This window comes from Argiope bruennichi, chromosome 2 (assembly GCF_947563725.1).
Source record: "Argiope bruennichi chromosome 2, qqArgBrue1.1, whole genome shotgun sequence".
Classification (NCBI taxonomy): Eukaryota; Metazoa; Arthropoda; class Arachnida; order Araneae; family Araneidae; genus Argiope; species Argiope bruennichi.
This window is the reverse complement of record NC_079152.1, coordinates 43,906,861-43,978,949: the sequence shown is the minus strand read 5'-3', so window position 1 is coordinate 43,978,949 and position 72,089 is coordinate 43,906,861. Positions and strand designations below refer to the sequence as shown.

The following is a 72,089-nucleotide window of genomic DNA, read 5'->3' as shown; positions in this document are numbered from 1 at the left end:
CTTTTATTGTTGAAAGCTAAGGAAAACTGAGTTTCCTTATTACTTGTGGATTTATATGACAAATAAGAAAGTGAAGTTACAGTGCTATCAAAGTGATAAAATAGATGAAATGGACAAGAACGTTTTTTAGTGCTAAGAAGTGCATATGACTTTATTCCATTAGGATGATTTATATACGCTATGGACAGAAAACATGTAAGGCTGTTAAAATAACATAGATTTCATATTTGTCACAATTTGGAATTAAAAAAAAAGTTATTTTTTAAGGGAATCATCTGCAAAAGAGATTTATCTTAATCAAAATTATTGGTGAACTAGCTGGTCATTAAAGGTGGCTAGTTCAGTAATAAAGTGAATACTAGTTTCTTTTCTATAGATAATTTTGATAAATAAATAATATATATCGTGATTATATTTCATTTATTTATAATTGAATTTTTAGTTAGTCTACCATGTTCATATTTCAATTATTTATAACGGAATTTCTATTTAGTCTATCTTGTTCGAGTCTCAATTATTTATAATGGAATTTTTAATTTGGTCCAGTCCGTTCTGTTTGTGAAACAGTAAAATTCTTTAAATCCTTCCTGAGTTCCTAAATCAGATTTCGCAAAAAAAAAGTTGGATATCTTAATATGTTTGTTACAATATATAATTAAGCTTGTCAGAAAAATAAGGTTCTCAAAAGTAAAATTTTAAAACTGACTTCTCACAATGAAGCCAGACAACAAGAGATAAGAGAAAAAGTGCTTTTTTTTCCAAAATAAAAACACACTCCTTTCAAAAACTGAGCTAAAAGTTTCTTTTTTTTAAAGTCACTGGGGACATGCAGTTAAAGCTTTATTCATTCTTTAACAGCTTTGGAAGGCTGCTGGTATGGATCACAGGTCACGAATTGACTCCACTAAAATGTAAATACGAAATTTCATATAGACTCGTCAAATTTCTCCACTGTTGCCAGAAGTCGTGATAAGACTGAAACTAAGATGCTGACGAAAATTTAAAAAGGAAATAGAAGGGGGTGGAGGAAGGCGAATAAATAAATAAAAAAGCATTGAATTGACGGGAAAAAAAGTAACATACACAGTCACTTGTTTGATAGAGGAACCTAAAAATAGGCACAAAAAAGTATTCCGCCTCCGTGTGTGGAATTCGATATGATCATAAACCAGAAAATATCATGAAAACTTAGAGAAATATATAGGAAATATGAATAGATTCCCTCTCGGTATTTTTATGTCTTTTCACTGAGACTTTTATTTCTGATATGAAATTGACAAAACTTTTATTGGAGAACGAAAATTCTAAGCTGGAAAGGGATTTAAATAACTGATGGCCTATTATTTACTTTAACCTTTTTAAATGAATAATAATATGTAATATAACTTAAATTAATGATAAATCTCATTCAATATAGAACAATTTAAACTTCTATTTCATTAAATACTACTAATATTAGAGTACTACCACTTCATACTATTTACCCTTCATTCAAGTTTGCTATACTGAAATAAAAAAGGATGCATATAATTCAAACCGGGGAACCTTTTAAAAGTAATTTTCTAGAGAATGGAAAATTCCTTAAAATACTTATTTCATTTAATTAATTTACTTAATATAACCCATTGTACTTACTTGAGATTCTGAAATGGGAATAACGAGGTTTTCCCGAATTTCCATTTTTTGTTTGGAAAATCGATTATTTATTTTTTATACAGTATTAAAATTTTAGGTATAATATATTCATGATATTTTAGCTATTTGATTAAGTACGAAAGTTTGCTTTATTTAATTTAAAGTTAACTTACCAAACATAATTTCAGGTGTAAAATATTCATGGTATTACGGATATTTGATTAAGTTCAAAAGCTTGCTTTATTTAAGTTAAAGTTAACTTATAATATGTTATATAAAAATAGTTATGTGTTTATTATATAAATAATTACAAGTAAAAAAACAATTTATAGAAAATTAATCACGGGGAAAGATAAATAAGACATATTTTATTCATGCTAAAATTAAAAATTTTTACTCCTAAAAAAAATCTAAATTCTGTATATAATTATTGATAATATTAATAAATGATAATATCAGTGATAACGGGATAAACATCAACAAAAATCATTGAATATTTAAAATTAATTTTTGATAAATGTTTATTTATCGAATTTTACCATATGCAAAGTATTTTCAAACATTTGGATGATAATTTTTTAAAAAATAAACAAATTTAATTTTTTTCAAATAAATTTTAGAAACTGTTTTTATGCATTTATAATTAAATGCTTACAAACTTCGTATATTTTAATTTACAAGTATCTTAATAATTTAATAATTGTGAATTTTTTCTACAGTGACCAAATTAATTAACACATTTAAAATAATCCTTTAATCAAAATCCATCTTGAAAAAATATTTAATGTCCATATCGATTATTAATTGTAAGATATAAAATTGTTTTTCAGTTAACATTATATCAATTGAAAAAAAATGTAAAAAAAAGTAGCCAATTTTTAAAATAAAATCAATTTGTAGATATCATTTAAGTATAAAGATTTTATTTTATTTTTCTTGAAGCATAGTTTTTGGGCTGAAAAAATTAATTAAATATTATATAAATATATTCTTAGTAGATTCTATTCTGCGTTACATGCTCATATATATATATATATATATATATATATATATATATATATATATTACCAATTTTTTTTTAACTCTTAATAGTCTAGTCATTAAAAAAATAACACCGTTTTCTTCCCCTTAAGTTGAAAATGTTGAAAAAAATATCGGTTTCCTAAAAAGTTTTTCGACAATTCCCTTTCCTTTTTAATTAAAGATCTTTGCATTTTTTTTTCATTACTAATAAAGCTCGAAGAACTAATTTTGGAACGAATTTTCATTGACAATTATTATTTAATTGTTAAGACTTCGAAATGAATTCTTTCTCTGATTAACGAATTCTGAATATATTTTTTCTTCTTTATTTCAAAGAGTAGTTCTCTAATTCACTCGACAACGAATTATTAACAACATTATTAACTGTATCTTTAAGTTTGCTTAAAACACTTTTTTTAACCATCTAATCTTAAACAAGCATGAAAATCTGAGAATAAATGAGTTGAGGAAATATTATTATTTGATTAACTATCTTATTAATTTGAAGGTTTATTTTAAAAAGAAAATTTACTAATATATCCATGGTACTATTTTATTTACTTAGACATTTCAAATGCTCGGATGAATTAAGTATAGTATTTTTCTACTTTAATTCGGATTCATTACTGATTGAAAAGCTTTTTCTTGATGTTTTAAAATTAATTTTAATGCGTTACTTTTGTATTTCAAGCTTATGAAATAAAAAGAAAACTGAACTTTATTATAATGTCTTACCTATTTGGTTTGGTTATAGAATAAATTTAGGAATTATCAGTTAATTGTTTAAGAAAAAATGGAAATATATCTAATTTAATTGTAATAAAAATTCAATTTTAACGTATTTTCATTTATTTTTGTTAATTTTCATACGCTGTTGTTATGAACCTAATTAATTACCTAGGGATTAAATAGTTAACTCAAATGTTAATAATGTGAAACTAGTAGAAGTATTCTTTTTTCCACTTTTAGCATATTTCCACGATATAAAAAAATCAGTGTTTAACTTCATCGAATGAAAAAAAAAAAATCGAGAAAGCATTTTCAACCATATTTTGTTTGATTTCTAATATTCGTAGCATGTATGAAAATTTAGATATAAAAACAACATTTAATTTTTCTATGTTTGTGCATATTTTTAGGCTGTCTCATTCAAATAGGAGGATGGCACAATATAATCGATCACTGTGCTAGCCCAAAATTTAATGAGAAATCAGCCATTCTAGTTAAAAAGTCAAATGCCATATCTCAGTCCTTTAGTTTGCTTCATATATATTCGAAATTTCGCTGTTGAACGATAACCGTAATTTGAAAAAAATTTATTATTAGGTAAAAAGAAATATTTCCAACTCCCAACTTGTAACGTTTTTAAATTGTCATATTCGTAACCAACAGATAAATATAATTCCAATAATGTATTTTCCAAAGTAATTTCAAAAACGTACTAACGTAATTCCCAAAATATAATTTTGAACTTATGAAGGTTTAATATGTGGTATTTCATGAAAGTCTTGAGATCGAATTCTTTAACATTTACAACACATTAATAAATTCCATATTCCAGAGCCAACACAGATGAAGTAAAATCCCAAATTCTAATAAATCTCCATCCCAATTGAAAATAATCCCAAATTATCCAAATTCTACTTGAAAATCACAAATAATTCAAATTCTAATTGAAAATAGAGACTCAGAAGAATTACGATCAAAAACATTTGTTGTACATATGACCTACCTGAATGGGAAATGATCTAATATTTGTTAGATACAATAAATTTTTCGATTATTGACTTTTTCTAAATACAATTCGAATTCAGATTTCAAAGGTTACTGAATTCGAGACTTATTCCTATTGACCAATCTACATTTGAACATTTAATGGACTATCAAATCTTTTAAAGAATTCATAAAATTCTTATATTCATTAGCTTTAGCAATTTAAGATAAAACATGTTATATAATTAAGCCTTTAACATATATAAGATCTTTTTTATTGCAGTTTTCATGAGCTGGCATAAATTATTGCACATAATTTCTGTCAGATCCTAATGATACCTTTTAAAAATTTATCAGCGTATCGAACAGTAAAAATTTCCATAGTTATAGAATAATCTCATTGTCCACATTATCTTTATTCAACATATATTAATTATACAACCTCATGAATTCAATAATAAATATTTACGATTTCTTTAATTTTCTAAGTAACTAACAAACTAATTGTAGAACATTCTTAAATATTTGAATGCATTAAGCTTCAGCTGTTGAAATATTGTGACACGTAAGTAAATTTCAATGTCAAGAAGACACGATATAGACTCTAGAAATTCCTTTAAGTTGTCAGGAACTTTATTTATAAAACTCGCACGTCACTTGTCTAGATTATGATGGCGGCATGATTCTCTGAAGAATACTTTACAGAGCATAGGAAGAATTATTGATTATTGCTGAACTCAATATTTTAAAGTTTGTAGGATAAAGTTTTGCTTACACCGTCGTTTCTAGAGTCAATATCTATTTTTTATTTATAAAGATGTATAATGTATGTTACGGTAAATATGATTAATTTGGTGATTATGCATAATTACTGGTGATCATTCGTTATCACAACTAATTTTATTGGTGATTATGAGTAATCACCTGCTATACATAATCACCACTAATTTTATTGGTGATTATGAGTAATCACCTGCTATACATAATCACCACTAATTTTATCATTGATTATGGATAATCACCGGCTATACATAATCACCATTAATTTTATTGGTGATTATGGGTAATCACCGGTTATACATAATCACCACTCATTTTATTGGTGATTATGGGTAATCACCGGTTATACATAATCACCACTCATTTTATTGATGATTATGGGTAATCACCGGTTATACATAATCACCACTCATTTTATTGGTGATTATGGGTAATCACCGTCTATACATAATCACCACTCATTTTATTGGTGATTATGGGTAATCACCGTCTATACATAATCACCACTCATTTTATTGGTGATTATGGGTAATCACCGTCTATACATAATCACCAGTTTATTACATTTACAATAACATAAATATGAAATTTATCTTTAAGAAACAAAGAGTTAAATAAATAATGTATTTCATGATTATATTTCAACTATTTATTACTGAATTTTTAGTTTGGTAGAGATACGTAAGTCATATATGTATACGAAGCTAAAAAACAGTAGCAGAAACACCCACTTGAGGTGGAGACTGGAGATTATATTAAGTTCAATTAAAATGACAGAAGGTATTAAAATTTCTTATAACAACGTAATGAATAATGATAAAAAAATATTTACAATCGAAAGTAGTTCAATCAATTCAATGCTTATTTCTTCTTGGCGTTCAGTATTGTTTTTAAATCAATTTAAATATAATATTCAAACTTTTGGCGCAGCCTTTCTGATTCAATTCTTGCACATGCGAAAATCATTTTGGATTCACACTTGAGATTGTTATTTCTGAAAATATTGTTCCTGTAAGTCGCAAACCCGATGGATTCACTCAGCATTTAACAATAATTCACTTGGCCAGCTATCTCTGTACTTTTTGGAAAATCACTTACTTTCGAAGAGCAGTCGATATCATCAACATAAAATATCCTTTTCACTCATGACGTCACAGGTATGTTTGGCTTCCGTTTCACTGCACTTGCTCTACAATGATTGAAACTCCAAATTTCTTTTAAATAAACTCGGTTAATCGGATTCGTGTATTTATACCCATTAAATACTATAATCATTTGTTATCGAGGAAATAGTTTTGAATTATCCACTTTCTACAAACATAAGTGAAATAACTCGATATATATTGTAAGTTCCATCTGCTTTGCTGTTTTTACAATGCATAAAATTTGATCTCTAATTTTTCATATGAAAAAATGGTCTTATTGCTCCATACCTACACCTTTCCTATTAAAAGTTTTCATGATTTGTTGATTCTCAATTGTTTGATAGATACTCTGAGGTATCTATTGATCAAACAGTGAACAAATATTTATTGCTCACTATTAGTTTTTCGAACATGATTCGTTTTCACTGTTATTTAATATGGGATAACATCATCCATATTTTAATATTGCGCGTCTCAGCAAATAAAATACATTTTCGGTTCACTCTCAATAGTTTTGTAATTATCGATACCGAGGCAGCGTGGTTTCATGTTCTAAAAAGGATCCATTTGCTTTCCGCACGAACATTGTGCAAAATAATTTTGCATTATGTAAAAAAAAAGCGACTTCAATATAAATATATTATATAACCACATTTGCCCTTCGTTTATCATTTAAGGAAAATAAAATTTAAATGGGATAGAGAATTTAACTTAAGATAGTATGCAATAATATAATCAAGTTTCCCAACAGTATTGTTCTGAGAAATCCATTCATCTCAAAGTCGAGCAAATATTTATGGCGTCAAGTTAAATAAGAGAAGTCTAGACGACTAGAAATCGCTGGGCAAAAGTAATTATTATTCCGTTCGGATTGCCCGTGCTTCCCAACTCTATGTTATCGCGAGAATTAACGCTAAATAGCCAGATTAATCGTGCACTGACATGACGCCTGGAGAGAGATTACTACGGATGAAATGCCTAATGAGTTGCATTATGCGGGACCTCCCTTTGTTTCACGCACATTCAAATTCATTTTCGCCGCCATAATCATACTATTATTCCGACGTGAGTATTGATCTGCGCTGGATGAAATAAGGGACGCTTGTTACATTAGGTTTAATTAACACGCAAGTGTTGGATTTCCCTTTAAATGTCAGCTTTACTCAGATTGTTTAGTTTCTGAAAATATTATTTTGCAAACTTCGTCCGGTTTGGCGATTTTAACTGAAAATCGATTTGGCTGATTTTAATATTATATATTGCATGACGCTTGTACTACATCAACTATTTAGTTTTTTCGAGGCTTTCTATTTAACGGCAGGATATCCCCCCTAAAAAATCAATTATCTTCAAATATTACAAATGATAAACTATGGAATAAATAACAGGATATATAAAATATGGATGGATAAAATATTTCCTGTTTTATATTTTAAAAAAAACCTTTCAAAATTGAAAATTATATTTGCCATATAGAAAAATGTTATTTGAGTGAAAATATGAAATTGTATAACTTTTAACATTATTAAACTTCAAGTTCTAATATGAATAAAATTTGCTGTCATTCGCTCATCTGGTACTTCATGAACTAATTGTATAAATTAACATTGAAAGCTTTTCCTCAATTGTATAAATTAACAATTGAGGAAAAGCTTTATCTATATCCACAGTTATTGGATATAGATAAAGAAAAGTTTACATGATGGATAAGTATACTAAGGAATTTTACAACCTATAAAAGGAAAATTACGGTTTAAAGATTTTAAGATCTCATTGATTCTTGGATTGTCGATTTTACATTAACTGCAACCAATACTTCATTGCCTCCCGATCTTTTTTGTAATCGGATAAACATTTTGTAACCCCTCCCCGCCACACACACACACTTTGAAAAGGTCATGAATTTTAGAAAATCATTTTCAAGAAGGATGACGTAGCTCAGCACATTATGCCTTTGTAAAACCTTTTGTTAACCCTTTAATCGGCCATTTTTTATAGTCATATTATGTTAAAATATTTTTAGGCTTGAAATTAGAATAAGAAAAGGGATTCATTTAGCTTATTAGATAAATTAAATTTGATTAATTAATTAATTTGGTTAATTAATAATTAAGTAACAAATCAAGACACATCATTTTGTCTTAAGTATATTTCCCACTGCCCTAGAAAGGGTTAAAGTGGATTTAGCTGACTCAGGGGTATTATTTGGGAGTATCCAATAGTTTAACTTTGCTCACATGATACATATCAATACTAATGATTTCTGGTGACGATATTTTCTTTCGGACAGTCCAGGGACTATGCGATCTACCGAACAACACATGGATTTATGCTAAGTTTGAAGGATAGCATTCATTGCAGTAATTACACTTGAATCAAAAATCGCTCAGAGTTTAAAATGTGGTTTTGTGATGCATTCGAAATGAATAATTAAAACTTTTATAATGCTACTTGCTGACCATTTGTATGGAGAAATATACTGAATATTATACGGATGTTTTTGCGCTATCTGCTAGTGGATTTAATCTATATTATTGATTAACAATCATATCATTTGAATTGTCAAAAAATTGAATTTAACTGGTGCCATAGAGAGCACTGAATGGTCTCTGAAATGAGTTAGTTATTTTAATTGTTTGCATATCTATTCATCAATGCGTTATGTTTAGTAATTAAAATATGAGTATAATAATATAAACTTATAATTATAATGATTAGTAAGAATAGATTTAGAAATAAATGATTAGCACGAATTAAGTAACTGTTGTAACTATTATTACAAATGTTCAATATGTTCCCATTATTTATTTTGATATTATGAGTAATTGGATTTTAAATCTAAAGTAGTAAAAAAGCATATTTTAAGCAGAAAAAAATGCATTCTTCAACCCAATCAACAAATCTTTCAAAAAAAAAATTATTTTTTAAAGATTATTTTTAAGAATATATTTTAATCATTCATAATTATTTTATTGCGAAGGTTATAATTAAATGAGAGCAAATTTGATCAACATTTATTTTGGCAAATTGCTGAAATTTTAATGGGTAACTTATTTGGTAAGTTATTTTTGGTCTTAAAAATAATCAAGCCAATAGTGATGCTGAAAGTTAAAAGATTATAGTTCTTATTTGGTTTCGAATTACTGAAGATCAAAACAATGAAATATCTCACGAAAAAATAGCAAACAATATATATATATATATATATATATATATATATATATATATATATATATAATATGGATTTTCGAAATCAAGTATCTACTCTTTGCTTAATACTATAAAGAAAGACGAATAGGAAAACATAATTCGAATGCAAGATAAGATTCCCTGATTGAAAGATTGATATAGAAAAAGAACTATATATCGTCAAGAGAGAAAGTGGGAAAAAATTGAATGTTCCGACCATTAGGAGTTCATTTGATTCAGAAATCGAGATTGATCTGATGTAGCTTCAGAAATAAACTATACATGTTAAATGTGGTAAAATGCTGGACCTTTGTTAAAAGGTACCGAGTATTTTAAAGTTAGAGGAAATCAGATATAACACTTTGGATAAAAAAAAAGCGTTAAAGAGTGTATTTCAATCAGGTGAGGTACTAAAATAGATACTCATCTTATTAGTACAAAATATCCACCAACAATGTTACGATATCTTTAAAATTTTTCAAGCATTTAGAATATTGACCAAAATTGTGGAAATATCGTGCAGTATCTTGTGCTAATATGGTATTTAATAAATAGCAAAACATGAATGATGAAATGTTATAAATGGGAATGTTTTTCCCTGTGTAGCTAATAGCGAAATTACAATAATCGATGGAAAAATTGCTGTAAGTGTGTACTAAAATATTCTTTCTCATAATATAAAGAAATGCACTACATATTTACTCATGATTGGATAATATATTTTTCAACAAGACAATATCCCAAAACAGGATTACAAAGAAAACCGAATAGTATTTTTTTAAGTATCAAGATTAAAGCACTGGAATGGCCACCATAAAAACCGAGGCCTTAATCTAATCAAAAATTTATGGTTAATCTCGCAACAGAGATTGCATTTTGTAGAGCGAAAAAAATCATTGATTTGTTTTTTCAACGATGAGTAGTGCAATACATATCAGAGGAAAGCGTTGAAATTGGTTGATAGCATGAATTAAATTCTGAAATAAATTGATTTCAAAGATTCCGGCCAAACAAAATATAAAGCACTCATTTTTGATTTAAAAAAATCAGAATCCTTTTATTAATTTCAAACAATACCTGATAAAGAGTTTATGAAAATGTTATTATTTTGAAACATTCAATAATATAGTTTGAATCATTTAGAACTTTTTTCAATGAATGAAAAATAATAATAAAATTAATGCATTTGAAATGTAAATAATACTTATTTTATTTGATAAAGAGATTGAATTTTTTTATTTTCATTCTAAATTGTGAATAACATAGCATGCATTATTATTAAAAAAGAATGTTCTTTAAAATAAAATTACAAATCTTCCTTTTCGATTGTTGTCTTATATAGCAAATACAGTTCTATAGAATGATCCGATACTCTTAAAGGAAATAATTTGATTTATACAAGAAAGTGAAAACACTTTTTACAGTTAGCGTATCTGATTGAATTGGAAATGCCTTAAAGTAAGATTATATATCCTTCGAACTGAAGAATTCTCTAATAAATTCTCTAATTCGCTAAAAAAATCTCTAATATTTTTTTTGTGAAAAATGCTTGCAAATAAATTCATTTTCAGAAACTCAGCATTATCTTCAGGATTTTTTTTTTGCTAAGTTTCGGAGTCTTTGTCATCTTTTCATGACAAAAGAAACAAGTTCGAATTAAAGTTTTCGTAACACGTCAAGAAGCTGTCAGATTCAGGCTTCTCCTGTTCTTCCCTAATCAAGACAACTTAGCATGTCTTGAAATCCGCGACACACCTTTTAGTCATTCGCATCTTCGTCAAGGTTCCAAGCTCTTACAAATTCTGCTCTTGGCATGTGTTAGTTTAAGAGAAGGGAGTTTAAAAGAAATGAATCTACTTGATATTTTTTAAAGTCTTTATCTTATTTTGCTTCTTGGATTCGAAAAAAAAAATACATATATGTCGATAATTTTCCCCCTTTACTTACTTTTGGTTCCGAAACTTCAAGTGAGATGTCACGCCTTTTATTTTTTTTAGATGTCACTTAGAAGGATATAGAGGATTTAAAGAAATCCTGAGTAATAGTAGCATTTGGAATCTCTGGGCTTAACCACAAGACCGCTTCGCACCGTTGCTTTGCTTTTTTTTACACAAGTGTATACAACACTATTATGGTTTGGTTCTTTCTCTGATGGATTTGAGAAACGATTTTTTTCCCTCAAAAAAAGTTATACTCTGAGATTTATAAGGGAGTTAGTTTCCCTCGTAGGAATCTAAATTTTTATTTTTGTTCTTTCTCAGTTATATGGAATTGTAGGCGGTCTATTCATTTTTATTTCAGGCTATTCTTTAAATCTCTTTTAAATTTTCATAAATTTACTCTTTTGTTTCTAAGTAGGGAAATGAGAAATGTTATGCTTTTCTTTCTGCCTAATTTTCAAAATAAATGCATATTTCTTAATTTAACATCTGGGGCAAACTTTGGTTAGCTTCAGTGTTGCTTTTAAATCAAGAAACAGGTTTTATTTGCCCTCACTGTACAGAAACTGAAAAAGTACTGCTTCAAAATAGCTAAACATATTTATAAATTCTTTTTCGTCGTCTTTATATTCTTTTCCTTCCATGCATAATAGTTTTATCTTCTTTAAACTGCTTTACTCTACTCAATATTAGTGGATCGTAACTGAATATAAATATCAAAACTTGTTGCAGCATGTATTGTGCAGGAGGATTATTAACCATTTATTGATTCATTTTTATATTAAGTGGATTCCTTATAAGTTTGAAAATTATATGAATTTCCAATGTATTGTCATGTAAATGTGCAATGTATATGGAAAAACGATAATAAATTGATTTTTGGATTTTAACTAATGGACAATGATCTGACTCACCAATTCCTTTAAAATATTTATTCTACATAAGAAAATCTTTTACGTTATATGTATAAATCCTAAATCAGTAGTAAAAGTGGAAATAAAATGTAAAACAGAATGTGAAGAAGGCAATCGACGCCTTAATTTCTCATCAGGAAAAGAAATTAAAGCTGGCTGCAAATTTTCGCATGAATTTTATATCTTGTCTTCCACTTTTTTTTTTTTTTTACATTATTTGACTTTTTTTTGGTTTACTTTGGTTTATACTTTATTTTTGTTGTATTTTTACTTGTATTTACTCTTTTGTTTGTAAATACATATAATTTAAACGACATTTATTTCCTTATGTTTTAATTTCAGTTCAGATCCTCCATTTTCCCCCTTTAATCCGAGGAATCATTAGAGGCTTATTCTTTCAAATCAAAGTTTAGAATACTCTATGCCGCATCATGGTAAAAGTGGGAATCATGTGGGTTCAAATAGCGAATTGTTCTTTCATGTCGCGCCACCTTCTCCCTTTCTTATTTTGCACCAGTCGATATCCTATTTAATTGAGAACCTTTTCTGCTTATAAGCGGAGGATTGATGATCAAAATATTTATTTAATTGACAGTGAATATCATAAAATTATTGGGAGCAAACTTCTATCTCTTACGCAAACATTTTCGGTGTTGTTTAAAACTAACAGGAGATTAATCTATTTCTGAGTGAAAGTGCCAATTTATTTCAGAATACCTCATTTTTTTTTCGGGAGAAGGCTATAAATCCTACAGTAACAATAGATCATTATGAAGGAAAAAATTATGGCAATTTACTTTTATCGGCAGAACATTCAAATATATAACTCGTCGTAGGTCAGACACATGAAAAGAACACATTAAGTTATTATATTTAGTAACATATAATAAGACAAAATCATATAGTAAGTTAATATCATATTTACGTAATTTATTCGCATTTATTCAATCTAATGCTTTAGACATTAAAAGAACTGAGGAAGGAATGTTTTATTGAGTTTAAAACAGTCGGCGCATAGATGTCTTTGGGAAATCTATATGAAACTAGCAAAGCATGACGGAAGAATATTATTGAAATTCAGTTCTAACACTTGTTTAACGCTTATGTATCTACATAAGAAACAATTATTTTATTATTATTATAGTACCGTCAGACCATAATAATTTTTTACTTATCTTGTTTAATAATCATAATCATTTTTAACTTATGTAAACATATTTGGGAATCTCATGCAGATCTTTTCCACTAGCACTAACGTCCTAGCACTAATGACACTATTCAATGGCACGCTAATTTTGTTTTTACTTGCTCCTAGATGGAAACATAATTTAGAAACAAATGAATAATTGTAAACATAATTTCTAAATAGTATTTTTCAGTATTTATTTTTTAATAACAATTTGATCTGAAGATGAATAAATAGTATATATTTGTGCACATGAAATTTTAAGAACTTTGCTACTTATGAAGTTAATATATTACATACTGTCAAGTAAAATTAGTAAATTCCGCTAATTTTATCATATTTACGTTATTTATTCGCATTTATTCAATCTAATGCTTTAGACATTAAAAGAACTGAGGAAGGAATGTTTTATTGAGTTTAAAACAGTCGGAGCATAGATGTCTTTGGGAAATCTATATGAAACTAGCAAAGCATGACGGAAGAATATTATTGAGATTCAGTTCTAACACTTGTTTAACGCTTATGTATCTACATAAGAAACGATAATGCGAGCAGGGCATTGCATACTGCTCGATAGAGAATGAAAGCAATTTAGTCCTTTAAATAGTTCTGATCTAGATAGCAGTTGTCTTTAAAAATATCTGAAATGAACGACTTTTTTTTTTTTTTTTTTAACTTTGCAAGGTTAAAGCATTATAGGAAAATTCGTCTTTAGTCAGTGCTCTATTAATAAGTTAAATGTTAAAAAATAAAAATATGAAATACATAAATAAGAATACTTCATGACCGGTTTTGAAGAAATTTTGCTGTTCTCTTTCTTACTAAAATGCCCGACTCTTAAATAAGTTTTAATGAAACTATTAATATAGCATCTGAAAAACACATCGTAGAGAATATGAAATGCATAATACTGAATACTCTTAGACAAGATTTTAATTTCATTATCTATTTTATTTATTCACAAAGCTTAATTAATCATTCATTTTATAATTGATAGCAATTTTCTTTACCATTTATCAGCATTTCAACCAAGTTTACTTTTAAATGTTTAATGTTTATAAAAATGTTTATAAATTAAGATATTCAAAATTTGCGTATTCTATCAAAGCATTAGTTCATTGTTTTATCCCCAGAAAAATACAATAAAAGAATGTATAACTCTGAAAAACTTAAATTTAATTAAGATATTAGATGTTAATATTAACTTTCTAAATTTCAATCTAGATCTTTGTTTTAGGATTGATTCTTATTTAAAGTTAAAATAAATGTTCCGTAATCTTCAAATTTTTTTATAATTCTGCCAACAGATGAAAGAAGAAATTGATCCATAATCTTGATTTAATAATTGTGAATGAAAAGCAGATGCAATTTATTCTCCAATGACTGAAGATCACTGAACTATCATCTGGGCTGAACGAAAGCAATTATTAAATGAGGAAGAAAATTTATTTAAAATATATTTTGAAAATAAATTTATCATTTAATATGCCATTTAATAAAACTTAATGGAAAAACTAAAATTTCTTAATATTAGTTATTAATATATATTTTCAAATTTTTAATTTATAATAAAACTTTTCTCCTACACATATTTTTAATTAAATTCGATGAGATAAAATTTAAATCTTATATAGCGGGAAAATATATATATAATTTCACATTAATGTGGAAGAAAAAATTAGAGTGTGTGATTTTAACTCTTGGAATTCGGGCCACCATTGTATACATTACTTTAAATGTGATTAATCCAGTGATTATGTATAATTATGTGATTAATCCAGTGATTATGTATATTTTTTCATTATCACGTGTAATTACATATAATTACTAATTTATTACATTTCCCTTAATAAACACACACACTGAAAAATAAATTTTTGAAGAAATAATGGAATCTAAATTTTGACTCACTTTCTCAGTTTTTTAACCAAATTATTCTGAAGCCATTAACATTTTAAACAAAGGTGTTCTATTCGAGTGCGACTAAAACTATTCGAGTTAGAATTGCATCATTTTAGAATAATTAAAGGTCAATTCAAGGAAGTGATTTGCGTTTCACTCAGGCCTTTTTCGAAGTGATTGTTGAAAAAGTTTAAAATCCTGTTATTTATAGCTTCAGAACATATTTTAGTCTCGGATGAATGGAAGTGTTAAGTATAAAATTTTAATTTGCTTAGAAAAATAGTAATATTTGCGTTACAGAACTAATAAAATCACGTGACTGTATAAAAATTTAGACTTTTTTTCTTTATTCTGTAATATATTCATTAATTCAAATTTCATGTGATGTAATTCTTTGTCATTTAGATCATTTTTTTTTTCATTATAAAATAAAAGCCTACATTGATTTAAAAATTTTCTGTTGAAAGATTATTAGAGTTGACAATTTATATATCTATAAAAAACATTTTGAGAACAGGATTGCTGGAATAAAATTATTAGATATAAAAAGGCGAGGATGTGGAGATGGAAATGATGAAGAATGTTAAATTTCCTTATCTTCATTTTTAGGATTCCAGATAAGAATTTTACCATAATAAATGGAATGCTAGCATAATAAATGGAATGATAATTGAATGGAATGTTATTTTATTATTATTATAGTACCGTTATACCATAATAATTTTTTACTAATCTTTTTAATAATCATAGTCATTTTTAACTTATGTAAACATATTTGGGAATCTCATGCAGATCTTTTCCACTAGCACTAACTTCCTAGCACTAATGACATTATTTAATGGCACGCTAATTTTGTTTTTACTTGCTCCTAGATGGAAACATAATTTAGAAACAAATGAATAATTGTAAACATAATTTCTAAATAGTATTTTTCAGTATTTATTTTTTAATAACAATTTGATCTGAAGATGAATAAACAGTATATATTTGTGCACATGAAATTTTAAGAACTTTGCTACTTATGAAATTAATATATTACATACTGTCAGGTAAAATTAGTAAATTCCGCTAATTTTAATATAATTCATGCTTATATTTTATAATTTTTTTAAATATTACACAACATACATTAATTTTACAATCAACATACTGATAATAAAATTTTCTACAAACTAAATGCTGAAATGTTCAAAAAAATTAGTAATCATCTCAAATTTCAATGAAAATATGTTGAGAACCTATTTCGAAATCGCATTTAAAGTCAGTTAATTCAATTGAGATTCAAAAATACAGAAGGATTTACAAGCCACTTTTAATTAGTTTTCTACATAAAATTTACTTTAAGAATAATTTTTTTTATATACCATAATTTACTCAAACTTTGAACATTAAAATGTGTTTCTGGAATATTGGTTTTAAATTGTCACATTACCATAATAATTAAATTTCCTCTTCCAGTAATTATTACTCCAGTGTAAATTTCATGTTTGTCTGCTTGTGTAGTATGCTTGTCTCTCTATAATGTTAATGAGCATTGCAGCACAATTATTGTTGGATTTTTTTTTATTCTGTTACGATGTTTTGAGAAATTATTTCCCAAGATTTAGCGAATATTTAAAATCTTAATTAGATAGGCTTTGGAAAACAGAGCTGACATTGTTGGGAGGAAATCTTTTGACAAAGACAGAGAGCAACCTTTAAGACAAACTTGAAAAAAGCATATAATTAAAAAGATCTCTATTTGTTTCTTTTCTAGCATTGCAATAACTTTTTTGGTATCCTGTTTATCTTGGCTTAGTACAAAAATAAAAAATCGTAAGTTGTAAGAATTATTGAAAATTTTAACACCTATTATTCTCTTATTTTTAATATTACCATTTGGTAAATGTACCTCATCAATAAAATATATCTTATGCTAATTTTTAAAAAAAATTCAGTTTCTGCAAAAATGAGAAATTTTCTTAAATGATTAAAGTTAAAATATATTATTATCTTCCTCTAACGTTTTAATTTTCGGGTTTGATATTTTTTATATATGGAACAATTATCCAAATTTCAAAAAGTCAAAGAAATAATTATTTATTTCGAAATATATGGCAATATTGAATGTTGCATTGACTGGATTTATATTGCATATAAAGCCGAACAAATAAATGTTTCGATAGTGCCTTTTATCTCCTGATATTTGGTTGTTGAGGCCATATTGCCCCCCAACTACCTTTTAATATAACGATAAAAGAGTGAATCCTGTATGGTCCTATACGAAAAATAAATTTTCCCTCTTTCCCTTCGCCAAATTCCAATGCTATTTTTTTATTGATTTTAATATATTCTGCATGAAATAAGTTTTTAATTCGCAGATATTATGACTATAACGAAGAATTTAATTCCAAGTCATCTTTATGAGACTGGCCTGCAGAGATAAAATTCATAACTTAGAAGTAACTTACATAAAATGGGAAATGGATTGCAAAAGCATTTGGCACTTTATGTATTTCACTACAAAATGTATTAAGATTTATGTGAAGTAATGGATTTGTTTGCCAATTGGTCAACTGTGAGAAAACAAGGTTGAACCACTCTGTTATAGAATTTGAAGATATCAGAGATATTCTAAGTATATTTTCGTCTAATTAATTTTAAACGACTTGACTTCGGATTATGATGAACGATAATCTGAACTTTCAGATTATTTAAAGCGCTTTAAATTTTAAATAATTTATTTTCATTTGAATGACTTCAAGTGCATGGCCCTTGTAAATGAAATGAAGGTGCAATATTAACCCTTAACTGGAGACGTGCGGTCTGTAAGACCGCTAGCGATGGATTTTCGGTCATCCCTATTCTATTTTTAGCTCAATTGAATGGATTGACCCTGTATTTTCCTGTTTTGTGACCTTCAATACACGTGCATTTTTTCAACTGATTTCAGCGGATGCTTTTTAAAATAATTCAATTATTTATTTGAGCGCGGTCTCTAAGACCGCAACTCCTTGTTAGTGTCCCAGTGATAAACAAGGCTTAGCAGATGGCGCTAAAACTTGGGCCCCGAAATACCATCCAGTTTACTGGTCCTATTATGAAGCAGTGCTCCAGACACTTTTAAATGAAGCAGAAAGTGATTTTAGTCATAAGGATAACTGTACAGAAGAGTTTTTCGATGAAAATTCGCATTCAACTAATTCTGATATGAATGTTCACACATAATTAATTTTTCTAGTGATAATGCATTTTGAAATTTTTTAAAAATATATTAATATATGTATATATACAGAATAATAGATACAAATCGATAGCTTAAAGTTTCCTTGACGGCTGATGGTATGTCTGACCTTTTCGTTTTTTTCCCTTTAGTGCTATTTTTTGTTTTTATTGTTATTTTTGTTATTGTATTTTTACTTTGTAATGGTTATTTTCTTCTAATTTGTTGTTTTGTATTTTCCTTTCTGTTAAAATGGTATATCTCTTGGGCATAATTTCAGGGGATTTTCGGGTCACGAGGAATCATTAGACAAATGTCTGTTTTTCCTCACAGAAAAAATCCCTTTCTTTGAATCTCTGCCTGAGGGTGACCCTTGAAAAAGTCTTCAGGCCGGATTCTTTTCTATTTTTTTATAATTGTTTTGGTTTAATTTTTATTTGGTTTTTTGATTTTCCTTTTAACTTGACTCTAATACTTTTGTTTCAATTCATCTGTGTTTTAGAAATTGCAGCAGTTGCGCTCTCTAAATACTATGAAGTTCTTTCTTTTTTTTTGGTTTTAGTTTCAATAGGTAATAAATAAATTTTAGTTGCTATTTCGAAACTATTTTGTTTCGTTTTCATTTTAGTTTCGTTTTCAAACTATTTCTTACTTTAGATTGGTTACAGAATAATAGATATATATACAGAATTTATAGGTTGATTTTTATACTAGTTCTTAACCTGTACGTTTAAAAGGTCCTAGAAAACCATGCTATGAAAGTCACACAAGCCGATAAAAAAAGGGCCAATTTTACCCATTGTCAATTTTTTTTTATTTTTCATATAATTGTTGAATTTTACATTATATTGTATTTAATATACCTTCATATACTGTTAAAATAAATATGATTTAAAAAGTAGAAAGTAATATGTTTTTTCAAGAGTTTTATTTATTGTAACATGTAATTTGAGAAGAAAATGTATGTCGCAACTCATTCACCTTTTTCAATGATATATTTTGAAAAATTTCTAAAATATATCTATATATCAAGAAAAATATCTGCAAAATATATTGGTAGTTTTTCATACTAATACATTCATTAGAAAATTTAATTTGAGTGTGAAATGAAATGCGGTCTTGTAGACCGCACCTCCCCAATTAAGTCCTAAAATTTCACCTCCCTAGTTAAGGGTTAAATTATACCGTTATTATATTTCGGACTCTTTAAACATTTCTTGTCCTCAAAGCGGTTTCCTATTTGTCTTATTTAATAACTCTGCGCTGCATATGGGACATATTTTCTGAGGTACCAATTTCTATACATCATCATTTCACTCTTCCATTAAACTCTAGGATAATGTACCTTGATTGATCAGAAATTATTCTTGTAATGATAATTAAAATAATAACACTTGTAATGATAATTATCTGGCATATATCGAAGTTGGTTCAAGAAACCATGTAATAAATATCAGTATTTAATTTACTATTTCCAATTTTAAAAATGGAGAAATTCATTTGAATGCTTTTTATGATGTAATAATTCTTTTTTTTTATAATATGGAAGAAAGTGTCAAATCGGACAGTAAAAGCTGGACTGAGAGTATATATTTATGTTAGTTGAATGAGCTTCCAATAAAAGAAGCTTGTATTTTTATCATATAGATGCTGGATGAGCGACATGGACGTTGTCCAGAGACGTGCCATTGTCCTGAAGGCTATCCCCAATGCCAGGATGGCGTACCCGTGGTCATGGATGGATGTGGCTGCTGTCCTGTTTGTGCTCGTCAACAAGGGGACGTTTGTAACACCATACAAGTATGTGACGTCACCAGGAAGTTGCAATGCACTTATGTCGATGCATTTTCCACATCTGGAATATGCAGAGGTAATAGAGAATAATTAAATGTTTAGATATAATATATTAATTATGAGTTAATATGATTTTATAATAAAAATATATTATGAAATATAAAATTATAATAAGCCTAATTTATAACTGCAATAAATTTACAAGCAAATTGTTAATCATTTAACTGCGGAGATATATTTCGTTTATTTGTCTAATATTTCTGATTAGACCTTATTTGACTATACAGTAAAATCTGAAGGTAATTTTTTTTTTTTGAATATTTTAATTTCATACGACTTTGATGCTTGCTTTTGAATAAATAGAAATTATAGATGTTTGATATTCAACTTTTATCAGTTTATTCATAAAGAAGCAATTTTATAACCTGCTACATAGTGCTCAAAATATAGAAAAAAATATATATCTTTCCAAAATGAAATATAATGAGAACAGGGAAAGATAAGTTAAGATAAGCTTACATAATTTTTTTTTACATTATATCTAATCATTAATGTAAAAATCAGCTTCATCTAATTTAAATCTATTTAAAATAGGGATATTGTATCTTTTTGTATTGCTGTGATCCAAAAATAAATATAATGAAAGCATGGAAAGATAAGATAATCTCACAGGATTTTTTTTTTTTTACATTATATCTAATAAATCGATGTAAAAATTAGCTTCGTGTAATTTAAATCTATTTAAACTAGGGATATTCTATCTTTTTGTATTGCTGTGATAAATTTTAAATCGTGAAAAATTTTACAATACAAAAACATTATATTCAGTTTCAACTTTTAAAATCGTGAAGTGACATTTCATTTTATCTCCCCAATAACAAAGTTAGTGCAATATCCACATGAAAACAAAAGGAAAAGTCTTTTACCAGCCTTAAATTATCACTGACCTGTATATCTGTCTTATGATAATAGACAGCAAAAACTTATGCTGGAATATAGGAGTCGAATATAAAAGATCTTCTAGTCCATTTTTGAAACATGCAAATTGTTATGGAAAAATTAATTAAACATTCTTAGGATTTTACGACGAACTTCAGAAATAGGTTTTGTACAAATTTTGCTTCTTCTATGAAGCATAATGAAATAGTTTATAAGTTTAATTATTACACTTTTTCAAACATCTTTCGAAGTAAATCACCGAAGTCTGTTACATTTGTATTTAGATTAATTGAATTAAGCGTTTGCGACAGAATAATAAATGAAATTAGTATTGTTTATTATTCTATTATGTGATGAACATGTCTCTTGCGAAAACTTCGAGGTGTAAACGAAAAAAAAAAAAGAGAAGACATTATTTTTATTGTCTAATAAAAACAATAAAAACCAGTAAAAAGCAAATGAATTATAATATTGATACCGATTGCAACAGATACACTTAATCAAATCTTTTCATAGGAAATTTCCGTCCTTCCCAAGTTTGCGTCCACCATCTTAAAAGAGAATTACGCTCCAAGTGAACGAAAAAAAATATATTTGTGTTAAGGTAATGCATTTAAGAAAGTCCTTGGATACTTTCTTGGCTCATTAATTAATATTTCATTTGCGTGCACGCAGGAAATTTAATTAAAAAGCCAAATGAGTTTCCTCACGCATGAAATAAACAAACAATGAGCAGCCCAGATTTTCTGCAGAATTAGTTGCTTTTATAACGGATGATGGCTTAATTAGTTCACAGATTTATTTTATAAGTCAATTGAATAAAGATGGCTGAACTTATTGGAAAAACAGTGTCGCTGGCTCCAGGCTTTTGTAAACTCCCGACGCATTGTTCTTAGCTCCGAGGAGGGTATTCCAAGTCGGGTAAAGTTTGTTACTAGCAAAAATAAACAAAGGGGTGCAAATAAGGGGTAATTTCATTATACCTTCGTCAAATAAGATCCAGGTAGAAAATTTCGTTTCCAAATGTGGAGTGAAGAGCAGGCATCAAAGCTCCCCAATATTAAGAGTCATTAAATTTATTGAACATCGAATAAAATTGTATTAACCCATTAAACGCCAAAACTCAAAATCATTATTTGTTTTGAATGCAAACAATACAAGTTATTATTTTGGCCACTTATAATAGTAATTTAATGTAAAAATAAGGAAATTGCACTTACTTTTAAAAATATAGGGTGTTGCGTTGGCGCAACATCAGCAGAAAAGAAGTACGAATGTTGATCGTTATCACCGAGCACTACGCCACATTTTCTTCACGTTTTAAAAACTAGAAATTTTTGTGAGCTTATTAAATGGTGTCAAATAGTAAAAAAAACTTCTTTGAAAATTTTAATTTATTAAAAACTAACAAATAAATGTAGTTGACAAGCTTATTATGTAAGAATAAGGTGATATATGTATGATATGCTTCACTACAATTGTGGTGTAAAGCAACTTCACAAACATTGCAGCGATAAATAGTTTGGCTGTGGCAATACTTGCAACGTAGTCCTCTACTGTCTGTAGACTTAACAATAAAATGTCCTTTGGATATTGGTTTTGTAAGGTTGAATTTGCTCGGACGTCCTGTAGCTGATCTTTTATTATTTATCTCACTATCCAAGGTCGTCTGTAACAGATGAAGCACAACCTCTCGTCTAAAATCAAACAGTGACTTTTTACTTCCTTCTTCAGAAAATCTTGATATTTTCCAAGCATTTGTTAATGCAACATCGATGAAATTTGAAAATATCGGCCACCAGCGCCTTTTGCCACGGACCCTAATTCTGTTATTGGAAACAAAATTGTCACACAAATCTACATCACCTATTTTCTGATTATATTGCTCAATGCAGTGAGTTTGAGCTTTTAATATTTTCTTCTTCTTATGTTTAGAGTATCGAGAAACATTTTTTAGTGGTTAAATTTTTTCAAACGTTGACCCTATTGTCATAACAGAGGTGTCGTTCCACCAAACAACAAGTACCTTTTTGTTTTCTTCATATTGAAAAAAAAAAAAAAAGATTGAAAATATCTGCACTAGTTTTATCTTCTATAATTTGTTTGATACGATCAATTGAAGCTTTTTCTTCATTTTTTGGTTGAGGCTTATCAGTTGGTTCCCTTCTTGTCCTTCGTAATTCTTCCTTTCTCCGTTTTTTTTTTTTTTTTTTTTTTTTTAAGCAGATATTTTAGGAGGATCTAATTTCTTCTTTATATGAACTTCAACTTCCCCTGAAGTATTTCTAGGTAAAACTTCATTATCGTTATTTAAAATATTTTCATTACCTTCTTCTTCATCACTAGCATCTGCTGTTTCTGGAGGTATGACAACAATATCGGTCTCATCAGCATCTTCGTCATCAGAATTTTGTTTGAAAATTTTTTCCAAAGCTTCTTTTAACATAAGATATCGTGTTCTACGCATTTTAAACCACAGAGGATAAAAATGTTGCTACCAATAAAAGGAACAGTACTGAAATGAAATATTTCAAGAAGGGTAACAGTGTATCTCCTTTCCGCTGACGTTGCGCGAACGCAACACCTGTTTTTACTTTCCCCTCCTCCCCCACAGAAACACCTGCTTTGTCGAATGTACTGACAAATAGTGACCTTGGCTAATGTATTTCACAACCAAACTCCAATTTCTTTTTAGTTGTTATTTTTTCTAAGAAAAAAAAGAGTTTGGAAATTTGAACAAAAAAAATGCTTAAAGTAAAACATCAATTATTAGGTGTAAAATAATTTATTTAAGTCAATTTTTTCACTGATTTGTTAGTAGAGCTATTCTTTAACATAAAACTGCTATTTATTCAAAAATTTGTTTAATCGTTATTTTTTTATAATTATTTATATTGACGGTTGCGTCAACGCAACACCAGCGGTTATTGGGTTAATAATGACATATATAATAAAAAAATCAAATTATTAATCTGAAATATGTACCTGCAGAAACATGAAACTATCTATTATGTAGACGAAAAAGTAAAATTTAATTTTTCAAAAATATTTCTTTATGTATTATGACAGAGTAATTTTGATAATATGATAGATTAAATGTTATATAAGATTATTTGCCATGTAAATGAAACATTAAATTTGTTTTCTAAATACATTTAAAAATGTGTTATGGCAGTGTAGTTTTGATAATAAGATTATTTTTTATATTGACAACACATTCATATTTAATTTAACATTTTATTTTAAAATCTATTATGACTGAGTAAAATCATTTTGTTAAATAATGAAATCTACAATAATAAAATAAAATAATTGGTATACATGAAATTCGAATATTTGGTTTATGTAATACATTTCTTACATATATTCTTATATATTTCATTTGTTTGGAGGAAAGCGCTTACCCCTTTTTATTTCCCAAGAACGAAGTGTTTAATATAGGTTGATATTTGCTATAATTTAATGAAATAAAAATATATTTGAATATACAAACTTCTCATTTATTCTTATAATATTTGAGATATTTAGTATAAAACAGAAAATTATTTCTATCAGATTCTACCATTTTGTAATGTCGTTGTTATTTATGTATTTTGAATCATTTAATAATCATAATATAAATGTCTTTCTTTCTCAGATATATAATTCTAAAATCAAGAGTCCAATTAATTTTCTAAAACCAAGAGGTTGAGCAGGTTGTCCCGAATCTTGAATGTATGAATCATAATATGAATTCTTTTTAACGGAATTTAGCAATTTTTTAAAAATTATGATTTAAATTATGACAACTTATTCAAATTATTTTTAATATTCATTCAAACTCACTCCTACGAATGAAAATAATTGATTTTTAGATTTATTTGAGATAAATGAAATAATACAATTCAACAAATGAATGCGTAATATAATTTTCGTTGAAATTCGTTGTAATAATATAATTTCGTTGAAATTATATGCACTGACACTTTATCAAGAATGATTACCTCAAGTAAAAGATATGAGAAGTTAGAGTTAATTCATGTTAAGGTAATACATGCCAGGAAAATAAAATAATTTGATTTTCGAATTCATCGTGAGAATGGACATGAGAAAAAAGAGCTTGTGGTGGAAAAAATACAGCAAGAAATTTTATAATATTCTTGTTGTGGTTTAACACATAAATTTGACGGCAACTGCCTCATCAGAGTGGAAAGTTTTTAGAATTATGCATTTTTTTTTATCTGTTCCTCACAAAATTCCAAATTAGAAAATAGAGGAAACTATCACTTTCGGTTTAAGGAAAAAAGTATCAATAATGAAGCTATGTTTCGAATACGAAAGGAAAATTATGGTAGGACATAAAGTCTTGCCACAAATAGTTTTTCAAGAAAATAGTAAATGTAATTCAGTTTTACTTATTTACTAGTACATGCATATGAGCAAGAGGAATTTTTGACCAAATATATATATATATATATATATATAAGCATTTTCAGCGCATTGAAATGAAAGATATGGATGAAATATAAAATTGCCTTAATCTGGAAACACGATATACATTTCAAGATTTCATACATTCATACTGTAATGATTCAGCTTCTTCCTGGCTGACCACTGTGACATTCCTTTTTCCCACACTCGATAATTTACATTCCGGGCCATTCTTCATCAACGAAACTCCCACAGTGTTAAGTGCCTCCAGATTGCCAAATGGAAGACCCTCCTTTTAAGTACGGTCGTCTGGCCAATTAGTGCTAATCCAGATAAGGAACCACACGTGCGTTTCCCAGGGAAATAAATCGTGTCTTCGAAAGGCGAGAGTGTCAAACACTCCAGATATCCTTCATTTTTCCCATTGTGGAGGGTGGATCATCAATGGACATTTCCCACGGGCGACCAGAGACGATTCAGGTTGTTCTGAACGGTGATTGGGTAACAGGGAGTGGATAGGAAGGGTGGAGTCTGAGAGGAAAATAAAAGGTGAGATTTTTCGGAAGAAGAGGAGAGAAGCTTGGTGTGAATCGGACTTCTGAGTAAAATTCCACCCGAAGCAAATTCGGTGGATTCCGAGAGCTACCCCTGGAGTAGCCTAAGACGCCAACAGCCTGTTAGCTGTTCTTGTAAAGTTGTTTCCTTCGAAATTGTTCGAGGAACTGTTCTTGTTTAATTTTCATGTTGTAAATAGCATCATTCATTTAACCTAGATTAGAAAGAGTTGTTTTTATGTAATAAAGCTGTAAATAAAGAATTTGATCATAACGCTACCTGTTATTGGATCGAGACTTTACAATACATTATATAAATAAAATAAAGTATTTAGCTTTGTTTTTTTTAGTAGCAATAGCTAAATAACATGTGATAGTAAGCAAATAATTAGATTTCAATTAGAAATTTTTAATTAGAAAAGAAGTTTTGTATAAAATAGAATGCATCCTTTGCATTTAAGAAATGAGGGATTTGATGGAAGTTGCAAAAGAATTACGATTACAAAGCGAAACAATTAACATAACTTCTCATGATATTTATTTCATTTAAATAAGATAAACTCTTGTCATTAGGGATGGTTGCTTGTAATTTAGAATGATTTCAAGTATCTTGATATGATGGGGCTATCCAGATAAGGGGATATTTTAAATTATGGAAAAGTATAACACAAACTTATTCAACTAATATTGCAATGATCAGCAAAAATATAATCTCATACAAAAATGCATTATAATTTCATGAGAAAATTATTTCGAAATATATGTGATATTATAAGATAGAGTGGATAGCGAGTTTTACTTCTTAACCACTTACTCTGCCAATAGATTCACAGCTGCATGTGAAAGAACAGACCACTGAAACCGCAGAGATGCCCCACAAAGTATACAGTACCTTATAAAAAAGAACTATATCTTCTAAATGACCTAAGATTGTGCTCCTGTAAGCTGTTCCGGAAAACTATCTCAGTCAACGGGTTCTGAGCATCATTTTTATTTCTGTGATAACTGCCTGACGACATATATAACATGTCGTTGGCGATTTTGTGACAAATGTATTTCAACAACCAGGGCACTTCTTTCGGGCACAAGTGGTTAAAGTCAAAAATGATAGGACGGAAAAATATTAAATGAATTAAAAGTTTGATGAAGAGAGTTAGCTTGAAACGGTTTTCTCGGTGAAATAACAAGAAATCCAATTAAAAAAATTAGAAATGATTCTTTAAGTTAGTGTACTTGACTGTTTTTTGTTCCTTTTTTAACATTTAAAGATTAACATCATCTATTTGGTAATAAATGGTTTATGTATTTTGCAGAAATCGTTTTCAGCCTGCCATTTAAAATGTGTCTATTCTTGCAACAAACGTCTAGTTACGCCATTGCCCGTTTTAAGTTTTCAATGCTTCTTGAATCAAATTTTCAGATTGTGAAAGACTTTTGTTTTCCAGTGCGACGAGGTCAAGGGTGTCACGTTGGACAGTCAGACTACAGAGATGGAGATACATTTAAACTGGACTGCCGAACACAGTGCACTTGTCAGAATGGAACTTATGGCTGCGTTTCTTTGTGTCCTCACGAGAATGTAAGACCTTCCGCTGAATGCCATCACCCACAGTTGGTCAAAATGCATGGATCTTGCTGCAGAGAGTGGCTCTGCGAATCTACACTGTACGAAGGTGAGCCAAGAATAATTTCTTCTGATAATTGAATTGGCATTTATGTTTCTTTAATTCAGAATAATAGAAGAAAAGAAAGCAGAAATCTTAAAATGCCAAAATTCTTCCGTTTCTAAACCGACATGTTCTCGGCAAGAGTGTCTCGATTGTGGTTCAAAGTCAGATTCAATAGTTCACGTCTATTGTGTAATGAGATTTTTTTCTCGCTGATAGCATAGAAGATAAATCTAGTTAAATTGTATGATACCAATCAAGGTGTGAAGTATGGTAGAAAAATATTTAAAAAAAAATGTTGTTGTTTCTTATCCCTTTTGGATTGAATTCCAATTCAAACCAAGTACAAGAGGTCGGGGAAAGATGGGTGCAGTAGCTTCTGAGGGTAAAGACCCCTGAGCAACCGAGGGCAAAAGTTGACTTTAGCTCATATGGAGATGACACTCACACACTCTTTTGCACAGCCCTTTTTTTACAAGAGGGGGGGACTCTTTCACACTCCTCACAGATAGAACACAGGGTAGAGAAGAATCATGCCCGAACAAGGACTCGAACCCGGGACGCCCAGATCAGGGGGAAGACACGCTACTCCTAGGAAAGGAAGCCGAAAGCAGCCAGGCTAATACAGAGTATTAATTGAAAATATGATGTCCTGAAAATAGTTGACAAAGCATAAGGGTGTACTTCTAGTCTAAGAAATGTTTTGTATATTACAGTTTTTACATAATCTTTTTACGAATACTTCTCTTCTAGTATTACTTCATTTGATAAAGTATACCTTGAAAGTGTAAAGATATACTATGTAATATTAAATATTGGGATGCCATTCAGCTTTCTTTTTTCAATAATTTCTGAGTAACTTTGATGTAATTTTGATGGAAAATATATAAAAAAAAACAAATCTAAAGGAATGAAATATGATTTGAAAAAAATTAGAAATATATCTATATTATTTCATTTTCATTACACGAAAAAAGTTATATTAGACGGGGAAAAAAATCCGGTATCGAATCAACCAGTTAGTTTTTGTTTTTATAAAACGTTTTGTTCGAATTGAAACTGACTCATATTACTGATACAAGCAGCTCAAGAATTCCAAAAATAGTTTTTTGAAATGCGGATTATTAAAAAATGAAGGGACCAAGAAAAAATTTGTAAAGTATTGAGGCACTTTTTCTTATCAGGAAGAAAAGTTTCCAATCAATATAAAAAATCCACTGATATAGAGGGGTTTATCTTTCTGTTGCCATTACTTGAAAAATTGGAAAAAAAAAATATAAGAAAAGCTTTTCCTCTTGCGTTAGAGAAATATAGGTTTTTAGTGAAACTTAAGAAGAGCCACATCGGAAGCCTGTATGATCCATTTTCGTTTCCAATTTTTGTTATACATTCTTTTTCTTATTTTTGAAGGTCGGGCAGTAGCTCCTTTGTCTCGTTATTGCGAACTTCAATTGACCATCCTTTATTGTACGCGACCGCTTTCTTTGCTTTCTCGGCTCAAAATGGCTAGAAAAAAATGTTGGGAAAATATTTTTTTCCCTCTTCTTTTTATTGTTTCGTTTCATTCCATCCTAGTATGTATTCAATTTTACCTTGTTTATAGCAATGATAGAGCATGTTGGAAGATCAAGAATGGTGGTAACGTAATGACTTATTTTCTGTTTTCTTTTCCTTTGGCTTGTATTGATTGTAGCACTGTAAGCCTATTTTTTTTCGAGGGAGGAAAAATAAATATTTACTTGTTCTTCTTAAAAAATGGCAACTTTCTTAGAAAAATGGAATGAATCCTTCTACAGTAAGATATTTTTTTTTAGATTTTGAAGGATTTAAACAAATGCTACATTCACTCTATCTTAAGAAGAATGAAGACGGCCTTATTTTAAAGGAATTTTATTTTATTTTCATGTATTTTGTATTCATCCAAAGTAAATGTTTTAAAAGGGAGCATATGCCCATTCATATGCATGCAAATATCGATACTTCTTTCATGCGTGGGTTGTATACTTATGAAATAGTAAAACATCAGAAACATAAAGGGTTTTTTTTGTATGAAGTGTATTTTCTGAATTAAAAATCATATTTTAATACATTCAGACATATAAAGTTTGCAATGGAGCAAGTCATATTTTCTTTCTTTCCAGAGACTACCACAATAAATTTGGCAAAGCCTTTAATTGCGAATTTATTAACATTTTTTGGTTCTAAATTTAACAAAGGCATTTGAATTGAATTCAACTTGAACAGACATCACAGTTTTCCCGCTAATAAAATTGATTTACAATGCTATGAATTGATAAAACCGAATGACTTATTTATATCATTGTATTTCACAAAAAATTGATGTGATAAATTTGAAAACTTCAAAATGTTTTCAATAATCAAAATATAAATAGACAGAAAAAATCAAAGACTGAATAAATATTTATTCATTATTTTCTGGCTTAAAATGTTCAGCTACCATTGGACCAAGTTTGACAAGTTTCTGAAAAAACTATATTTTGCTGTTAGGTTTATTTCAGAATGTTTATCACATCGTTCTCTGTATCTGTAACTGATCCCCCTTTTAGTACAGCACATCTTAATGAGTGGTAGCAAGAAATGATAGTTTACAGCCCTGACTGGGTGTAGAATTAAGCGTAAAATGCATACCATCATTCAGGATTTCTTTATGCAAAATAGCGTATCAAAATCGTAATCCATTGTATCCGCAATCAGTTAATGGATCTGTTATCTTTTTCTTTCTACGTGTGGTAAAGGATTGAAGTTGTCAGCAGATTTGAAGTTTTCACGGATCATTATGGTGAGCATGGATATTCTTTTTAAAGATCTTTCGGCATATTTAATCCATACTCCATTAGAATTAAATTTATAATGAAAAATAGTTATCAATGAGATTTCTGGAATTTTGAAATCTGTGATAGTAAGGTTTTAAAAGATGTTAAACTTAACTTTACAAAAGAAAAATATATATATATTCCCTGTAATGCGATAAATTAGACTTTTTAAAATTAATGATGTAATATGTTTTTGTTGATGATAAATGCTCTTGATAGTAAATTCAATAAGCGATCTGTACATTAACTAACTTACAGTGTACATTAAAAGTAGCTTAAACGTTATCTTTCTGAAATACTTGTAGGACATTTATCAAACATTCCTTTTCTTTCCAGAACCAGCTAAAAGCCTTTTTTTTCAAGATGCCATGTCAGTAATGCTATTGTGGTAGCTCCAAATTTTAAATCAATAATAATCATATTACTGAATTGTTTTACTAATTTTTTTAAGAATAATGTTTCAGAGAGACAGGAGACTGCTTTAAATCAAATGTATTGAAAAGTAGGGTGAATTTATTTGGTTGGAAATTCACATGAAGAGAATATAAGAAATCAATGATACCTTCGTATTACTATATATCACTTTTCAGCAACTAGTATTTCATTACATATATTAGATGCAAATACTATTTTCAATGCCATTTACTATTTATTTACTGGTGTTAGCAATTTTCCACTCCGCAAGTATTATTTTCATACTTTCCGATTTCTTTTTTGAATAAATAAAAATTGCGATACAAATTGACAATTTGTTGACGTAAGTGGGTTATATTTAATAATTTTAGAATAGTCTAATCTCATTTCAAGCATACAAGATAAATATTCGAAACATTTCAAATATGAACAATTTCACAGACGATGTAGGAAATATGGCAAAGGAATTATAAATTGTGTAATATTGTTACATTCCAACTTCTGATGACTAGCACGACGACAAATATAGAGCGTACAACATCATCATTTTTTTAAATCTTTTTGACTGCAGTGGCATATATACGTCCAGCAAAATGTGGTCTATGAGCGCATATGTGCTTCCGGTAAAGGCTTTGTCTGTTTACTGCTGTCTCATATGTATGTTTTAAAACTATTTCAAAAGTGTATATGTAACACAAGTGGCTTCTTAGCAACGAGGAAAAAAAGTAATCTCGTTTATTTGATCCCTTTGGTTGGTTATTAGTTTGATTCAACCTATCAGTTCAACAGACGAATAGACATTTCCATTCCAAAATTTTAAATACAGAAGGCAACTTGAGTAGTCTGCAGGAAATATACAAGAAGAAAGGATACTCCATATGGATATACAAAATGTGGTCAGATTATATTTTGAGACTTGTTTTGAGATTTACCATATGCAATTGAACTATTAATTTTCTACTTGTTCTTCTTTCATAAAAGAAAAGTTTTGCTTATTTATAGAGTATTTATGTTACTTGTTATTTGTTCAATTTATCAATAGTAATTACTTAATTATAATTATTAAATTATGAGATTTTAAAATTTTACCATTGGTAAATAAAAAATATATATTGAAAATTTAAAAATAATGTTGTTTGTATATATGCAAGTAAAATGTAATATATATGTTTAAAAAAAAATTTATTTCGGTTGAAAATGCTTTATTCCTTTGATAAAGTCAATTTATTTCTCTTTTACATTTACACATATTACTTTTACATACATTTCATTTATTTCTCTTTCTTTCCATTTACCAGATGTGCTTAATATACCATGAAACCATATATCAATCCCTGGGTTCAGCTTAAGTAATGGTGTCCTACTCTTCATATCAGGGGCTAATAATCAAGAATATTTCTAAAAAAAAGATATTTCTACACTTGAAGTTTGCGTAAGGTGTTTAATTCACCTTGCAGTCAATGAATGTGAAATTATATCTTTAAAGACTTTGCTTTGCTATTTAGAAAGTAAATATCATTTTGTATATTTTTTTTCAGATAGGAAAAAACACTGCCAACCATACACTAGCGAGTGGACACCGTGTTCAACTACCTGTGGTATGGGGATTTCTTCTCGAGTGTCGAATGCTAACCCTGAATGCCAGCTGAAAAATGAGACAAGGCTCTGTTTGCTTAGACCTTGCTCTGCTCTTAACGCTCCGGAAATGACCATTCCCCATGGGCATCATGTAAGAGTATGTTACATTTTTTCTTCTTCTTCTTCTACCTATTGATAATGCTAGATTTAGAGTAATGAAAGAATTTTTTAATGAATTAGTGAACAAATTGAAAAATATATTTAATAAAAATAATTTTAAATACTTTAACTGAGTGCATAAAATATCGATAATTTATTTTATTTAATAAGCTTTAATTTAGTTTAAGCAATCTTATAGAATAAAAATGTGTTAAAATTAATGGAGTAATTGGTGGTTGAATTAGGAAAAAAATTAAAATCGAGAATATTTTTATCGTGAATATGCAAGTTTTGATACTTTTACATCTATAGTTTTTTAGAAATTGAAAAGTTTTTTTTACAAAATTTTAAACTTTACAAATATAAAACTAGTAAAATTGTATAAAAGTGTAAAAATAGCCCATATTAATAAAATAAGATCATCGTTAGAGTTTTGAAACCTATGTAAATATACCTGTTTTAGAAAAAATATTTTTTTCATCATTATTCAAAAAATACGATATAAATATCAATGAAAAAAAATGTAATGATAATTAATAAGCTGATGAGTTTCACTAAAAAATGACTCATTTTTTTCCTTGAATTTCATTAAAAAATTGCTATAAAGAATTTTAAGAAACAAATTATGAATTGGACATTTTTTTATTAAACATTATGAGATTTACAATAGAATTTATTGATAAAAGTTTGAATGCTCCCTTAGAAAACAAATTATTTGTGCATGTTTGCATTAAAAATAAATATTTTCATTAACATCAACATGATCAATTTCATAAATATGTATAATCGGTAGAAACAAAGTCTACTTTAAAAAAAAATAATATGAAACTTTTTAAATACGGTAAATTCATTCAACGACCGATAGTTTTCTCTTATTATATTTTAGACATTTATATAAGGGATTCTGTAAGTTTTTTTTACAAATTTTGTGGCACACAGACATACTGAAAAAGTAATTTTTTATATAGAGTGTGATGTCAGAGATGTAAAGGAGAATGATGATAAAGGTAATAAATGATAAAGGTAAAGGTGCCTTAGGGTATTAAGTAGATAGACACGATACGCAAAATAAATATAAAATGAAAATTTAATGATTACAAATCTACCAGAACAATCATAACATGGTTGCAAGAATAACAACAAGGAAGACGTGGTTGCAAGAATAACAACAAGGAAGACGTAGTTGCAAGAATAATATAAGAAGACGTAGTTGCAAGAATAACATAAGAAGACGTAGTTGCAAGAGTAACGACATTTCATATCTCTACAATCTGCAAGTCTTTTGCATTATTTTAAATATTCAAAAACGTTGTAGATTATATTGTATTCTCTTTGCCACTGTGTATCTAATCATATCAAAGGACATCCCAAATATAGGACTGAGAAGCTTACGATATGAAAATTGGTTCTTATTTCTTTAATAGACATAATAGCAATTGGGGTAGATTAACGTCCATGTCGATGGCATTGTAATTCCTACGGGATGGTATGTATCGTACCTGGGGAATACCATTGGGACTTAACCATATCTCCCACCTCATTGCTGTCACGATGACAACCATTCATTTTTCTTTGGATACTTTCATGCAAGGCGGGTATAACTCCGATACAGATACCATTACATATTTGACTTTTGTTGGCGAAGAGTTAGAAATTTTAATATTTATGCAACTGAGTTGTTGCACAACTTTAAATTTGTGTTGCACATCTGGTGTATTTTTCTTCTACATAATTCACTGATGAAGTCTCTCTAGTGTATCTCTCATTTGCATTTCAGATATCACGTTCTATATAAAAAATAATTTTCTCTAAATATCTGACCAGCTTTAATTTTTTTTTTAAAGCCAACCTTTTAAGATATAAAAGAAACCTTTTATGAATATTTTTCTTTTGCACCTCATGCATACACTTTACTTCATTCTCCGTTGGAAGAAAACGGCAGCATTTTACATTTGCTGGCATAAGATTTTTCAGTTTTAATAAAGACAAATTTTCTTGGATGGAAGTACATGCATTCCTTTGGATGTAAAAAGTCATTCTTTTAAATTTTAAAATACTTTTTACTATATATATATTCATTTCCCCCTGTCTTTAAATTGACTTTTATTTCTCGTGCTTTCAACTTTCTTTAAAGCAAAATTTATTCTCCAATCTTTCATATACCTAAAAAATTTAAGAATAAAATTGTTTTCTTTTTCAAGAAAAGGATCAAGTTATCTATTCTTGCTTCCAAATAAGAATAAATGTATTTTGCTTACTCTTCAAAAGTTTGTTTTTGGTTAAAAACAGACAAACAGAAAACATCAAAGCAAGATAGTAAGATACTGTGCACTTCTGATGTAAATCTATCTAAATCTATCTTGAAAAAATGTATAGGTGCATATAATACAATAAATATACTTCTGAATTTCGGAAAGCTAAAAATTAATTATAAATGTTCAAAAACAAAATTTACGTATCATGAAAAATAGAAGTAGTTTATTAATTTTAGGTACATATGATACATTAAGTAGGCCTCAGAAATTTGAAAAGTTAAAACTTAATTACAATTTTTCGAAAACAAAATTTACTTTTCATGAAAAATAAAAATATTTTATTAATTTTAGGTACATATAATACATTAAATATGCCTCCAAAATTCAAAAAATTAAAAATTAACTGCAATTTTTCGAAAATAAAATTTACTTATCATGAAAAATACAAATAGTTAATTAATTTTAGGTACATATAATACATTAAATAGCCTCCGAAATTCAGAAAGTTAAAAATCAATTACAAATTTTTCGAAAACCAAATTTACTTATCATAAAAAATAGAAATAGTTTATTAATTTTTGCCGCATTTAAGACGATGATATTAATTTCTCTCCATTTTGAATAATAATTTTCAATTTCGGTGTAACCGCAAAAAGAGTTTCTTGATCTTTTATTCAATAAGTTAAGAAATAACACTAATATAGTTCGTGAGAGAAGATATAATAAAAGGAATCAATTTAGAATTAATAACCTTAATCGTATTTTATTAAATTGCTATTCCAAGCATGCGTTTTGAATGAACCTGCCACACTTAGCAGCAGTTATTCACCAGTTTTAATATAACAAACTCGTAAAAATGCCCACACCACCACCCCTTCCGTCCTTGAATAAACCGGATGAAACAGAATAATTCCTCCCCTCACCTTAGCGCGCCACTAAATAAAACTGCGATCTAATGTTTAAGCTACCGTAAAATTTTATGCGGGGCTGTGAAATCTCTTTATTAATTTGACGCTCTATGCTTTCGTGATTTTATGAAAGAGTAATAAAACTTTGCGGCTTTCATTTTTTTAAAGAAAATTTGCTTTTACCACAAGTGATAAAGATTACCTTCTAAATTAAGTTAGGGGCATTTTATTTGCATAAGAAAAAAATAATTCACAACAGCTGTAGGAGAACGGAATGTCATAAATAAGATCAACTCTTTTTTTTTTAACCTCCAACAAGAAAATGTTAGATGTTCGATCCTGTTGAAAATTTAATCTTGAAATGTGAGATAAATGGCACACTTATTCGATTTGAGATAATCCTATAAAGGAATAAAATTACGGTGTATCTTTTCTTTATTAACTTTGCTTATTGATGAGTAACGAAAACAATTCTTTTTAAGTGGTTTCAATTTTACTTTAGAGGAGAGTAATTACACTCTGTTTAAAAATTATTTTCAGTATGATTGTTTTAATATTTTATTACAAAACTGGATAATGTTGTTATCGTCATTTCCATCTTTTTTCCCTGTATATTTTTATTTAACATGACTAGTTTCATGTTTGTAAAGATGAAATTTGTAATTGATTTCTTCTGAAGTTCTATGTTCCTAAAGATAAGGTAATATTTCTATATTTTCAGAACTTAGGCATTAGTTAACTTGTTTTTCAACATTGGTGTGTTATCGACTAATAAATAATTTCAAGTTAAATAAGATTTATATTAAGCAGTGTTTATACTAAAGGGTATGAAACAGGCTGAAGACTAAAAAATATAAGATAATAAAAATATAACTTCTAACTTGAAAAAAAATTGAAAGTAATATTAAAATTTAATTTATACATCAAGATGTTAATAACAGTATCTCAAGAAATTTAGGGCCCTTGAATATCGCCCAGGAATATCGAAAAACAATAAACAATAAACAATTCTAAACAATAAAAATAATGTATACTGTGAATGTTGTTAAAATTTCATTTCGATTACTTAACTTATATCAATGCCTGATTCCTCTACATCTTTAGATGTAGTTTGTTCTAGTGTTTGAGTTAAAAAAAAATATGTTTTGTTTTAAATGCCCAAATAAAAGCTTTACTTGAAAATCTACCCTCTATCTGTATAAATTCGATGCTATAAGATATTAGAAATGCTGAAATTATTTTAGCAGCATATCAAACATACATTTCCATTAACTTGAATCAATAAAAAACTAAAGTAATTTATTTGAAATAACAAATTATATTAAATAATTGAAAGTCAGAGTCATTCTTCTGAAAAATGTTGCTTATCTGTATCATTTTAATATTTATCAATATCTAGTGATCTGCAAAAATTTATAAAATAACTTTTCAATCTTTTGGATATAACATAAGTATATTAGGCACGCTTTACTGATAGAATTAACATTTATTAAGATAAATTTCCTTATCCAGAAATATATTTCTAGTATTATACCTCAAATAATATTAAATTCATGAAATATTTTATTGAGAAATGTCTGTTTTAACATGATGATACTCCTAGATTTATAAACTATGAACAAGATATTTCTAATCTACATCATGCGATATGCGTGTAGCAATCTGAGCGATGGAAAACTCGGTTAAGACACTCCAAAAGGAAGATTGATGGAGCTATAGTTACGAAATTTGTATTTAAAGTAGTTAACTCTTGCTTAATAGATGCTGCTTATGATAGGGTATTTCAAATTTATAATTAAGTTTTTATTACTAGTTTATTTTAACTTAGATGTTATTCCTCAAAACTGAGTAGTATATTATTGCTTCAAAGTTTCTTTATGCCAATTTACAGTTTAAAAAAAGCTTTAGACGATATAAATTTCAGAATATAATTCTCTTATTTTAAGGCATATTTTAACAGTAATATTCATTGTTTTGGTAATTGCTATTTAAAGCAAGATACGACAATGTTGACTGATTTATGTGAGCACGTACATTACCAATGCTATATAATTAAAAATAATATTTTAACTAAATTAAGGGTAAACAAATCAAACCATTATCATGCTTCAACGGCTTTCATTAGATGTTCAAATCTCGTTTGAATTTTTGTATACAAATATATTCTTATTTGAATCTCTTGTTTCCTCCAATAAAGGAATCCATATCTGTGTTATTGTACGTAATTACGCATGGTCCTAAATAAAGAGTCTAATTCATCAGTCAAATATATAAAGATTAATTGAAATTTGATTGTTGGCCAAAGAAACCTTAGAGTCTCTATGCATCAATAAGATAAAAATAGTCAAAAGTAGAAGGTAGAAAAGCTTTGTTTTTTTCCAATAAATGATTGCGGTGGGGGATATAAAGTGGCAACCTGAAGAAGCTTTCGTTCCGCAAGAAAACAAGAAAATCATCCAACAGATACGCAGACAGCGGACACTATTGTATTACTAAAACTCACTTTGGTCTACTTGCATTGAATATTACAGGTTAAGCCTAAAGATAAAATCTATATATTTTAACTAAAGCCTCCGAATTTTAATAATAATAATAAACCTAGATAACTGGTGGGCGCTTCTATCTTTTCTACCATGCAATTTAGCGAATGACACTTTAGTGTAATTTTTAAATAGGAATTCTCAAAGTAGCAAACGTAATTCAATTTGCCGGAAGCATTTTAACATTTAAAGACAACCCAAACTTTTATGCAGAAAAAAGGAAAAAATAGTTTTATACTGAGTGTTCAATAAATATATTCCAATAAAGATCGCAATTAATGACTTAAAAATTGTTATGAAAAATGAAAATCTATCAACGATTCTTCATATAGTGAGAAATCCACTGCGGAATTTCTTATGCAACATTTCTCTCACTCATCACAATATCGTCTTTTTAGTATAAATTTTGAGATAAGGATATTGAAGGAAATTAATATGCTAATGCGATTAATTAATTTATTTAAATGTTTACAATGTCATAATCAATACTTGTAACATATTATGTCTATCTTTATGTTATGTCTATCTTATGTCAATAAAATCATACACTATATATTATAATTGGTATCATTTTTTGAGTTCCTAGGCCATCGCATCATCCTTTTAATTAACTTTGTGACAGGTTAATTCATTTATACTATGTTTCTTAATGGATTTATAAATTTTGTTTCCGTTCAGTTATGATGTTTATGTTATTTAAAAGGGCATAATTATTAAAATTACTGAATGAGGCGTTATTAATTTTATTTTATTCTTGATTAATTTTATTGAAAGCTTGTATTATGAGGAAAGTCTTATGATTCAAAAAGAAAGAATTTTAGAGCACTTAAATAAATAAAAATAAGTCAGATATTAAGTTCAAAAAGTCATTTTGTTTAAGCTGGTTAATAAATTAACGCATATATAGTAATTTTATATGTTTAGTGATCTAACCTTTTTATAAACGTGATAAATATAATTTCGAGGGATTATTTGTTTATTCCTAAATTTTTTGTCAAATATTACAATGAGTCGCGAGATTTTCTGTATAAAAATGTTTTTAATTCTGAGATTTTAAGGTCTTCTAGATCACTAGACGTAGCCTAAAAGATAACTCATAGGGTTTCAATTCATATTTTGAAATTGTTAAATATAAACCTATATTTTCAGTTGGAAAAATAGTTTAAAGAAAGTAAACGAATTACATTTTTTTTTTAAATAAATAAATATAAGGCTATTGCGATATCTGAATTTGTTTATAGACTTTAGCTCCTTTTAATAAAAAAGTTTTCGATTCTTTAACACATATAATAAAAAGATTCAATGTTTTTATGAATAAAAATATTGAAATTATAGTTGCAAGTAAGTGAATATAAATATCTAAGAATTTATTTCAAGAAAAAATTTAGAGCTTATGAAATATTAAAACACTGCAATTGAAGATGGCGCTGCAATGTTTTATAGTTTTTAATATTCTATAGAAAGTAAAAAATAGAAAACTCTGCTTGCTCGACAGAAAATGATAAAAAATAGTTTCATAACAAAATGTAAAATTATATAAAATGCACCGATTATAGAAAATTATAAGTTTAAAAGTCGCTTTACTGTAAAATCTGTTAAAAATTACATCTTTCAATAGAAATGCTGGAACTCATCTATGAAGTAAATTCTTATGCATTGTGCAGCACTGTTGTAGCAGAATTTCATGCATTATTAAAATCATTGCTGAAAAATTGTCAATTTGTGCTCCGGCGACCACATTTGTAACAAAGCGACTTTTAGTTATTGATAAAATTCAAATTAGAGTTCTAACAAAAATTAATTTTGCTCATATTTCAAAACGTATTGAATACTTAAAAATTGTAGTTTTGATTTTTTGTTAGTTTTGTTTTATTAGTTTTTGAAAATTGTGCGATTTCAAAAAGAGGTACTTTACTTTCCAGAGATGTATATTTATTCAAATTGCATACCATTCACTTTCGGAATTTTCTATTGCATTTTAAAAATGAAATTTACAAATAAAATTTCTGAATAAGAATAATATCTCGAATACCAAATATATTTATTCTTTTTTACCTGTTTGCAATTTTTCTGAATCGATTAACGCTGGAAGCTCCGAAATAAACGCAGACTGTTAAAAATTACTTTTTTTTTTCTATGCATAAATTCTTTACAATAGATGAAATGGTAATTTTTGTATGCCTTATTTCAACAATCTATTTCGACCTTTCAAGTTAAAGAAAACAAATATAAAAAACGATGGGAAGAAATCTGTATTTATACATACATAAATCGTATATAAATCCATTTCCTGCATATATATTGTACAATATGCATTCTGCATTACTTATATTATTTATTATTATTAATATATTCTGCCTTCCAAAATACTCATAAATGCATTCTATATACCTCCGAATTATTTATAGAATATTTTTGAGGTATAAAAAAAATTAAGACCAAAGAATCTGCATCAAAACTGTTGGTGTTCTTAGATTATTTTTAGGTTTAATAAAAAGCCAATCTGACAACTTTTAGCAATATTTTCAAAAGTAATAAATTATAAAGTCTTATATAAGATTTAAATAATTTAAAACACATGAGTAAAAATATTATTTCTTTAAGAATTTAATTATTCTCCTTGAAATTTTCCAAAGTGCAGATTTCGAATTGGGAGCTCTTTCAGAACTAGCGTTTGATGGTCGAAAATTAATCCCAAGTGTTTCCTCTCTCATATTCTTGTAAGATGTCCAATTAGCTGTCTTCCGTTTCATAGGTGTTTCATCAATTTTTTTTTACAAATAAGTTCTTCCAATTCTGTATTTATTACAAACAATACATTAGTCTCTCAACAAGGTCATTATGTGGAAGAATAAATTGACAATAAAAAAAAATCTTGATAGTCAAATTTTAATACAGTGTTGATAAGAATAAATAAATGAAACAATTTCCTGAACTTTATGTAAAGAGGAATGAAGAAAAAAATACGTTTCAAAGTCTTTTGAAAAAAAAATTAAATTAAGTCTGTTATTCTATTTGAGGCTTGAACATTTCGTTGATTTGTAAATTTAGACAACAAAGCTTGTTATATACATAATATTGAGTAGCAGTATTTTATGTTATTCAATATCCAATATTATCGTCAGAATTAGTCCCCCTTCCTAATCCCAGATTGCAATGTATTCCCGTTGTCTTGAAAGTTACGCAAAAAAGATTTATTGTTTGATTGGCAGTCAAGAAAAGTAGACGTTCATGTGGAGAGTGAGAAATCAGTTGCTCTAGAGGAAGATAATTTGTTTTAACTATCATGTGGAAACCCAAAGAGTTTCTTGTAAAATTCGGAATTTGTGAAGAAAATTTTTATTGTCCTTAAGAGATATTCTTAACCGTGATATGGAATTACTTATCGGAAATTGTATAAAAATGAGTGGCTCGATGTGAATCAATGGATGACTAGTCAAGAAAACTATTTCCTGGTTTCCCTTGCGTAGAATCTTCTATTGTTTGCAAGCAGAAGTACAGGGCATGTGCTCACGAACAGTGCAGAAGTACTTCGTTTGGGAAATGTCCCCTATATTCGACAATTATTGTAAAATATTGCACAGCTACTACAGAAGCAAATATTTCACTTTTTTCACTTTCATTTAAAAATCATGCAGCATATTAACACATAAAAATATGAATTTTGATTAATCATTTTATAAAACTAAATTAGCCCATGAACCTAGATTTCAGAAAATTTAATCTATTCTGTTGTTAATCATCAATGTAATAAACGGTGCGATATCCGATAGAACCATCTCTTTAGAGAATAATGAAATAATGCATGACCATTTTTGTTTATTGTGCTTTTTATTAACTCGTCATTTTTTCCTAGAAAAACCATATGTGTAGAGCCACTGTCCGCAGCAGCACACCTATCCGACTAACAGATGAAGGAAACTGCACCAGCGTTGCGCTCTACCAACCCAAATATTGTGGATACTGCCCCTCTCACCGCTGCTGCCACCCTAAAGTCACCACGAGCAAGAAGATCCAGTTCCGATGCGTCGACGACGAAGGCATCATCCTTATCCAAAAGGAAGTCATGTGGATAATGAAGTGCAACTGCACGACGGTTTGCTAATGATAGGACGAGGTCCTAATATCAAATAACTTATTGATGCTACCGTCCAATATCATTACAGAATGTTTTTAGAAGCTATTTGTTCACAAATTGTTACGAAACCAAAGATTTTAGAAGAAAAATAACTCTTGTCGGAACACACTAGTTTCTAGACTGATGTGTTCGAACTTTATCGATGAAGCGCACTTTTCAGTGTATAATTTAGATAGGTTTCATGGATGTCAGTGATTTTCGTGTTCTATTTATGTCGATTGAGCAAAAGCAAAGAAAAGCGTTTTATAACCCATTGCAGCACAGTGAATAATGATCGAATTCAGAAGTATTTTTACTGCATACACTTAATAATAAATTGAAAGACAATATGCATATCTTTAATGGAAATATTGCTATATGACTGGTAGGTGGGAATTTTGCTTTCAGTCATTTTAAATTTTGAATAATATGGTGACGCACAGTGCAATTTCAATGAATTTTGATTTATGAAAGAGTTAAAAAAAAACATAAAATATACGTATTTTGCATACATATTTTGAAATTTATAAAGCCATCCGGGAAGATTTTACAACAATGATTATTGAAATAGTAACTTTTAATACAAAGGGTGCTTAAATGGAAAGGTACGAAACGGCACTGTGAGTAGAAATGACTTTATACACCATAGGCCTGAGCACAACGATTCCATTGATTAACGAGTCGAAGAATTCCTTGTTCTCAGAATTCCTGTGGCGATGACGAGACACAGTCCTTCACAGCGTTTTCAGTTCGCCGTTCACTATCAGATGTTTTTTCAGGGACCAAACACATGAAAATTGCAGAGCGGCTTGTCCGGGCTGTAGGGTGGATGGTCGAGCTGCTCCCACGTGAACTTTGCCAGTTCCGCGTGTGTAATCCTGGAAACGTGTGGACGCGCTTTATCATGGAGCAGAACCACAACCTCCGTGAGTAGCACCGGTCTTTAGTTTTTGATGGACCTGCGTAGTCGTCGAAATGTCTCACAGTACACATCGGAGTTAATGGGTCTTCTCAAGGAATCCAACAAGTAGCGGACTTTGGACGATGAACTCAAGGACGCTGTGTATAATTGGGTCTTGTCACGGCCACAGGAGTTCTTTGAAGAAGGAATTCTTCGGCTCGTTAATCAATGGGATCGTTGTGCTCAGACCTATGGTGTATACTTTGAATAAAGTCTTCATTTATACCCACAGTATTGTTTCGTACTTTTCCCATTTAAACACCCCTTGTATAAACAGTGAATATAATTTGGAGGAAAAAAATAATCGTAAGCATTATTTAACGAAGCATTTTTTATAGCGCTTCATTAAATATATCAGTAAATATAAATTCAATTTGTTCATAGAAAAGCATATTTTGAATTATTATATGAAGGGATTATTTCAAAATCAATCTCGTGATTTATTTCATAATTAACTAGATTATTTTATGAATTTCAAGCTGATATTTCCCATCAGATGCGAAAAATGAAAAAAAAATTGATGATAAAGTGATGTGCAAAACATTACATTCGCCTAGATTCTTGGTTGCTTGTGGAAGTTTGACGACAAAAGAAAATTAATTCTTTTGAGTTCATTAAATAAAGATAAAATAATATAAACGACTTAAGGTCAAATAAATTACACTGGAGTTTCTTTTTTATACTATAACAGCGCTATATCCTCACTTTAAAAATTGGCAATAACTTCTTTGAACTATGCACAAAAACGGAAGAAAATACCTCATTGCATGGAATGTTGCACAAAAATTAGTTACTTTTATCTAAATTTGCTCTTAAACACAGTGTAGTTTTTCTGTGACTTTAACATTAAGGTTGCATTTTCGGTGTCAAGAAAGAAGGTATATTTTCAAGGGAAGCTGTGATAAAACTAGTAACACGGCTAGACTAGCTTGCTTATACACAAACTTCAGTGTCAACACTCGGACTGGCATTTCGAGAAAATGCTTGCTGTAACCGTAGTTAATTACATGAAATGCTTGGCTAGGTTTTTTGGATATTCTGAGATTAATTGATCCCTAAGGTAAAATACAAACGTATCGACGGCGTGGCCTCGTGTCATGTTCTTTTCGTTAAAATTCTGTTATATCGACCCTGAAAGCAATAGACTGTAGGTTATGTCTATACACTCAGGTGAAAAATTGACTCGTGGGTTATTGTTTGACTTACCCTTAAAGCTTATTTGAGACCTTTGCATTAACCTGGAATACTTTTATATTGTTTTAAAGATTTCTGAAAATTACTTATTTACAATCTTAATCTTAATCAGCTACTCCGATCCCCCCGAAACCGTACGGAAAATCTGAATGACCAGACCGCCATGATAGTAAGTATATCAGGAACTGCGGTTGAGACCTAACGGTCATCATCGGCCACGGTATAATCCTTCCGGTGGGAAATGCGTCCCGTTATAGATAAGAGGTAGTCGACTTGCAACATTTCTGTACCCAATATGATGGCGAGGACTAACCACCACGGGAGAAGCTGTTCATCATTTCTGAGGGGCCAGCTAGTGGAGTTACTTACTAACAAGTAACTATTGCATAATAATTAAATATCTACAAAATGCAATTGCAAAAGAGATTTTGGACATATGATATAAAAATCAGAGAAACAGCGTTGTCACTTATAAAACAATTTTATTTAAAATACTAGATGAGAGTACTTATGTTGGTTCATAATGAAGAACATAATGCACGCTTTATTTTCTCCTGTTATCCTAATTTCATTTCTCGTTTAAAAGTTGAAAATTTATTATTTTTAAATGAACATACGTTGCATCCTCTTTACTTTTTATTTACTACTCAGATATATCATTTGAAATTAAAACTTTAATAATTTAATTTTTAAAAACATTTACAGAATGTAAAGTTAATTGAAAAATATACTTAAAACTTATATAAATTACTCTTATCTAAGAAATATTAAAACACCATACTTTGCAATTTTACAAGGAATGTTATACTAATTATATAAACAATTTATATAAACTAATTATATAAATTGAGATTTTTTTCATCCCTGGAAAACTCATTTTTATTGCACTAAAAGTGTGCCATTTTAAAATAACCTTTTTTTCGTAATAAATTATGGAAATACATACATGCCAAAATTGTCTGCCTTCCATCATAAACTTATTAGGATTATTCCTTTCATTAATATATATTATAAAAGTATTCATAAGTTATCGCAAGCAGTTGAAACGGTAAAATTAAAATTGAAGGTATTTGGTACTTCCAATCGTCATAGCATGAAAAACTTTTCAATATTTCTAAAGAATGTTATATATAAATTTTATTAATATGTTTTTCGAATATATTATTAAAAATTGGGGTTTCACAAGTTTAAATGAAGTTTTAGTGGAATTGATGATTTATACTAAATTTTAAGATGATTTTCATAAAACAGAAGACAAATAATTAGTATCTATATGAGCTGATTAAAAATGGGCATCTAAAAGATTATAAAACTTGAATTCATTGAATTTTTTTTGTAAAATTTCATTTTACGGAAATATTTATTTTATAATATTCAGATCCGAACAATATTTAATTAATAAGATTAAATTTAATTAATGATTTCTATTTTAATTAAATTTACTTTTAGGTACTTTCACAAATAGTTTGAATTTTATAAAAGCCACTCTTTTGTAAATATATCGAAGGTATTATCAGAGGTCAGAAAATAAGGATTCGAATGGAAAAGTTCATATATTTATTAAAATATTTAATGAAAGGAAAATCGGATATTTGTCACATTTAATAGCAACATTTTTGTTTTCTAGCATTTCATGGCAAAAAAAACCTGTCAGAAAATATGAACTTAAACCACTATAGGAATTCATTTATAATTCTTAGCTCATTAGATATGATATCAAAATTCATTATTTAATTTGAATATAAAATGCGTTTCTTAAAAAAATCAATATGAAAAGCATGCAGTGTGGAATTAGTATAATTTCTCTTTTTAATCGCATTGTATAATATTTCCATGGGTATGCGAAATCGGCTGAATCAATATTATATATAATTTTCTACCTTCATATAAAGCAGGGTTTCTTAATCAGTTAACTATTTACCCTACTCATTGCATTTATATTACGTAGAATAATTGGTTGGTTTTTTCATTACGTCATATAATAACGGAATTTAAATGTTTCCTTATTTTTAATTCTTATAAGTTTATTATTTTCCAAAAATTGGCGTTAAAAAGATTTTAACTTTCTGAATTTGATAAAGTCAAACAATGCCATAAGATTCATATCACACTTTACTCCAGGAATATGGTCATCATATTAGACGTAAATTGCGTCTTATTTATTGATCAGATGGCTGACTATCTGACCATCTCATGAGGGCAATCATGCAACAATTGAGAAAGAGATATAACATTTCTTAGAATCCATTTCTCTGAACAGACATTGAAAAGGAATAATAATAGACTTATCAGGCGCTCAGAATTGTAAAGCTGTTTCTTTGTTAAACCGAATTGCAAAATCAAAATACTTATAAGAAAATAAATGTGTATAGACTTAAAATTTCAAATAATTCTATCATTTCTAAACCTAAAGCTTAATCTCCTTATAAATTCAATGAATCCAGACAATAACAAGACTGATGACTTCCAGTAAGAAATGCTTTAAAATAGCTTCATAAAAATTCACTTGAATTTCATTATTTTAGAGGCTTAAACTGGCGTTAACCCTTTCTAGGGCCATGGGAAGTATGCTTCCCACCAAATTTATCAATCTTTGTATGAAATTATGTAGGTTGGCATAAGTTCTGACAAATTTTTTTAGTAAGTCATAAACTTAGAAGCTTCAGTTCTTTGTCTCAGACAAAATGACGTGTCCTGATTTGTTACTTAATCATTAATTAACCAAATTAATTAATGAATCAAATTAAATTTATCTAATAAGCTAAATGAATCCCTTTTCTTATTCTAATTTCAAGCCAAAAAATATTTTAACATAATATGACTAGAAAAAAATGGCCCTTTAAAGGGTTAAACTACTTATTTATCTATAAAGGAGGTGACATTTTTTTGGTCGGTGGCTGCTGAAAAAAACTGCCAAAACGCTAATGATGTGCATTATACAGATTGATACGATGATAGAATTTATATTCTACTTATGTAATATTATTAAAAGAACAAGTAATATAAGTTTTCAGATTCTCTAATGCTTGTACACAAAATCTATTTAGTTTATTATTATTATTATTATTATTATTATTATTATTGAAGAGATTTTAATTACATTTGTCTTAACAACAATTTACAATTAATATTTTTAATTGTAAATAATAACTCATTTTTTCGTCCTGTTCTGGCACTCACTAAATAGTTTCACAGACGGTGTTTCTGTCCGGAGAGGTATCCTTAATTGTGTAAATCTTGTGAACTTTTATCTAAAGTTGCAAATGATTATCATTGAGGATTATTTTCCAGGAAATTTCGTCATTAAAGTAAAAGATCAAATTTACAGCACCCACTTGTAGAAGAAGCTAGCTGGCGAGGATACCTCTCTAATGAATGTGATGTAACTTGATACTTCGTCCTGCATTTGTTTCCCAGGAGACTTATGGAATCGCTTCTGAGAGCATCCGAAGAAGAAAGAGTGAGCATCCTTTTACATCCTTGGAGAATTAAATGAGAATCCACTGTATTATCTCTTCTACGTTATACATTAGTACAAACACTAATTTAGTTACAGACACCAGAGCATAGATAATAAAATTGACTTTGCAGCCAAATAAATATGAATATCCTTTAGAATTTATTTAAAGATAATATTTTATTAGAAGTCACTAAACGAAATATAACACAAACTACACTAGCGACAACTCTCGTTATTATTCATTGAAAAATTTAGTGATTTAGAACTTCGCAGAAGAGTTAAATATAGAATGTATATCGCAGAAGAGTTACTAAATAGAATGTAAAAAGTATCCAAATGTTTTAAATAAAAATTAAAGTTTGAATATTATTATAATTTCAAAAATAATTATTTAAATAATATATAAATGCTGTTGATGTATGTAAATACTATTCAGGATAACTTAACCATAGATAAACTTTGGTGAAGATGATGCAAATTTTTGATAAAAGGTCCTATTTAATAGAAATGAAAAAAAATACTTATTTAAAATTCAAATTTAATAAAAAGAAGTTGAATGGGTAAAATGCGTTATTAGCATCAGAAATATAAAGAAATATAATATTTAATATTAGGAATTGACAATTCTAATTTTTATTCTAAGAGCATTAAAGATTATTATTATTCTGAGATTAATGCCATTCATAGGTTTGCTCATACATATTTCTATTTTAATTTTTTGCGTATTTTTCTCGAATTTTTAAAGGATTTTCGATATTTAAAAAATTAAAAAAAGTAATTTGTAAATAAATCTCCATGAAAATATATTTATTCAACAGTTTATGAATGAAAAATTACTAAATCCTTCGATTGTCTCGCTTTCTATTTCTACCTTCATCAATGCAGTCAAGCTATGGTAAGATTTTTTTTTTCATATCTGAAAATCAGAAATTCTCATAAATAATGAATCTAAACTACTAAAACAGATATGAATAATTAGATCATACTTATCATGGATTTGCTATGTAATTGAATGAGAATACTGCATATTTAATCATTTTATAATTGATACTGACGGAAACGTAAAATATAAAATCCAAGTACCATTATTTAAGATATCATAGTCACGATAAACTTTATTACTAATATAATATAGTATCTAATTGCACTCTAATTTAAATTGTACCATAACATTGCTTCTCCCCTTCCTGCATATATTCAAAACTCAAACTGAAACGGAGCAGCTTATATGTGCATACTAGTAATATCCATCTTGCCATTAATATTTAGTCAAATTTAATATTTAATACTTAAACAATTGTAATCATTTAATAATTAATACATAATTAGTGGTACGATACGATTAATAGGATTTAATAGTTAAGATTGCAATCGAATCAAATGCAATGCAATAATTCTAAATTATCTTCTGTTTGTATTTGTGTCATCATTTAACGCGTCTTCCTCATTTATAACATAAATAAAAGAAAATAAATATATATCTTTTTACAAACGTTATTATAGCTAATATCTCTACACATTTTTTAAAGATATTATAAAGAAAAAATGATGAAATATTTAAAAAATAAATAAATAAAAGTGTTTTTTTTTCAACAATACATTGAAAAAACACATTTGTTTAACATAATGACTTTAAAATATGCATATTAGGCGCATAAAATTTAAATATAATAATTATTTTCGACAAGATATTTTATTCAATAAGTTAAATAATAGATATTTCTTTCTAAATAATTAATATTTTCCCTTCTAAATGGCTCCTCAATAAGGAGATAGTAAGGAATAGAGAATCCCAATATTGAGTAAATATGATGAATAGTAATTCAATAATTTCATTAAACGAATCGCTAAATTTCATTTCCATTATATTCTCGTTAATTCTTAAAAACAAAGAAGTGCAAACCAATTATACTTTACTAAAAGGGAATTTATCTAAAAAAATGACCCATATTTAAATTGATAAAAATCCAAAAATCTTGCATATAAAAATAAGTAATATTTAAATTTGAATTTTTCGAATGATACAATTTATTAATTATCAATTCTTTGAACGATAAAGTATTTTCTTATATTTTGAAGTTAAATGTCAAGTTAGAGTGTTGATTTAAATATAAGTAATTCCAAAAAAAACGATTTTCAAAATTATATAAATAAATAATAATATAAATTGTTTTGAAGTTAAAATTGATTCAATAATAAAACCTGAAAAAATAACTTATTGTCCTTGAAACAAGTAGAGGTTATTTTTAAAATCGTAGAGATATTTTATGCTTTTATTCTTTAATTATTATTTTAGAAATAAATGTTTCTGAACTAGTAATTTATTCTATAATAGGAAGGTAACATATTCTGAAAAGAATTTTTTCTTTAGATTTGGATTGAAAATTTAATTATTAATATTATTAGTATATAAAGTAATATTAATTGAATATAGTAAGTGTAAAAATATAACTAAATTATTAAAGTATTTGTGAAATATTGGGCTCTAGATTTATATTTGAATGCATTGGCTGCAGTGTGAATCATAGTGATCCATTCCTATTAGTCCTGTTAGTCAGCCATTAGAAAGTAGGTATGAATTGTTTTGTTATCTAGTAGATATGAAGCTTTTTATTACATCTATAAGTGAGAAAAAAAGCAATTTAATTGAATAGATGACCCAAATCACAAGCTTGTGTAGTAATAACAAATTTGTTAAAATATACGTTTTTAAAATTTAACCAAAAAACGGAAAGTTATTTAATGAAACTGAAAAGCATTATTACAATTTACATGAATCAAAAATCAATGCACTGGAACCTCAGCTATTGCAATCCATTCAAGTCCCATTGCATCGAAAGGAAAGTAGCAAAATGGTAGTATTGATTTCATTTATGCATTACTCCAAGTTAGTTTTCGAAAGAAAAAAAAAGAGCAAAACAATGGAAGTTACACCAGAAGCTATTAAAAGAAACAATTACTTCGTGTCTTAATTGCAGAAGGCGGGACCCAGGTTGCTTTTTTAAGGTAATTACAAAAACTCTTAACATTGGGAAGGAAACGATTTGCTGAATCAATTGCTGTTGTGTACAGGACGCTCAAAAAGTTACATAAAAACTAATGCCTCCTTGAGGGAAAGTTTCCCCATAATTATTTATCTTCTAATGATTAGTGGTTCTTTTTATAAAAAAAACATTTACGGAATTTTCTTAATTTCGCTCTTTTTAAGAGGAACTCAATTGTTATAGGATTACTAATGACCATAAATTAATTACATCACGCTTTTACTGAATGTGTTAGCAGAATTTATTACTATCTCTGAATCAGAAATCAGTTTTTTTATTGAACTCATTTTTGTTTTTAAAAATTTTGATTACTTATGAAAGATAGTATTTCTTAAACTCTGCAAACATTCATTGCAATTATTTTCTTTCGGTAAAAAAAGGCAGTTGAGGGCTATATAGCAATCAGCCTCTGATATATTTGATTTCGTTATTTTACAAAAAAGATTATATTTAAAGGTAGAAAGCACTACTTTCACTGAAATTTCATGATTACAAATATATGTGATCATATATGATTATAATATGCGATTTCATTATATGTGATTATAAGTAATGGACACACATTGAAAAGTGATGTATTGTCGTATTGTTTCATTTTTTCTTTTAAAAGTAATTTTTATAAACTGACAGCTAAGTGATGAAATTATTTGATGCATTGTTTCATTTTCTGCTCAAACGTAAGCTTCAGCGTTATTATAGTAATTGTACAATTCTTTAACTTTCGTATCTCCTAAGAAATGGTTCTTAAAGGTTGAGATTACTAACTTTTCATGCTTTATTTATATTGTTTTTTTATTATTTTATTAAATGATTATTTCTTGTAGTACAAAATTCAGCAATTTTGTACACTTGTTTATCCTAAATTACAATAGAATATTTTAATGTTTTTAGCATTTATCGATGAATTAAATAATAATTTGATACGATTGGTATTATCTTTTAATAAATTTAAGAAAGATTTACTTAAATCTTCTGTTATATTTACAACAATGAACTGTGAATTAAAAATTATAAAAACGCAAAGACATTTAAAATGGTGAATTGATACTTTCTGGCATAATATTAAAGTCAGTTATTTTAGTTTTTTATTTAAATAAACTTTTGTTCAAAAATTGATTGTTTCAAACCTTCAGGGAAAAATGAAATAGGTTTAAAATATTAAATTTAATGCTTTCATCTCAAATTTTTATTAATTAAAATAATTCTTCGTTGAAAATTCTAGTTAAGTTTTCCGCAGAAAACTATTTGCCTCATAGAATTTTGGAATCAAATATTCATATGCAGTTAAACGCAGTCATGTCAATCCATTTGTCCTCAACGGAAACTTCTTTCAAGACTAAAGTGCTTTAAGATTACAGAATGTTTATCTTGCCCCCCCCCCGTCTAAACCTTGTTAAACCTACTAAGTTTACTGAATTTCTTGCAATAATGGGAAAATGTGGTCCGGTATAAAACCGGATCGCAAACCACATATTATAGCTAATTACTGTCGTTTGAAACAAGATTTCCTCAGCTAACAAGAACTAGAGCAAACTTTTAACGTTCGATCCTCCAATAGTTGTGACGTCAAATTACTAGGACTACGGCTAATTAGAAATATCCGGCAAGGGTGAACCTTAAATGAGATTTAAATTACATCCCCTGGAGTCATTACTAGTTTCGGGAGTAATTAGAGGTGATAGCCTCAAGTCTTCGGTTACTGCCTCGGAACTGATGAATACTACCTTTTATCGGCTCGGGGATCCCTACCGGCTATTTTGAATCCGTTCATTTCGCTGGGACGTATTTTTGCACAGTGCCAGCTACTAATTGCATGGAGAAAATTAACGATTTTGCTGATTGAAAAGTTTCGCATAAAATCGAGCATTTTGTGAAATTCTCGACTTTCGAAAATAATTAAAGTAAAGAGTGGAGAGAAGATGTATTTGCGGATCAGATTTGAAATGATTCTGAATGAATTAAAAGAACTATTTAAAATTTCAAATAGCTTTGTTTTGAAATTGCTGTTCTAAATCTTCCACTGTAACTAGTAGACTTTATATAGCAATGAGCATTTTCAGAACAAAAATAAATCAAATATTCTTCAGAATTATTGTAATAAAATTTTCATTATTATAAACTAAATTACAATAAAATATTATATGCAAATAAATCAATTATGGCTACTTTCACTATTTATTTTTTATATATGTCCGAGTTTAAAATAATTTAACATTAATAAATAAATATTTTATAAAATTAATTTGTTTTATTAGATTGAGATCCTTATTGTTATCATATTTTCCATGAAAAAATAACAATTTGAAACACACACACACACACACACACAAAAAAAAAAAATCGTACAAAATTTAGGATGGGAGTATATTATACCTGTTGTGGAAAGTTTATTCAAATTAATTCACAAAGATAATTGTGAATTAATTAGAATAAACTTTAAGCAGGTAATGCATAATATCACCCGAAACTTTGCAGTTTTTAAAACACAAACATGACGTAATTATTTAAATGAGAGTACAATAGCATAAATAATGATACAATCATGTATTTCCTTTCTAAATTGATCTAAAGAAGATTTTTTTAAAAATATCAATAGTATCATCAGCCATTTTTGTCATTTTTTTAAATAAATGTTACTGAAACATTTTTGTTAAACAATATTGTATATTGTCAAATAAAATAAGAATTTTGTGTTTCAAAATTCATCATAAATTAAATAAACCTTAATTTATTGAAAATAAAAGATATTAATATCCTTATTGATAACCATAATACTGAATTTATAATAATAAATCATTAATTATATATTTAATCATCAACTGGGTTTTTAAGAATCAATTTTTAAAAAACAGACAAACCTTACAATAAATAAATGCATCTGGGTTTAACGAAACAAGCCATCGCCTTATTTTTGCTACATATTTAAAATTTAATTAACGTGATGAACGAGCAATTCATTAAGAGATAAGGCTTTAAAAAATGAGAGAGAAACAGATCCTCTTATTAAATTTCCTAAAGCACATAATTTATGACTTTATTTCATCGTTGTTTTCCTGAACATATTCCGAAATAGAATCTCGTAATCTTTGAAATTAATTAGTAAGCAATGAGATATTTTTAATAATAAATAAATGCAAAATTGCATTGCCATGGACGTGTCCTTTATTAATAAGAATTTACTACTTTCCCCTGTTAATTTGAAATTCGAATATACTTGTGAATAATTCATAAATACGTATTTCGTTGTCAGAAGCGACAATTGCATGGAAGGTATCAATTTTTATTAATGGATAATTTTGAAAAATGAATTTTTTGCAGCTTTCTGAACTTTTAATTAACAAAGGATGAGATTAAAATAAGGACCATGGAATAAAATAATTTGTTCACATTTTTTTATCTAATTTTTTTGAGTGCTCATCATATAATTTTAATATTTCAACCAAATGATTCTGGAAGTGAGGGGGAAAATGGATTATTATTTCAATGAATTTAAGATAAACGACAAATAAGAATTTTATCCAAACATTCTAAGAGAATGCCAGAATAAAAGTGTTTCATTTAATGATTTATTTAGGATAAAATGTCTCCAAATTTGGAATTATAATGGGGAAAATTATTGATCCAAATTTTTTTATAGTATATATTTGGTATTTAGATATATTTGAAAATCGTGTCAATTCTAATTTTTAATTTATCTAAAATATAGGATTAACATACATCAATTGTTTTTACTGAAATAATTAAATAATGTGTTAAATGGTTTGGAAACATTGGAAATATTATCCAAGCTTTATTTAAATAGCATTAGTACTGAGAAAAATAACAGTGAAAATAAAAATTCGACTACATAACGTACTTTTATAAAGGCATATGTTATATTTATTGATTTTTTCAGCATTAATTTGTTTGGTTTTTATCGAAATTTATTATGAATTTTCATCAGAAAAATCTAATTACTTACTCAATTTGAATCTATATGACAGTTTACTCAATAACTTTATTGAATTTTATTTGTAATATTTGCTTAAAAAGATAAAACTGGGGATAAACCAAGGAAAATATATTAAAAAAATTATATCTGAGTGAAAGAATTTAAAATGTCAACAATGAGAATGAATTCTATTAACTGTAATTTTTTTTTTCTGAAAACTTGCAGTTTAATAAAGAATTGCTCTTAATTTTTCGGATTACCGCGCCTCAAACAACACTGCAGAATATTTACAAGATTACATTAATAATATTATGCAAATTAATATTATAAGCAGTTATATGTATCAATAAGTTCCATACATGAAAAGTTAATATAATGAATAAAGTTGTCTTAACTACCGCTTTGATGTTTCTAAAATGTAAAATAGCACATTATTCCTTTTCCAGAAGCGCTTTTTATATTTGTAATAGCCAAGTTTGCTTAAATGAATGCTAGTAAAATAAATTGTAGGAATTTACTCAAAACATCCCAATTGTTTTTATGCAAATTTCGTCAGTAGCAAGTAAAACTATCGGCAGTTTTCCATTTCAGACAGCTGTTGGCGACAATTAAATTATTTTCGTCAAATCGCCAAAATTGCAATAAATTCGCCAATTCTTTTTTTTACAACTTTGAGTCATAAGCGTAGTAATAAGTTTACCACAATTAATTAAACATCATGCAACAGTTTGGCGATTTCTTACGGCTCTCAGAAACGGAAAAGTACCAAAATATCTTTGAAAAGGCATTTAGTGTCATTGAATAACCAGATAAATTAATTTTTTTTTATTCACACTAAATTATTTTTTAAAGTATGAATTAATCAGATCTACGCAGGAATTTGATTTCAAAAATTATGTTTGCAATTTTTGTTTCAAAAAATAAGAAAAAACTAAAAAAATGTCATCTTATGAACAGATTGTGATCGCTATTTCATTAAGTAACTGTTATTGAAATATTTTAAAAGAAAAAAAAGGTAAGAATAAATTAAAATATTACTAAATGCATTAATTATACAAAATTTACCATGAAATTGCATTTCTTATTGTATGTATTTCTTTTTTTTGTGTTCTATGATTTATAATTTGATATTAACATATTTTTTTTCATTTTCATAATGCTACTTAATTTCATTACATTACTTTAAGCACTGAGCGAAATCACCATTTTTTACTGGAAAGTGAAAGATTCAAACATCCATGTATTTCCCAGAAGGTACTTCATGGGAAAATATTTGAATATATAATTAATCGCAAGAAATAGCAACAAATTAATAAAAATAACCTTTCATCAATTGAATTAATATCAGAAAATGCTTTGAATGAATTTTTGAGATCTGACAACTTTTTATTATTAACAATTTGGAACTGAGTAACAATTTCTTTACCTTTTTTTCACATGAAATGAATGGAACTGCACATATCAATTAAATGAATTTAAGCACTGTTGTTAAAAATGTTGCATGATATTTGTATTGTAACAGAAACTGAAAAATATGTTAACGATGTACATAAAATAAATGCAGTGTTATCATTTAAGATTTATGTATAGCCCAACTGTAAAAGCCGACAAATGAAAAAAATAAAAAAATAAAACCGTTTTTGTAAAAATGTTTTTGTTATTCTTATTAAAAATTTCTTAGTACTACTTTCTTATATGATGTAGACAAAGTTGTATTAAATAAAAATTGAAAAGTTTCAGCGATATTGTTTTTTAATAAGCTGACCTCTTTTGGACATTCTTCAATAGTTAATTACAAAAGTGCTAAAAATCATTCTACTTGTTTAGATTTCATATATATCTTATTAATTTTTGAATTATTAATTTAAAAAGATTGCTACGTACGTTTAGTCCTTCAATAAGTGAAAGTTTCAATTTAAGTGGAAAATTAAAGTTGAAATTGTCTTAAAAATATAAAATATTAATCTTTTTATACACTATTTGGCAAAATCGTATTTTTTCTGTCAAAAAGCATATAACTCATGTTATCCATGTTCAATAAAAAATAGATCATTCATGTTTATCTACATAATGTCATAAAATTCTAGAGGGATTTGATTGAATACAAAATTTCGGTTTATAATCTTTAGAACTTATGTTTTCTGATCTTAAGTAAGTCAACCATCTAACTCTCCGACCCGCCCTAAGGCATACGGATTAAAACCATAAAACTGAATGACCGGACCGCCGAAACAGCAATTGGCGGGAACTGTGGTTGAGTCCTAAGGGCCGTCACCGGCCACGGTACAACCCTCCCCGAAGGAAGTACGTCCCGTTATCGATGGGAGGAGCCAGATCCCCCACCTATTAGTGTACCCTCTAGGGTGGCGAGATCCAACCACCATGCCGGAAGCATCTGATCCTCATTTCGAGGTCCCCCCCCCCTCCCGAGGGACTCTGATCTTAAGTAAAAATGCTTCAAAATATTATATTTTCAAAACCTCTGGATATAATCTTTCAATTTCTATAATCACTGACAGTTTAAAATAAAAGTATGCAACGAGATATGAGGTATATAATTATATGCTTTTAACTTGCACTCATAATATTTTTTTTAAAACATTGATGATCTTTTTTCATGCATCAATCAATATTTTCTTTTGCATCATCATTTCAAAATTATTGAATTTAATGGAACTTTTGCTCCTTATTAAGATACGTAGATACATGAATCATCTGCTGCTACATGTCCAATATTCATCCATTTTCACTGTCTAAAATAATATCAGAAATTTATGTTTTCATTTTTTTAATCTAACAAATATTAATACCAATAACAAATCCATAGTAATAAAAATATGATTTTATACTAATCACAACAGAATTTAATTCAATGAATAAATACAAATAAGCTTTTTTTATATAATTCAAATATAAATAGAAATTTCGATTCGAACAATTCAAACAATTTGAACAGAAACAGTATTCAAATAAAAGTATACAACATTCAGTTCATTAATATAAAATCATATCTATTTTTTATTTTTAAATTAAAAAATGTTAATTAGAATATCTACTGATTACTTTTATTACTTTAATTTATTTCTGTATAGACTACATATCTCAAATTAAGAAATAATGTGCTACTTATCGATCAAATTGTCAAGCACACATACCAGAAAAAAATTAGCCACGATAATTAGATCCAACATGCGACATGGAAAACCATAGTAAAATTAATAATTAGGCATAATTAATAGGATAAATTTAAATCTTGGTGCATGATAGAGAAAGAAAGCAACAATAGAATCATTTACATCACTTAGAGAGTCAAAATAATTTTCAGATATAGGTGAGAAGTTTCAGCATGCCTATATTTGGGGAAAGGCATCAACTTGTCGTCTTTTGGTCCCAATACATTGATTGTAAATTTTATTTAGTGATTGTAAGTTTTACTAATATCAGTTAACATCTCTTGGAAATTTTGTTAGTCAAAATAAAAATATTAAAACTTTCCGAATTCTACTTTGTTTGCCTTGCTACACAGCTTTTTCGAAAAATAGAATTTAATATGTTTTTATAAATTCTTGCTAATATGTGCATTTTATAAAAGACATTTTCTTTAAAAATTTAAATAGAAAAACAGAAAATTTATTCATATGATAGTTTTTCAACGAATGATTTTTAACTTTAATAACCTTAAATCGAAATGAATTATTATTTTCGACATTTCCATAGCAGGTTATAATTTTCTCAGATTTAAATATTTTTATCATCAGAAACTTGATAATAAATAATAAGAAATTATTTGGTTATTAGTTCCTAACAAATAATGAGTAGGAAGTATAAAATCTGAATAACAATACTGAAAGTGGAAATGATAAAATATTTTATTAAACAAAATTTGGTAATTGGCAGTAATTTGAAAAAGAGTAGAAAATATTCGTAATGTACTAGCAGAAAATGTATCGTTCCATTTAAATATGCTACAGTAAATATGATTAATCTGGTAATTCATCAGATTTCATAATCACCGCTAAACTTATTGGTGATTATGAATAATTAGCAGTAATTAAACATAATCACCAGTTTATTACATTTAATGTAATATAAATAAATAATAGCAAAAGCAGTATTATTAGTGCAAGAAAGGGCAGCAGTCATGATAAAATAAAATGTGACCAACATATGTTTGATATTTTATTCAATGTGAAGGATAACAAGTGAATGATATTTTCTTCAATGTGAATAATAGCATAATATTCTTATTTAATGTGAATGATATGCTAAACAAGTTTAGTAAATATGTTATTCGTGAAATTTCAAATATATTCAATAAATAACATCTTCTCGTATATATTTGAAGTATACTATACAAAAACATAACAATAAATGGGTGAATTACCTGTTGGAAACGAATTTCTTATTTAACTTATTATATTTTTTAGTTTTCTAGTTCACATATTCAGAGTTCAATTTAAAAAAAAAATCTTTGCACTAAAAAAATTACGCAAAACTATAAAGAATATAACAAAAAATGCATACTTTACGAAAGGATTGTAGTCCAATGAAGCACAAAACAAGAAATGATTTTAGATTAGAATTTCTAAGTTTTACAAGACCAAAATTCATCTATTTGGTGATTAAAAGACAGAAATTACTGAGTACAATGAGGAAGGTAGTATCATGTGAGAGTTTTGATTAAACATCGCCTTCCTTTCTTAATAACGAAACCGGGTATTAAAAATATGTTTAATCAAAAATAACTTCCCTCGGTCTCTAATGGAAGAATGTATATTTCTAATGTGTTATTATTATTAGCTGGATTTCAACAATGAAAAATAATGAAATGCAGGTGAACTCTCCCGGTGATCAGAGACATTTTCTATTTCGGTTAAAACATTTCAGAGCTACTGATTATTCCTATATGATTGAAAAGAGATCAGTGTGTTTATCTGAATAGAGATTCTGTTTTATGTTTTAAAACTGAATAGGACTTTCTCAAATACAAGCTTACATGAACAAATATATATGTATATTGTATCCTCTATGTTACCAATCAGATATTATTAATACTAGTGATAGTTATGTTAATATTACTACCAAAATTTCAGATATTCTATCACTATTCAGTACTTTAAAAAATTTCGATTTATTATGAAATTTGAAACAAATTTATAATAAAATTATTCGCGATGATGTTTCATTCCCTTCTTTAATATAAATATTTTATTTATTATTTAAAAGTAAAATAAAAACTATTTAAATTGGTGTTTTTGAATTTTAATTTCTTGATATGAAATTTTTGTTGTGACTCATATTCATTTTGTAATGATTCAAATATTCATTTTCACTCAAAATTTCATTCAAATATCATAGCAATCTTGAAAATGAAAATATTTATATATATAAATAAACGAAAATATTCCCAGACAAATATTTACAAAATTATTAAACATTGCTTATAAAGTTTTTGTTTACTTCTTCTCCTTATAAAATAATTTCAGTATTTATAGAAAACAACAGAAAGAGAAGGTAATAAGTAATTTTGAGATATAGATTTTGAATACATTAAAATTTTCAGCAAAATATTAATTCAAATAATTATAAGGAAGTTATCAATTTGTAATAAGAGTGCCAATTCAATTATTTTATAAATAAATATTAAAAGATTCGAAATATTATTTATAAATTTGTTACACCAAATAATACATTACATTTTTTTTCTTAAATAAAGGACATATTGTACGAGTGTTTTTTGTACTGAATGTAGTTCGACACTTACAATTTAAATGATTTTTTTAAAAAAAATATTTTGACATTTTTTTTTCCTTTTCAAGTTTAGCTATTACTATACAAAGGCCAGGACTGTCAATGAAATACACATTATATAAATGAAGCAGATACACTTTCCATTACATTTTCTGACTTTTCTCATTGTAGTAAATGTCTGAGAAAACAAGCGAGATTTGTCCTGTTATTTTTCTGTTATATTTTCTTTTTGAATTCAAAAACGTTTTTGCCCATAATTATGTATCTTGGAAAAAGTTGAGCATTCACAAATAAGTATTCGTAAACAAGCTATCAAGAATGTATTCGCTTCTTAATATTATTGACTTTAACATATATAGTCCATTTATTCAGAAATAATTTGAGGCATTTCATGAAATCTCTTTATGATCATAATGGCATTTAGAATCAAAACATTTTTTGTGAACTTGTACACTTACAATTACAATCACTTTCTTGCATTCTTCATTTAAGGAATAATGTATGATAGCGATGGTGTATGAGTAACAATTATTTTGATAATTAAATTCTCGTTGTTATGTAGATAAAATAGTCAAGAAAAAAGTTTTAAAAATATTCACTTTTCTTCTGTTTTGATAAATATTATTTTCTGAATAGTCTTAATGTACTCTAAGATAGGAATTTAAAGAATCAATTAACTCGAAACTGAGGAGGTATTGTAAGTAATTATTTTTTCGCACTTTTACTTGGCATTTAATTCAGTTGAATGGATCGGCCCGTAGTTTCTAATTTCGTTATTCGTGTCCATTGTCTTGAAGTTTCTATGTCTTCTATTTTGATATTCCTGTTACTTGTGTCTGATCGGCATTTCACAAGTATTCTAATATTGTCCAAGACTTAGAGAATGGTACTGAAACATAGTTCTTGCAATATCATTTAAAATTCTAATCCTTGTTATGACGAACAATTTCAAAAATTTCTAAATGAAGAAGAAAGTGATTTCAATGATGAAGAAGATAACTGGAAATAGAATGTTTTAAATTAAAGATTGCAACGTTATTTTATCACTAAACGAATTATATAAAAGATTGACTTTTAATGAAATATCGCATTAGGCAAATTCTGAATTATCCTCATTTGAAGAAGAGAAAAACCAAATATTATTTGAACATCTTCATAAAAATTATTATTATGAGAAGAAAAAAAAAATTAAAGGGCATCTATTAAATTCTGTAAATTCATGTAACACATGAACAAGATGATGGCAATAAGCTACAAGTTAAAATATATGGATTTTCAATATTCATAAGTCTAATTTTGGCCTCAAATCTGGCTAATAATTCAGAGAATCAGAAGTAAGGAAAATCCAAGAATATACCAAGAATTGGGCTTCGCAATGAAGCTAATTGTAACAAGTGATTTAGGGTTAAAAAATAATTCTGAAATACATCACTCACATTGGAAGAATATTAAACTGCATATATATGCATATATTTTAAAAATCATTAAATTATACTCAAAATATACTCGGATGTTCATTTTGAAAACAGGATTCTCGTGCAATATATGTGTACAAAAGAATTTGAAATGAAATATGTCCAATGTATAAACATACCACTTTTTATGATTTATAATAATTTATTTTTACATTTTGTTATACAATAGAAATAAGTATAAAAAAAGGATAGTAGCGTCATGAAAAGTTACACAAATTAAAAGCAGAATATGTTTTTCTAGATTAATTTTAATTTAAATATTTATACCCACAACTATTTATGATATTACTTTATAATAGCCTGCATTTAATATGTTATAATAACATATACAAAGAGATTAACTATATTTTTTGGGTAAAAAAAGTTAATATCTTTAATGAAAATATATTTATAAAATTATAAAAATATTCTTTTATAAAAATAAAAACATTTACATAGCATATAGGCGGAATCCCATTATGGATTTTTTATTAAAAAACTAGATTTTTGGAAAATTGCTTTCTAATAGACTGCATTACCCTTGCTATTGGGGTTTTCAGAAATATCTCAATATTTATTTCTCCAAATGAGATCCTAAAAGTATCCTTCCAGATTCCATCACAATTTTTTAAGCCAGCATGAGCATCTTATACATATTTATTATTTTCTGTTATTTAATTATAACAAATCTTAAAATATACTAGTTATTGGCAGCTAATAATTCAATGTTGTTTGATTGAGTGTGTTGATTATTTTAATTTATTAAATTGTTGTGACATTACTCTTTTCAGTGTTAAAAATGGCAACAAAAAGAGAAGATCAAAAGGCTTAATATCACCACTTTGAAGAGATTTATCAAAATTCTTTTTCTGAAACTGCAGGAAACACAAGCACATTCTAACTTAAATTTATGCTTCCTGATTTAATTGTCTCAACGAATTATTGCCGTTATGCACCAATTTCTTCTGTGAATTGGGTGATCTAATTATATATCCGCGTTCATTTCTATATTTATTTGCAATTTAAAATATGCTGCCTTGAAACTTTGCGAAGATTCTAAATAACACAACTATTCTTTAGTAATCTCATGATTGTTGTAAGTTCATATGCATTGATTAGTATACAATAATAAATTATGTTTATACCCATAAACTTTATCTTAAAATACGCATTAAATATGTATTGAAACAACATTAGATTAAGAAATATCTGCATTTCTTTTTCAATAATAAAAATATATTGTTTATTTCATATGAATTAACCGCTTTAGAAGCTAACTACACTTTACATTGTAATATTATATGTTCAACTTTTCATTCCATTTGATCCGTTCATAAAAGTTTTATTTATCATTTCCGTCGATACACGTTTACGAAAATTTTCAACATTTTTTAAATTATTAATTTAGATATGACAATTATTAAATAATGCACACACATCATGACTTTGATAAAGTTACTTAGGAAATAGACGAAATTCCCTATAAAAAGTCGTAATTTACTAAAGGAGTTATCAAATCATTAATAACTAAATTTAAGAGTGACCAATTTCAAAATTAAACATAATCTACCTTAAGGTGTATGAACACACTTGAAACTTCGAAAATCGTTCAAAATATCGAACATTTTTTTTATTGCTTAATAATGTTCTCTGATCCTTTAGCTTTCAAACGATACCAAGATGTTGTCACTATTCGAAATATTTCTCGAGTTATGATTATTTTTCTTGAGGTGCTTTCATTAAAAATTCTAGTTTCGCTGTTTTTAAAACTCATCTTATGAAGAATGATATTTTTCTACTATGCTGCTTCATTCAAACAATCATAACTCAACAAGAAACTAAACAAATACAGTTATTTATATATGAAAATAATCTGCATGAAATAGCGGATGTTTTGTGCCTCAATCCAAGTTATATTTATAGAAATAAATTTTTAATAGTTGTTTAAAAGTTAAAATTACAGAAAACATCTCGCTTTTTCTACTCATCGTTGATGAAAAAATTGTTTAAAAAAACTATACATTTTTATTACTTGTTTGAGGCAGACAACATGAAGACTAATATTAGGCATCATTTCCAACTAGAAATGTGTGTCTGTACAAATTAGAATTTAAGATATCATGTTTCAAAAAATAGGCTAATTAGCTCATTAAATATTATTCAATTAATAATTAGTGTAATATGGTTTTTTTCTCAATTAAATGAGTTTAATCATATATTAATAACCTACTGTGAAAAAACTGGAGTTTTAAAGTTAAAATTTAAAAACAAAATCTTCAAGTGTGTACGTACACCTTAAATATTTTTTCCAAAAATGTAATATTTATTTCAAGGATAGCTTTCCTATTGATAAAAGATTAGACACATTGAAACCGTTGTAAAAAAAATTTACTGCTATTTCCAGCTTGGATTAGAAGAGAAATTTGAAACCGAATTGAGCCTTAAAGATTTATTAGCTTATCAAAAGTCAAGTTTATGGCAACATTACTCATAGGGGAGTCGATAAAAGATCAAAATTCATTTATCCGTCTTCCGATGCTTTTATCTCAAGAAATAGCACGTAAAATTGATACCAAAAATGCCGACCCCACCAAACCATAAATTTTTATGGCATTTTAGTTTTCTTGCATTTCTACTATCTTAGGAAAAGAAGAAAAAAAAAAAAAGAGTAGGTTGGGTTCAACAAACAACTTAGAAAAATCTCCAGACCGCATTTTTCTCTTACTCATAAACTGAAAGTAAGAGAATTAATCATTCTAAATCTTCTAAAATGCAGGTTGGATTGAATTTATTATTTATTTTTTTTCGTAGGAAAAAGGGCAAAAACTAGAAAAGTAAAAGCAAGTCCTTTATGGAAAGCAAATATTTCATCTGGAAAGACATTTGTATCGCAGCGGTATAATAAAGGACTTTATTATTGATTTTACACTATTTTTCTAAAAAGGGGGATGATGCCTTTCTATTTTTCTGCAGGCAGCGGCAAAGATAAGAGTACATCAAGAGTTATTTTCAAAATAAATGAGTTGTTTGATTCTGTGTGTTTCTCATTTTAATTTATTAAATTACTGAGGCATTACTCTTTTCAACGTCGGAAAATGGCAATAAAAAGAAAGAATCAAAAGACTTAAGCTCACCACTTAGAAGAGATTTATCGAAAATCTATTTCTGGAAATGCAGGAAACACAAGCAAAAGCTAATTTAAATTTATGTTTACTGATTTATTTGTCTCAAAGAATTATTGCCGTTACGCATCAATTCCAAATTTTGTGGCTTCGGTGATCTAATTATATCTTCACGCTCATTTCTATATTTATTTTTAGGTGTCTTAATTCAGCATATCTTGTTTCCAGGTTACAAGCGGAAACAGGATGTATTTTAAAAAGATTATTTCATCCCCATGTCGGTAACTGAACATGTTTGTATTTTAATTATGATGGGAAAACGAAATTTAAAAATAAAATATCCGGCTTATTCCCAAATGAGTGAGAAAATATGACAAATAAAAGACAAAAGAATACTTTGATGTTTAAAAGTTCGCTAATTTATCAACAAAAATACTTAAATAACTAAAAATAGATGCTGTTAGCTAAGTATTTATTTTTTGAAGTCTTTTGACTTTTCAATATACATTTAATAACCCGAAATGTGAGCAAAATGCAATTTTATTTATAGTTTTAATTTACTCATGACTGTAACATAAAACTTTATATCGTTTAATTAAAAAGATCCAGCCATAAATCCTAATTGATTAAGTTTAATTTTCGGAACATAATGTTCTGATTTTTGTTTCTGCATTTACCCCAAGAGAAAACAGCTCTGCCATTCAGATAATTCCTTATGACCTAAAATGGCAAGCTTCAAATACTTTTTTTTTACATTTTTAATTTTCTTGTAGTATTTTCGAAGTGAACGAGACATGAGTGATGAAATAACGATGATTCAAATTTTAAAATACATTGTAAAAAGAGCATATTTTATTATTATTTGGCGGGTGGAAAATGAAAACTATGGGTAATATAGAAGGCATAAGGTTGGAGGCGATTGAAAAGTTGAAAAACACAAACATAAAACAAAAATAACTTATTCATGTTATTTCCTTAAATTATTTAATTTATAACAGACATTTTTTGAAATACAGTTTATTTAATGTTTATAACTTATCGAGTCTAAAAAAAATAAATTATGTTCTTATTTCTTGCTGTCCCAGATTATGTTCATATTTTCTTTGAATATCAATTTCATATTTAATGTTTTTAAATAAATTTAGTTAAATACTTCTTTTTTATAACGTATTTTGCTTTAAAAGTTAAGTGACAATAATTAATAATTGTTATTTTTATTATTACGTTTCTTTTCTTTTCCAGTAAAATATTTTAATGATCATTATTTTTTTACTTTTAATGGCAGTTCATAAATTTAAAATACACAACTAGACATTTGAAATTTGAATTTTTTTTATCTTTAAACTATCAAAATATATTATTTTATAGATTTCTTCGAAAAATATAAAGATTTTCTTTTCAGCATCATATTTCTCTATAGCAATCTTCTCCATAAAAATTTTGAAAAAAAAATCATTGTTCCGAGCTATTTATGCAACCAGGATCAAAACTTTTTAATGTGATGGATAGCTATCCAGAACATTTATGACAGAAACCGACAATTTTCTTCAATCCCCCAATATTATGCATCGAATCAGTTGGAGTCCTTTCTCATTTTTGAGTTTGGGCACTTCAAGATCTGACAGATATCATTCAGTTCAGACATTGGAAGAGTATTGGAGAGTCGTCTATCCTTCTATGTTTATGCAAATGGATGGAGAATATTTCCCGTTCTGGTTGCTTCTCATTCTTTTTTCGTGCTCTGGATTTTACTCTCATAGTCGGCACTCAGAAGAAAAAAAAAAGTTGTGGGAGGGGGAGGGGACTGAATGCAGAAACTCTTTCCAGATTGCCGGTTTTCAGTTTTCCGCTCCGGCTGACACTTTGTTGTTGAAGACGAAGAAAAGACTTAGAAGAAGAAAGATCCAAGAGATTTCTCTACCTTCTTTCATTCCACCATTGTTCGCAGAAAAAAAAAAGAAACATACAATGATTTCGAGCACCTTCTTCAAATGTCCTTATACTTCTTGCAGATTTAAAGTATGTTTCTGATAATCGCATGGCAAAAAACATATGCTTTTATTCTGATAACTTGATTTTTACAGGAAATGCAAAGACGACAAAAATGTGAGTTGCTATGCAGATTTCAAGGGGTTATAAATATCGATTTCTGTGTATTACATCTATTTGCTTAAAAATAAATGATTTAAACAGAGTTTCATATTTTTTTTATAATCATAGGACTTGAAATAACATGTTTGCTTTAGAATTGTTGGCGATGCTTTAATATATTTCCTCAAGTAAAAATTACAACTATTTAATATCTTATAAATATATGGCATTTTATATCACATGCAATTCGCTATTTTAAAATCATACAGTAAAATTATTTCTTAATTGATAAGGTAATAAGAGTAACATTCCAATTAATTAAATTTCGGTATGTTGGTTACATTATGACATGTATTAATTATTGTGAATTCTCTATTAAAAGTTATTAATTAATCTGCATAATTCTATTCTTCTGTAGCGGACAAATAATTAATAATACTTAAGCGCACTTATAATTTTTAAGATGATAATATTCGGAGCAGATTTTTCATATCATCAACAAACTTTGTTATGAAAATAAATTGCACATGATATTAAAACAAATAACTCTTATGCTTTAATGCAAAATTGCCTGTTGATGTTTTTACCTTTTATTTAAGAAATATTTCAAACTTCAACTAGACCTATTATTGTTTTTATCGGCTTCTATTTCAGAAGCATAAGTCAAAGTAACGAGGAACGCTGAGTATAGAGACCTTCCAGGAAGGAGAAGCTGAATGTAATAATAGTCCTGTCATCGTAAAAATGTTAAGTAATCTGTTAGGTGGCATAATGGGAGATAAACCGATATATTCTCTTATGGTATTTTTATTTTTTATTTTTGGCCGACTTCAATAGGCTTTTAAAGAAGAGAAAATTTAATGAACTTTATGACGCCAAAATACTTGATTCTCAAAGTCGCTATTAGAGCTTTTTTCAAAAAAGATTGGTGTATATTTCTTGTTGCCATGAGTACATGAGACCAACCATTCCAGTTCAAAGTTTTGGTGAATTGAAATCAAGATGCCATCTTTGTAAGCGACTTTCTAGAAATTTCTCTAATAAGAAGGACTGGGAGATAATATTTGAAGACTCTTTCGTATTAACTATTTTGAAGCTAAACATATCAGCTTCTAAATTGATAGTAAGTAATAAAAATTTACTCTGAAGGAATAACTATATATATCTACATATATATAGTCTACATAATCTTTTCTTGCAAAGGTAACAATCTACATAATATTTTCTTGCCATGCTAACAAAGGAGAAATCTTATTTAATGCCATATATCCTGAAAATCAATTTATTCTTAAGAGATATGCAGAAATCGAAACAGGTATATAGATATTATTCATTTATGTGAAATAGCTTACAAACCAGATAACCAAATTTTAAAGAAGGATACACCGAAATATTCGATTGATTATCACTAATAACAGCACCTGATTTAATTAACGATCAAAAATCTAAGACTGTTGAATTTCTGTAACCATTTTTGGAGTTTCTACGAAAGTTTTTAGGTCTCCAGCGGCAGGAACTTAAGTCAAAGACCGGATTAAACTATTTATCTTGCGACTATCAGTCAAAGACTAAGCGAAGTCTCAATAACGAGATTTGCATAACAACGAGATTTCCAATATGTGAAACGAAATATATGTCGAAGATATGGGTCAATATTTGAAAGTATCTTGTCGAAACTTGTAATTTGTTTACAAATAAGGGCACTGAAAATAAAGTTACTTTGCTTATAAGAATTCAGCTACAGTTATTGAAACATATTAAAATATTTGAATACGCTATTGTTAGTTCGATAACATAACACTAGAATTAGTTCAGTTTCAATTGCAGTTATTAGTGCCAAAAAGTGTTTAAGAATTTTCAGTAAATTTTTGTGTGTCAAAATATGCATTGTAATACATCGAGAAAGCAAGTTTACACTTAATATTATAGTTTGATTTTTTAGTCCCGAATTGCAAATAAACTTATTTGTTGTTTTTCGCACATCTGTAAATAAAAAGAAATGTTTCTGATACGTAAAAATAATCCGTTCATGTTAAGTAGAACTATGAATTATAAACTTCGATTTTTTACTCTCTCTTATAAATAGTATAGAGAAAGATTTCTCAATTTTCAATTCAGTCAGAATTGATACATTAGTTAAACTATTTTTAAGATCTTAATAATCTAACTGAAAATTATTAATAAAGTGATTATTTTTTAATACGGATTAAAACTGAACATGTCTTACATTTTAATGCATATTGAATCAAGGATGTACTTAAAATGGGATCAAATTACAGGAGCTACCACTTGAGTATAATTTATATAAGGCAGTAAGTATTTGCAAGTATTTTTTTAAGAACATATACACTTGTCAAAATGCTAAACATGCATGTCATTTATTTCTTTGAATCATATTTTGAATCCAATAAATTCATTTTTGTAAAGAATCTAACAATCTGTTCTTTGGAAATGTATCTAACAGCTGTTTATTATTCAAGCGAATGATTATAATTGTATGATAAAAAATAGCAATCATACCATAGATTATTCAGATAAAGTCTACTATATTAAGGCCTCTGATGACATATTAAGCACATAATCCTTTTTCTTTTTTCCTTATTGATTTGCAATCTTAATATAAATAAAATCATTGTAGTTATGTTTGTACGTAAGCATGTGGAAAAGTCATGTTACGACGTGATGTTTGGCTCCTTGGGACTTCCTCCTTTTTAATATGTAAAGCGTTATACCAATATCGCCTTTCTTTCCATTTGGCCAGCAGTCTTCACAATGTTCTTGATGTTTCAATTCACAAGATTTTGATCTTTCACACAAAATGTTTATCATGTTGTAATGAAACTCATTAAAACACAAATTTATTGCCAGTCCGGGGCAATTATTTTGACGTCCGTCCAACATTTATTAGAGCTGTTTGAAAAACATTCACACGAGGGCAAATATCATGGTGCAATAGAAGGACATGTCAACCTCAGGAAAACCTCGTGAAACTGAGGAGGAAGTTGTTGACAACGATTCTTCAACTGTTCATATTAGGATAATACCGAAACCACAATAAAAAAAAGCAACTACTGCTTCCAATAATTAGCCTCGTGTGAACATACTTTAACCTGACGATTGTGTACTGAGTAGCCATTGAGTATAGAGTTGAAAATTGCTTTAGTAATTCATTGGAAGTCAAGTACAGCTCAGGCGAGTAAACAATGGAGAATAGCAAACGTTTGAGGGGCGTGAATAGTTATGAGAAGTCTCTCTTCCTACAGAGTTTTCTATAAGATTTTTGTGTTATTACGATTACTTGCTATCGATGTGCTGTTGTATGGTGCTCTTTACTATAGGGACCGATAGTGTATATATTGTTACCTGTCTATTACTGTCCGTGTTAAATAAAACCTCTTTGTTTGTTTCACTGTGCACCTATTATTTGCACTGAACATGCCGATTTTGTGGATTTTGGGGAAATTTTCTTTACGCATGGATATATATATATATATATATATATATATATATATATATATACAAACAACTGGTCAAAAGTATTGCAAGTTTGAGAAATTTTATGTTTTTTTTTTCAAGAATAAGACAACAAAAAGCAATAGTTTTTTTTTTTTCATTTAAAGTGATATTTTTTAGTATAAATGTGGTGGAGAAGTTTCAAACTATTGCGCCATCCATTGTGGAGCAATCTACTGGGACGGTTGCATTATCCCGGTAGTTTATTATAAAACCTGTAAGACTGCGGAAGATTTCATGATATTTGTTGCGCTATTGAAGTGTCTTCGTTGTGAATTGCTTTTCAATTTAAACTGTTCATTTCTTTTTAAAATGTGTGTATTAACTCACGAGAAGTGTCAGGCTGTTATTTTAATGCATTAAGAAAACATTTCAAATATTAGGATTGCTCATCGGTTCGGCTGCAGCGAGTCGACTGTTTCACTCCACATAAAGAGATTCAAAACCGAAGGAACTGTTGATAAAAAGCCTATAAAGGGTCGCAGGATGTTATCTTCTAAACGTGCTTATGTTACATTGACACGATTATGCGTAAAAATAAATTTGCAACTTCTGCTACACTTGCAACAGAATGGAATGAGTCTGCATCTGTCATTGCCAGTCCCAGAATAGTTCGCAGGAGGCTCTGTGAAGCTGGTTACAAGTCGCAAGTATCTAGAAAAAATACAGTACTGGTGAAAGCAATGCAGAAAAAACGATTTGAGTAAGCCAAGGTTCCAAAAAATTGATATATTTCGGAATGGAGACAAGTTATATTCATCTACGAAAGT

At 27.9% G+C, this 72,089-nt stretch overlaps 1 protein-coding gene across 1 annotated transcript; it reads left to right on the top strand.

Moving 5' to 3' along the window:
- The first annotated feature begins 20,276 nt into the window (after nucleotides 1-20,276).
- On the top strand, nucleotides 20,277-42,981 carry LOC129962176 (CCN family member 1-like). Its single transcript, XM_056075915.1, has 4 exons — nucleotides 20,277-20,499; nucleotides 27,772-27,999; nucleotides 32,780-32,976; nucleotides 42,538-42,981. The coding sequence occupies exons 1-4, from the start codon at nucleotides 20,277-20,279 to the stop codon at nucleotides 42,784-42,786; spliced, it is 897 nt and encodes a 298-aa protein (XP_055931890.1). The 3' UTR covers nucleotides 42,787-42,981.
- Nucleotides 42,982-72,089: the final 29,108 nt, after the last annotated feature.

Coding starts and splice junctions, on each gene's coding strand:
- LOC129962176 (XM_056075915.1), top strand. CDS start 20,277: ATGCTGGATGAGCGACATGGACGTTGTCCAGAGACGTGCCATTGTCCT. Junction 20,500..27,771: donor CACATCTGGAATATGCAGAG/GTAATAGAGAAT, acceptor TTTGTTTTCCAG/TGCGACGAGGTCAAGGGTGT. Junction 32,977..42,537: donor CCCATGGGCATCATGTAAGA/GTATGTTACATT, acceptor ATTTTTTCCTAG/AAAAACCATATGTGTAGAGC.